The following is a 72,089-nucleotide window of genomic DNA, read 5'->3' as shown; positions in this document are numbered from 1 at the left end:
CTTGACCCACCACTAATCATTCTTTTGCCTTGGACCTTTCCATCTCCCTAACAATCAATATAGTTGATCAATTCATCTGATAGTAAACTACGGAAATGATTACTAGAGGACCAACACGGATGTACACAAAATCCAAACTTCGGCCAGGAGAGAGAGACTTCATCCATTTAGGAAATAAATACAAGTTGTTGGCATTTGGTTTGGAGAGACCCCATACAACACCATACAAATTCTAGAAAGAGAGTTGGAGAGATGTAATTGTCTTGTGGGGATATTTATTAGTGATGTACATAGCATATCTATAATGTTTTTCTTTCTATTATTCCAAGAACTTGTCTGCCTCTTCCAAATGGCCAAAATATTATTCTCTACAAAATGTGAGAAATAAATCATAATCAATATTGTCTTTTGTTGTTTGGCCAAACTTGAGTTTGTTCATTCTATGTCACACTGAAAAATTGAAGTTTTAACAACATTGTGGTAGCCACAATTTAATCTTGGGAAATCTTACCCTGTGGGGAAGTTGCTACTCGAGAGCTCTTTTTGGGTGTAGGAGAGGGCTTTGGCTTAGGCTTTCTCTTCTGAGTTAGATCATGAGTTGGATCAGGGGATCATGAACCTGATCCAGGCTTAGGAATAACAACTAGAATAAGAAGCCATTAGAACACCACCCCTACCTTGCATTCTATGTCACACACAACAAAATTACAGTTTTAATAGCATTGTTGGACTATTTTTATGATTTTTGTTTTCTATTTCAGTTAACTCCTAATGATAAACCCTACTTATCAGTTTTGAAAAGTAAACCATTTATGGAAAAATGTATTGTCCATGGATTACATTATTCATACAGTAATTACACAAAATACAAATTCATGCTGAAGACAACTATCAATCAAATGAGGTGAAAACAATGAAGCCATATGGCTACATGTTTTTTGGCTAGTTAATCTCAAGAGATCCAATCATTCCAGAGAGAATACACAGTAGAAATTGTTTGATCACGCAGTTTAATCAAAACTAATCATGTTACAACACTAGTAAGAAAAATTTCACTTGGAGTGGCCATATGAAAATATCTATAATATGGTTTCAAAAGTTGAAATTGACTAGCCAAATGGACATCTCTAGAAAAATTTGAATATTTAAAAAAACTCTAAAAATGGGCTTCAAATATGAAGGTTATGTCATTAAAAAAAAGGAAATAATGATAACAAATAACCAAATGGTAAGTAGAAGTTCACGTGTATGGTTGTAGATGATGTGAAAATTTAATAATAAAAAAACCCTCAAAAAATTGAATATTTAAAAAAGCTCTAAAAATGGGCTTCAAATATGAAGGTTATGTCATTAAAAAGAAAGGCAATAATGATAAAAAATAACCAAATGGTAAGTAGAAGTTCACGTGTATGGTTGTAGATGATGTGAAAATTTAATAATAAAAAAACCCTCACTAACTTTACCTATAAGCTCACTTATACAAAAAAATTACTTTATGAAGTCACCTAGTTTTATAAAACAAGTGATAAACACTTTTATAATGAAGTTACTTTATAAACTAGAGTTGCATGTAACTTAAAAAGAGATTTGAACTCAAGACTTCTTACTATATAAAGTAATTTTCAACCAAGTGAGATAGTGCAAACCACATACTAATGGTAGTGGAGGATAGGATTGTTGGTGTTGGTGTTCTTGGATCTTTGCCTCAGAGTGCATGCTTACAAAAAAAAATACTTATCCAAAATCAAACAATTTTTTGTTAAAAACAAATAAAAAAATCTAATTCTCAACAACAATGGGGTTAAATATCAATTAACTTGCCTAAAAAATACAAGTTTTCCCTTTTTTATTTTTATTTTTTGAGATCACATAGAGCACTACAAAGAGAATATGTAGTTAAGAAAAATATTTTCAACACTGCTTCTAATTTGCCAAGATTTTATAGAGTGGGGGGAAACGGGAAAATGTAAATTATAAAGAGTATCAAACTAAAAATATGTAAATTATAAAGAGTATCAAACTAAGAATATAAACAGAAAAATGGAAAACGAACTCTATAATTATTATTTTAAAGTGTAATTAAATTGTATATCTCATGACATAATGAAAAAAATTGTATCTTGGGAAACTAGACACCTTTCTTTATGAAAGGAAAGGTGTTATTAAATAAAACCAATTCTCTAGACATAATGGAATAAATTGTTTAGGAAAAGAAATGTATGGAAATAATTAATATTGGAAATGGCAACAGAAGCTCAAGATATCGATCAACAAAAAGAGTAGCTATTTGAACATGCTATGATACATGTTCAGGATGATAATTCGTTCCATATAAGACAAACACCTTCAATAACTACTCACACAACTAGATCAAATATCATAGCTCTTGTATTTTTATGTGGTTGAAACCCTCAAAGAGGGAAATACTCCACATCCCCAGTCAATGTGGCCACTAGAGGAAATTTAAGTGATGATAAAGGAAAGAACTTTACATAAGATATTTCTCATGAAATCATTATTAACAGTGACCCCCCATGCTCTTTAAATCGACATTATGGACCGATTGGGTGTTAAGTCATGGATCAATAGTCATTAATATCGAGGAGAATGTAAACCATTAGATTACTTTATGTCTAGAATACATCATGACCATCAAATTATGATGCAATTAATTCATACTAAAGAAACATGATTCTACCTAATAGACACATTAGACCAAGTTGAGCACAAATAACTCCTAAGTGTCTAAATATCCTAACATAAATTTCTAATTAGAACCTTTAACTTAATAACAAGGTGAACTTGTGAAGTTCACCTGAAACATTTTCATGTTCCAATAAGTGTCAAAATCCTATAAAAGTAGTGTGTTATGTATTTTGGTTACACGTTGTCGATTTGGTTACTATGATATTGCAGATAATTTAGGCCCGAAATGCCCCTCTATTATCTGACTTGCTAATTCACATTCATGATACCATTTAGAGGAAATTTATGGTATGATCAATAGGAAGAAATCAATAAATATTGGATATTTGACTAAAATTTACCACTAAATAACAACTTCCAAATAGATTTAAATAGCTATGAACCTTATTTAAGGCATCCTAAGTAACGATGGACCCATATTAAGGGTTTGTGCCCTCAAATGGTTTAGTGAACTTAGGAAATGCACCAAAAAAATGACCGAATGGAAAAAAATGAGGCAAACTAGCAACCAAGGGTATGATACCAATGGGGTAACAAGGAATCAAAGAACTCACCATAATGTTAAACATCCCAATGGTGTCCCATGTCTATACTAGGGCGAAAATAGCTCTTGGAAGGTGATGTATAATCTGTGAGCTACCATATAATCATAAGGTGGGTCAAGCATGGGTGAACAGTTCCAGGAACCTTCAAGGGTATAATCATATGTGAGTACCAAAGTTCAAATTCCATACTATACACGATTATTTTTGGTGAGTGAATTTAATGGAAGTCACTAAACACCCAAGTTATTTTTCTTCCCTTTGATTGAGAATAAATGATGTACAGATGATATTACATGAAGCATCTCTTTCTTAACCTAAGAAATGGAGAACAAAAACTTGGACTATGGGTATTTGTTATACCAACATTATTTTAGGTTTACCCAATCTCATATCATATCTTACTGCTTTCTTTAGTTTAAATTATATGCTAGGTGGGTATTATTAGGCCCACTTTGTTTTCCATTGGCACTCAAACATATCTCATTTTAATATACAATATCAATTTTTGTTTCTATGTTTCATTAAAATAAAGCATATCATAAGAAACACATCATAAAAATGAGCTAACTAAATTTAGTAATGAATAACACAGAAATACAATATTAATTAGATTTTTGCATTAATATAGTACAACAACTAAACTATTTGCGAGCTTGGATATGTAAGAAACACAAATAAATGGGTAAAACATGTTTATATCCAATTGTGATTGAAACTGATAAAAATAATATTGAATTATACAATTTAATATATTATAAATACATAGTTTTAAATATGAATATGCAATCTTGGGGTTAATTAGTCACCCACAAAGGGTCCAAAGGGAATCTATCCCAAGTGCATGTTATGGATCAACACTATCTATTTTGAATCTTTGATGATGAAGGCATAATGAATTGAATGGAATTGTTTAGCTCTAATATTGTATGCCGAGTTGAATTAAAATTGAATTAAAGAAGTTGGCATGAGAAGATAGAAGCTATAAATTAACTAAAGTCTACGAGATGAAACTATTTATATAGAAACATTGGCACACATAATTGAAATTAATAGCATACTCATGATACAAAAACTAATTTGAAAAGAATAAATGCATGTGTAATTTCCCTCAAAATGTTTTTCTATAAAGATATATTTGCTACACAAAAACTCCAGTTGAATCTAAAATGAATTAATTGGCATGGCAAAGCCAGAAAGAGTCTTCTACATTCAACAGGACTTATAAAAATGACCATCATGAGGTTTTTTATATTCATATTCTAAACTTATTTCTAAGTACATATAATGGATTTTGATGTCTTAAGGGATGATACTCTACTTTGAATAAATGCAAGTGGAATTTGTGATCTAAGATGGTGGTACAACTACATGGACTCAATAGGAGTTTCTAATTCTTCCTTCTAAATTTCTACCTCTAAAACATTTTGTTTTTATAGATAAAGTTTAGATGTAAAGGTTGTGTGAAGTAATAAATTCGATATAGCATTTGTTCTTTGTTGGGAATGATTGAGTGTAGTTTCCTATGATTCATAGAAGAGATCAAAATTTGTTCCCACAGATCAATTATATTTACTAGAATTGAAAACAACTAATGTTCATGTCCAAGCCCCAAGAGTTAGCTCAAATATTTGAGTCCCTGTTTTTAAGTACCTCCCCGATCGAGAGGTCACATGAGCAATTCTCCTCGACACCCTTGGGGTTAGACCCTGCTAGTCTCGTCGATGGGCTTTAAAAGATTCCCTTCGGGGTTGATCTGCCCAAATTTTTCTGAGGGAAAAAACTAATGTTCATGTCCAAGGCATTGATAATATGGCTATTCATTCCATCACAACCATGATAATATATTACTATTATTCAAAAACACAATTAGTAAAGGGTTATGCACTCCATATTTTTCCAAGGGAAAAAAACTAATGTTCATGTCCAAGGCATTGATAATATGGCTATTCATTCCATCACAACCATGATAATATATTATTATTATTCAAAAACACTATTAGTAAAGGATTATGCACTCCATATTTCATTTTCCCAGCAAGAGTAAACATGTGCACTTTAAACGTGGTATAGGAGAGATGTATAATGTATTGTAATCCTTATAAATTCAATTGAAAAATAAAGTTCATAAAATTTGATTTTTTCATCATCCATAATAGTCATAAGGAAATAAACTCACATAAATCCATCTAAATCTCAATCTTTTAATCACAAATAAATTGGTGTCGCAATTGACCTTTATTCCACTTAGTGATTAATAGATGTAACATAGATCTACATTAGTATTAATAACATACAATCATACACAATCACTTAATTTGTTTGAATATTTCTATAATATTTGTATTTTTTGTTATATATATATCTCTTAAAAATTCTACTCTCTATAAAAAGTAGCTTGAATAACATGCAATAACTTTGAAATGTATACGCAAATTCATCTTAGCTTTATTCAATGTCTTTGAAATGTATATGTGAATTCATCTTAACTTTAGATTTATAGTTGATTATTTTATGATAACATCATCTTAAACAATATCCTTATGGTTCAAATTAGCATGTTAATTGTTAGAAAAAAAATTCCCCCAACAACAAGCTACAATCATTTAATGGCAAGTCCCCATTGGACTTGCTCTCATTTGGTATAGTTTCCACCTAAAATGTAATAAATTTAATATCTATGTCAAAACTAACATGTCAATGTATAAAATCATACCAATCTTAGTATGCTTAAAAATTAAATCAATCATACCTATGGGAACATGTCATATGACATGGCATCATAAAACAAAAAAAATTAAGATTCATTTCATTGTCCACCATGTTATTTCAAATCTATGAAATATTAGGTGAAAGAAAGATTTGGATTTGGATATCTAGTATCAAGGATTTGGAAATTTCAAATAATGATATATTAAGTTTGATCCAAATCCTAATATATATGATCTAAGTTATGAAAGTTTTTTTTTAAGACATAATTTATCTTATCCAGATCCAAATACAATATAATATATCAACAATTCCTCTATATCTAGATTTAAGGAATTGAGAGCTCATAAAATTATATTAGCAATGTGTATACATGATCCAGATTCAAATTTCTTGCATCTGAATTTAATCAAAATCTTTAAAAACACCCATATGATCAACGCTTTGAACTCTTTGATTTGGATCTCGTTACCAAGAAATTTTCAATAATTTTTTTGGCACTTTTATGAAATAATAGGAAACAAATTAGATCAAATGATATGAAAAATAAATAAATTTCGAATGGAAAAAAATGTCATCAAATTAATTGGAAACTATGCATATACAATCAAATAAAACAAAATAAAAGATAAAAACATTTACAAACTATATCAAATAAATAATAAACTATATTGTAGAGAAAACAAAGGGAAATCTATAGGAGGGTGTGGCCATATAGAGGAGTTGTCTCGTTTAGTTCTATCGTCTCTATTAGGAAGTTCGTTAACACTAGGAGCGAGACATGTGTTGGTTGGAAACACTTGAATGGACCATAGTGGTTGTATAATACAGGAAGTGCAAGAAGTTGAATGAACCATGCACATGAAGGGACATCGTAATGAACCAAAGTACAATGGTTGGGTACCCATGAAATCTAGTGGATGGTTGTTTCTCTATCTAGATGTCATTTTAGCAATGTCTACATGATGGAGTTACAAAGTAAAAGCGTTGGTTTTGAATTGTGTGTAAGTAATTAGTATATGCTCCCCCATCTTAAGAATGTCTATTTATTTATCACATACATATAATTTTATACACAGTGGTGATATCAATATACATTCTTTAAAAAACATAATCTAAACACAAACCAAAGTCTATATTTCATAATGCTGATATAGTCTAATGTTTGTTATATGATATCTATGAATTCCCAACTAAATCTCTATTTTCCCATCTTAACAAAGAATATTTCTTTATCACAATATCTATTTCTTTGGCACAATACATATACTTTTATACAACATTTATATCACTTGCATATTTTGTAAACTAAACACAAATCAAAATCTATATTCCGTAATGCTCATATACTCCAATATTTGTTGTAGGATATCTATAAATTTCCAACCTATATTCAAATTATCCATCCTCCCTACTTGTATTTTAAAGTTAAACACCATTAAAAAAAATTATAATATATTCATATTATTTAAAACAAATATACATTATAACCAAGTGCAAATTTCCGGCTCGTGCAAGTCAAGAGCAATCTATACATTAATAAACAAATAAATCCTATGATTACACATTCCTAAATGCTCATATATAACATCATGGAACAAAAATCCTATGATCACACATTCCCTGTATGCTCACATATATAACACGATGGCACAGGATCTTCCGAGACTCTCATACACCATGTTCTTCTATGCCAATATCACTGCTATTTAAAAATAGAAGAATTTTCAATCTGCATATGGGATCTAAGATGTAAAAACAAGTCTTCAATCTGATTATAGGATTCAACAGGATGAAATGAAACAAAACAATTCTGGAGCCCAGAAGTACCAAAATTCATATATATTTCCATCGACTCAGATTTGCATATAGAATACAGACTTAGTAAAAGATATTACTAGCATAACTTTTTGAACTTAAGTCCGTGATTCCATGCTGATGCTGTGGATCTTAGCCAGGACTCCCACAAGAGGATCATTGATATAAGTTGTGGGCTCAAGCTTGCACGAATCGGCCCTGTTATGTCGATTATTCCATGATGTTGTTGTGGAGCTTAGCCAGGACTCCCACGAGAGGAGCATTGATATACGTCGTGGGCTCAAGCTTGGTGGAATCAGCCCTGCTATCCTCAAACCCGTCATAGCGATCAGGCCCTCCCACAACTGCACCTGTTAATTCATTTGGGTTTGGTGCTTCTCTGTTGAACCACAAAGTGAAACCTTCGGTACATGATATCTTTCTGGAATCCTCGTATATCGAAACTATGGAGGACCCTCTGTGGTGAGCTTGCTGTGGATATTTGTCACCAAAACCCACCATGAAAGACATACCAGCAGGATTCTTTCCCAAAATGTAATCCACCTGCAATTTACATATACAAAGTGGATTTGTTAGCTACTACTTTGCTTGCTTTTTCAAATTATGATATGAAAAAACAAAAAATCAAATTTATTTAACTCTGAATCTCTTATACTCTGAGAAAGCTGGAATGGATATACAAGTGTGCTCAATTCTTCTCCTCATTAATTAAATATTTTGCAACACTTAAAAAATTATAATATGTATGTGTACTTGTTGTTTGGCAAATGCAATAAGAATGCTTGGTTCATATGTTTGATCGCCACATTGCAGGTATTGCTTATATCGTGACAGTAAGTCACTGTAAACTGATGCAAGGAATGATGTGCCAGTAGCATATTGTGTATTTGCACCATCTCTGACAAACAACAAACCTCCTGTACAAGTGAAACAGATACAAACACTGTTAATGAGCTTAATTTTGAAACTCAACAGATACAAACACTGTTGATGAGCTTAATTTTGAAACTCGGAGCATGACAGGGAGAAACTTCCATTTACCTGGTGTGATGGAATTTTTGAATTGAGGACTTTGTGGAAGAACTGAGCAGAGGAACACTTCTGCTTGGCCTCTGAAAACTTCCAGGTTGGTTTCTCCGGAGAGATATAGCTGCCAGGTTTATTAATTTTTATGAAGATGTGGTCAGTTGAGGGTCAAGTGGTCAGTCTTAAACTTTTTCTAAATTGAACATTTGGTGATTCATATGTTTATGTGAATATGGACTTACACTAGACAGGTGGATTTGAACTCCTGCACATTTGAGATCCCAATTGAACTCATACTCATTGGAAGTACAAAAATTTTGGTGGAGTATGTATTTGGTATAATATGGCAATCCAGTTGCTCTATATAGCCACACCGCTGCCCATGCAAGCTCGTCCTGTAAGTTAGTTAGTAGAGGAATAATAAGAAGACTTCAAGAAGTTACTCACTCTGTAGTTTAAATAAATAATAGTGTGAAGTAAAAAAGGAAGTAAAATTAATAATGTTAAGGAAAGATACATCATAGCCCGAGACAGAGCAATAGAAAGGGCATTCTCCATGATATGTTCCCCGGTACTGGTCAGCGAAACGAAAGAGCTGTACTAAATGACATATTCAATTACATGAGTATCATAAAAAGTTGGAGAATAAAATTCATTAAATTAATTCTCAATTTTGAATCTAACACATGAACGAAAGAGCTGCACTAAATTAATATTCAATTATATGAGTATTTTAAAATGTTGGAGAAGACAATTCATTAAATTAATTTTCAATTTTGAATCTAAGACATGAATTTCATAGACATGTTAAAAATGGGCATTTTTGAAAGATTTTTGGAATATTTTGGAATCATAAAAAACGTAGGCAACCTCAAATAAGTAATCTCACCGGTATTTGCCTCATCCCAAAATATTCCAAAAATGGAGACATTAAATTAAATTTAAAATAAAAGTTATAAAAAAACGTTCATCCACAAACAAATATGACCTATCATAAGTTGCTAAAGTTATCTAAATTGTAAATTCTAAGAATAGAATAGAATAAAACAAAAAAAGAAATTGTTTCAATTGTAAATTCTAAGAATAGAATAGAATAAAACAGTGAAAAGAAATTGTTTCCTATCATATGTTTGTTTTAATTACTAAAGTTATCTGGACTGTAAATTCTAAAAATAGTATATAATAGTGAAAAGAAATTAAACCATTGACCTTTTTCCTAACAGTACAGTAGGATTCTAAAATATCTCAATATCTCTCAAATCTGCAATCGCTGTTCTAAACCAATAATACAGTATAAGTGATTTTAGAATACGCATAATCTTATACCAAAGTAGCTCTTTGGAGTAGGAGAATGGAATAAGGTTTGTCAATGGCTGCAAAGACGACGGAGGAAGCGGCCAATGCTGCAGCAGTCTCTGCTGCAATTTCTGTCCCGTGAGTGGATGTATCTATTCTGTACAAAGTCCTTGGAGTGTCCATCCTCTCTGGGTTCTCCCAACAGTTATGGTCTGCAGTTGGATCTCCCACCTAAAAACAAAACCATAACTAAATTCATAATTGCCATTTGTTGTGATCCTTAGTAAATTTTGTTGTGATCCATGAGTAAATTTAGTTGGGATGGCAATTAATTCACCTGAACCCACAGCTGGTTTTCGGTGGCGCTTGCTTTGATGAAATAATCAGTTCCCCACTTAATGGCATCCCTAACGTTCTCCAACTCTCCCGCTGCTGCAAGTTCATCTCTGTACTGAAGGGCTCCCCATGCCAGCATGGTAACGGTGAAAGCCATCGGAAACCCATACTTCACATTATCCCCAGCGTCGTAGTAACCGCCCACCAAATCCACCTACATAAATACACAGTAAAAGCCATGTTGAACATCATTGCATCTTTCCAGACTTCTTGAAGATCTGGACCAAATAATCAATTCCTAATTTATATGGACAGAGAATGTTGATAGAAATCAAGCTGTTGCAAACTCATAACTCATAATACTGGAGTAAGAATTCACATTGTAGGTGGGTTGCGGGGGATCTTTATGTTAATAACTTAATTGTATATTCTCATAATATCCTGAAATCTGATAGTGCTGAGAAATCAATTCCGAGAGATCAATTGTTTGATCTAAATAAGTTGTGGGTGGAGTATCAATCGTTTTCGCCAAAATAGATACCCTCGTTATTTTCGCATTGATAAGATCAACGTCGTTATTTTGCCGTTTTGGGTATGATTAACAACACTTCTAAAACATTCAGGAAACAACGTTTCTAAAACAATCCGGAACAGATGGCAATACCAAAATGAGAAAATATTGTTATTACATTTTGGATTTGTCCGTCTGTTAGACCAGAATCTCCTCTCCAGCTTATCCTGTTGCTACTGCTGGACAGTTTTCCTGAACGTTGAGCCTCCAGAAACAGAATAGATTTATGCAGAGCATCTTTGTAGTCAAACTCACCCAACACAAACTGATGATGAGCAGACAGCACAGTAGCAAGAATTATACACACAAACCTTTCCACGGTAACCCTGTAACCCATTTCTGCTGCAATTGATCAGTAAATGGGTACAAAAATAAATATCTGCAAAAGTTGATGCGTATATATATTTGTAGTCTCACGCAACCAACGTGTAATGAAGAATAGAAACATAAAGGGGATTCGGTCTCTTTGTTTGCATGCATGTTTGATGTGGGTATTGTAGAGGTTTTGCAGGACAAAGAAGTCTTGCATGCAGGTTTGATGCGGTGCTTATTTTGAAGGGTAGAGAAGTCTTGTGGGTGTCAGTTGGACATGAAACGACGGAAATTCCAGGAAAATATTAACTGAATGGTAAGTCAGTGTATAAGGTTGCCTCATCACCATTTCCTCACAGTACTATTAACGAGTAAATGTTAAAGTTTCAAGAAACACAAGGAAGATAACCAAGTTAGTTTGACTAGAATATTTATTGAATATTTAATTTTTCCACACAAACGGAATATAAACTAACTACCGTTGCCTATTAGATCGGCACTGTGAGCGTTTCTATTAATATACGAAATATTAACTATTTCAAAACCCGTAAAATTAAAGAAGTTATAATTTCGTAAATTAAAAAGATAACAAATTTAATTTTAAAATTTTAATGGATTTATTTTTAAAATTTAGAGTTCTAATATACATTCTATCAGTCTTATACAGAGAAGAGGTCTAAAGTTTAATTTCAAAACCGGAAGCTTTTATTTACATTCTACTAGTTTTTGCAAATGTGACAGAAAATGCAGATACCATGTAATATCTCATTCCATATTTTGTATAATGTTTTTTTTACAAATTTTTATTTAGTAAATTTTATAATTAAATCATTTTTAGGTTTGTATTTTAAGTAAAGTAATAAGTTGGAAGATATTTAACAAACACGGGTGGGACTGTTGCAAATGGATTCCAAACACCAAAACTCTTAAAACTCTTGGCATATTCATATAATTGTAAAAACAAGATGAATAACATAAAGTTTAACAACATATTATAGAAATAATTTCACTCAAAAAGAAGTTAGTAAAGCTTAACATTTGAATTTGAGTTGTAATTGTTTAATAATTAAAAGAAGAGAATATAACAAGTTATTATAGGTTTACAGAGATGTATTTTTTTAGACATGCCATAATCTGATATGATACAAGGATTATAAACGAGTAATTGCACCACATGTTGCAAACGAAACTCAGTAAAGGAAAGAGTAGTAGAGAAAAAATAAGTAAAATTTTTATGATTGCCATTTACCATGAACAAAATTAAGAACATGCCAATGGGTCAATTGTGAATGCATAAATCCATTCTTCCACGGTACCAGTTTTCTCACCACATACAATTCTTTATTAAAGAATGGTGTCGAGAGCTCAATTTCTCCATGAGTTTATGAGGCATATACCAAAACAAACTATATTGTGTTAGGGTTCAAGAGAAATAAATATAACAATTAAGAAATACACATTCAAACCATGTACACCATGATTATGTGGAAAACCCCAATTGGGGAAAAACCAACCAACAATAGATCTATTATTGTCCTTAGCTAAAACACAGCCAAGCCGGCCAACAACCTGAGCTTTCATCGCTCAACCATGGCTGCCTACAATGGAGAATACACAAGTCTTTTAAGGGCTTGAACTACATGTAATACCATGAGCTCAATACCATGAGTCACCAATACTAGGTGCCCAAAACCAATACTGTTAACCCTAACGGTTGACATAACCTCAACTCCACCATAGGGTCAAGTTTATCTAACAATCCCCCTTTAAACTTGACTTTGGGTTTTCCTTGGCCAAATCTAGCCAAATCTGCCAAGTGAGCCAGCCACCACTCACCTCCAGGCCCTACCCAGTCAATGTTAGGGTATTTGATAATCTCACAAGCTTTCCTAGTTCAACATGCTTCATCATACCACCACATGCATCTCCATATCACCCAAGTGGACATTCAGACATTACCAGTGATTTACTCGGTTATGCATTCCTTACCAGGTCTTACAGTCATATACCCATTTACATGAAAATTTCCATTTTATTTTTATTTTTTTGCTATCTTGACCCACACACAACTTGAATTGCTGCAAGTTTAACCATGCATTTCACCCTGCAAGACTCCTATCCCACTATTTAACCCTTCTCTTGTAACTGAATTTTTATTTAAAATTTCTGTTACTATTTTAGAATAGAATTTTTTCTTTAACCATAAAAGCCTTTCAACAAATTTCTCTGGAAAAAAAAAGAATTACCTGAAATTCTTGATTTTATGAAAACAATGCTCTGTTCTTTTGTTTTGATCTCTCGGCTTCAGTAGATCAGGCAGGTTTTCGACTCAGACAGGCTTTCTGGTAATCCTCTACGTCCTACTTTCTCTTCGATAGTAGCATCGTGGTCAACGATGGAGGGGTTTCACCCTCAGGGGCAACACTTCACACGCAGGGCAGCATTCTCCAATGCGCCTTTGGTGGGTACGCAGTAGTGGTGCCCTCCTTGACGTAAATGTCAAGGCTCCTCGATGCATGCAAAGATTCCTCTCTCCACGCCGGTGCCTCCTCGCTCCACTCCAATTCTGGATGCAGAGTATGTAGGTTCCTGCGTCCTCCTTTCTCTTTACATAGGCCGGTGCCTCCTCTTCACGCCGTGCAGAAGGTTTTTCTCCAGCCTCCACTCTTCACGATTTACAAACCAAACCGGACCTCAGAGTATACACGCAGGTGGCACGCGGCTCTGGTCTTCACGGGACTGCAGAGAATACACGCAGCAGATAGCACGCGGCTTTGGTCTTCATGCACTCAGACTAACTCAACTTAATCTAATTTACAATTTCAAAATTTAATTTAAATTTCCAAAAAATATTCCCAGGGCTTGGCAAAGGCTCGAGACTTCATTTTCTTCACGCTCCTCATCAAACCATCACTCAACGGACATTGTTGTTTTGTGAAATGAGCTATTGCTTCAACCAGCACCACCACTTTGTCGATGTGAACATTTCGAACAGCTATCCAAGGCCCTTGCCAACATACCATTTGTTAGGGTTCAAGAGAAATAAATACAACAATCAAGAAATACACATTCAAACCATGTACACCATGATTATCTGGAAAACCCCAATTGGGGGAAAAACCAACCAACAATAGATCTATTATTGTCCTTTCTAAAACATAGCCAAGTCGGCCAACAACCTGAGGTTTCACCACTCAACCATGGCTAGCTACAATGGAGAATACACAAGCCTTTTAAGGGATTCAACTACATGTAATACCATGAGTCACCAATACTAGGTTCCCAAAACCACAACTGTTAACCATAAATGTTGACATAACCTCAACTCCACCATAGGGTCAAGTTTATCTAATATATTGAAATATTGAAATGTGAGACAGCTCAGAGATCCAAGCTTTACCCAACCATAAACTCATCTTCCATCAACATGTGCATTAGGAATTGGTGCCACTTATTCATATAGATGAGCCGCAATTGACCCATCACTTGACCCACCACTGATCATTCTTTTGCCTTGGACCTTTCCATCTCCCTAACAATCAATATAGTTGATCAATTCATCTGATAGTAAACTACGGAAATGATTACTAGAGGACCAACACGGATGTACACAAAATCCAAACTTCGGCCAGGAGAGAGAGACTTCATCCATTTAGGAAATAAATACAAGTTGTTGGCATTTGGTTTGGAGAGACCCCATACAAGACCATACAAATTCTAGAAAGAGAGTTGGAGAGATGTAATTGTCTTGTGGGGATATTTATTATTGATGTACATAGCATATCTATAATGTTTTTATTTCTATTATTCCAAGAACTTGTCTGCCTCTTCCAAATGGTCAAAATATTATTCTCTACAAAATGTGAGAAATAAATCATAATCAATATTGTCTTTTGTTGTTTGGCCAAACTTGAGTTTGTTCATTCTATGTCACACTGAAAAATTGAAGTTTTAACAACATTGTGGTAGCCAAAATTTAATCTTGGGAAATCTTACCCTGTGGGGAAGTTGCTACTCGAGAGCTCTTTTTGGGTGTAGGAGAGGGCTTTGGCTTAGGCTTTCTCTTCTGAGTTAGATCATGAGTTGGATCAGGGGATCATGAACCTGATCCAGGCTTAGGAATAACAACTAGAATAAGAAGCCATTAGAACACCACCCCTACCTTGCATTCTATGTCACACACAACAAAATTACAGTTTTAATAGCATTGTTGGACTATTTTTATGATTTTTGTTTTCTATTTCAGTTAACTCCTAATGATAAACCCTACTTATCAGTTTTGAAAAGTAAACCATTTATGGAAAAATGTATTGTCCATGGATTACATTATTCATACAGTAATTACACAAAATACAAATTCATGCTGAAGACAACTATCAATCAAATGAGGTGAAAACAATGAAGACATATGGCTACATGTTTTTTGGCTAGTTAATCTCAAGAGATCCAATCATTCCAGAGAGAATACACAGTAGAAATTGTTTGATCACGCAGTTTAATCAAAACTAATCATGTTACAACACTAGTAAGAAAAATTTCACTTGGAGTGGCCATATGAAAATATCTATAATATGGTTTCAAAAGTTGAAATTGACTAGCCAAATGGACATCTCTAGAAAAAATTGAATATTTAAAAAAACTCTAAAAATGGGCTTCAAATATGAAGGTTATGTCATTAAAAAAAAGGAAATAATGATAACAAATAACCAAATGGTAAGTAGAAGTTCACGTGTATGGTTGTAGATGATGTGAAAATTTAATAATAAAAAAACCCTCAAAAAATTGAATATTTAAAAAAGCTCTAAAAATGGGCTTCAAATATGAAGGTTATGTCATTAAAAAGAAAGGCAATAATGATAACAAATAACCAAACGGTAAGTAGAAGTTCACGTGTATGGTTGTAGATGATGTGAAAATTTAATAATAAAAAAACCCTCACTAACTTTACCTATAAGCTCACTTATACAAAAAAATTACTTTATGAAGTCACCTAGTTTTATAAAACAAGTGATAAACACTTTTATAATGAAGTTACTTTATAAACTAGAGTTGCATGTAACTTAAAAAGAGATTTGAACTCAAGACTTCTTACTATATAAAGTAATTTTCAACCAAGTGAGATAGTGCAAACCACATACTAATGGTAGTGGAGGATAGGATTGTTGGTGTTGGTGTTCTTGGATCTTTGCCTCAGAGTGCATGCTTACAAAAAAAAATACTTATCCAAAATCAAACAATTTTTTGTTAAAAACAAATAAAAAAATCTAATTCTCAACAACAATGGGGTTAAATATCAATTAACTTGCCTAAAAAATACAAGTTTTCCCTTTTTTATTTTTATTTTTTGAGATCACATAGAGCACTACAAAGAGAATATGTAGTTAAGAAAAATATTTTCAACACTGCTTCTAATTTGCCAAGATTTTATAGAGTGGGGGGAAACGGGAAAATGTAAATTATAAAGAGTATCAAACTAAAAATATGTAAATTATAAAGAGTATCAAACTAAGAATATAAACAGAAAAATGGAAAACAAACTCTATAATTATTATTTTAAAGTGTAATTAAATTGTATATCTCATGACATAATGAAAAAAATTGTATCGTGGGAAACTAGACACCTTTCTTTATGAAAGGAAAGGTGTTATTAAATAAAACCAATTCTCTAGACATAATGGAATAAATTGTTTAGGAAAAGAAATGTATGGAAATAATTAATATTAGAAATGGCAACAGAAGCTCAAGATATCGATCAACAAAAAGAGTAGCTATTTGAACATGCTATGATACATGTTCAGGATGATAATTCGTTCCATATAAGACAAACACCTTCAATAACTACTCACACAACTAGATCAAATATCATAGCTCTTGTATTTTTATGTGGTTGAAACCCTCAAAGAGGGAAATACTCCACATCCCCAGTCAATGTGGCCACTAGAGGAAATTTAAGTGATGATAAAGGAAAGAACTTTACATAAGATATTTCTCATGAAATCATTATTAACAGTGACCCCCCATGCTCTTTAAATCGACATTATGGACCGATTGGGTGTTAAGTCATGGATCAATAGTCATTAATATCGAGGAGAATGTAAACCATTAGATTACTTTATGTCTAGAATACATCATGACCATCAAATTATGATGCAATTAATTCATACTAAAGAAACATGATTCTACCTAATAGACACATTAGACCAAGTTGAGCACAAATAACTCCTAAGTGTCTAAATATCCTAACATAAATTTCTAATTAGAACCTTTAACTTAATAACAAGGTGAACTTGTGAAGTTCACCTGAAACATTTTCATGTTCCAATAAGTGTCAAAATCCTATAAAAGTAGTGTGTTATGTATTTTGGTTACACGTTGTCGATTTGGTTACTATGATATTGCAGATAATTTAGGCCCGAAATGCCCCTCTATTATCTGACTTGCTAATTCACATTCATGATACCATTTAGAGGAAATTTATGGTATGATCAATAGGAAGAAATCAATAAATATTGGATATTTGACTAAAATTTACCACTAAATAACAACTTCCAAATAGATTTAAATAGCTATGAACCTTATTTAAGGCATCCTAAGTAACGATGGACCCATATTAAGGGTTTGTGCCCTCAAATGGTTTAGTGAACTTAGGAAATGCACCAAAAAAATGACCGAATGGAAAAAAATGAGGCAAACTAGCAACCAAGGGTATGATACCAATGGGGTAACAAGGAATCAAAGAACTCACCATAATGTTAAACATCCCAATGGTGTCCCATGTCTATACTAGGGCGAAAATAGCTCTTGGAAGGTGATGTATAATATGTGAGCTACCATATAATCATAAGGTGGGTCAAGCATGGGTGAACAGTTCCAGGAACCTTCAAGGGTATAATCATATGTGAGTACCAAAGTTCAAATTCCATACTATACACGATTATTTTTGGTGAGTGAATTTAATGGAAGTCACTAAACACCCAAGTTAATTTTGTTCCCTTTGATAGAGTATAAATGATGTACAGATGATATTACATGAAGCATCTCTTTCTTAACCTAAGAAATGGAGAACAAAAACTTGGACTATGGGTATTTGTTATACCAACATTATTTTAGGTTTACCCAATCTCATATCATATCTTACTGCTTTCTTTAGTTTAAATTATATGCTAGGTGGGTATTATTAGGCCCACTTTGTTTTCCATTGGCACTCAAACATATCTCATTTTAATATACAATATCAACTTTTGTTTCTATGTTTCATTAAAATAAAGCATATCATAAGAAACACATCATAAAAATGAGCTAACTAAATTTAGTAATGAATAACACAGAAATACAATATTAATTAGATTTTTGCATTAATATAGTACAACAACTAAACTATTTGCGAGCTTGGATATGTAAGAAACACAAATAAATGGGTAAAACATGTTTATATCCAATTGTGATTGAAACTGATAAAAATAATATTGAATTATACAATTTAATATATTATAAATACATATTTTTAAATATGAATATGCAATCTTGGGGTTAATTAGTCACCCACAAAGGGTCCAAAGGGAATCTATCCCAAGTGCATGTTATGGATCAACACTATCTATTTTGAATCTTTGATGATGAAGGCAAATTGAATGGAATTGTTTAGCTCTAATATTGTATGCCGAGTTGAATTAAAATTGAATTAAAGAAGTTGGCATGAGAAGATAGAAGCTATAAATTAACTAAAGTCTACGAGATGAAACTATTTATATAGAAACATTGGCACACATAATTGAAATTAATAGCATACTCATGATACAAAAACTAATTTGAAAAGAATAAATGCATGTGTAATTTCCCTCAAAATGTTTTTCTATAAAGATATATTTGCTACACAAAAACTCCAGTTGAATCTAAAATGAATTAATTGGCATGGCAAAGCCAGAAAGAGTCTTCTACATTCAACAGGACTTATAAAAATGACCATCATGAGGTTTTTTATATTCATATTCTAAACTTATTTCTAAGTACATATAATGGATTTTGATGTCTTAAGGGATGATACTCTACTTTGAATAAATGCAAGTGGAATTTGTGATCTAAGATGGTGGTACAACTACATGGACTCAATAGGAGTTTCTAATTCTTCCTTCTAAATTTCTACCTCTAAAACATTTTGTTTTTATAGATAAAGTTTAGATGTAAAGGTTGTGTGAAGTAATAAATTCGATATAGCATTTGTTCTTTGTTGGGAATGATTGAGTGTAGTTTCCTATGATTCATAGAAGAGATCAAAATTTGTTCCCACAGATCAATTATATTTACTAGAATTGAAAACAACTAATGTTCATGTCCAAGCCCCAAGAGTTAGCTCAAATATTTGAGTCCTTGTTTTTAAGTACCTCCCCGATCGGGAGGTCACATGAGCAATTCTCCTCGACACCCTTGGGGTTAGACCCTGCTAGTCTCGTCGATGGGCTTTAAAAGATTCCCTTCGGGGTTGATCTGCCCAAATTTTTCTGAGGGGAAAAACTAATGTTCATGTCCAAGGCATTGATAATATGGCTATTCATTCCATCACAACCATGATAATATATTACTATTATTCAAAAACACAATTAGTAAAGGGTTATGCACTCCATATTTTTCCAAGGGAAAAAAACTAATGTTCATGTCCAAGGCATTGATAATATGGCTATTCATTCCATCACAACCATGATAATATATTATTATTATTCAAAAACACTATTAGTAAAGGATTATGCACTCCATATTTCATTTTCCCAGCAAGAGTAAACAGGTGCACTTTAAACGTGGTATAGGAGAGATGTATAATGTATTGTAATCCTTATAAATTCAATTGAAAAATAAAGTTCATAAAATTTGATTTTTTCATCATCCATAATAGTCATAAGGAAATAAACTCACATAAATCCATCTAAATCTCAATCTTTTAATCACAAATAAATTGGTGTCGCAATTGACCTTTATTCCACTTAGTGATTAATAGATGTAACATAGATCTACATTAGTATTAATAACATACAATCATACACAATCACTTAATTTGTTTGAATATTTCTATAATATTTGTATTTTTTGTTATATATATATATATATATATATATATATATATATATATTAAAAATTCTACTCTCTATAAAAAGTAGCTTGAATAACATGCAATAACTTTGAAATGTATACGCAAATTCATCTTAGCTTTATTCAATGTCTTTGAAATGTATATGTGAATTCATCTTAACTTTAGATTTATAGTTGATTATTTTATGATAACGTCATCTTAAAGAATATCCTTATGGTTCAAATTAGCATGTTAATTGTTAGAAAAAAAATTGCCCCAAGAACAAGCTAGAATCATTTAATGGCAAGTCCCCATTGGACTTGCCCTCATTTGGTATAGTTTCCACCTAAAATGTTGGAATAAATTTAATATCAATTAAATTAGAAAAATAACATTATAATTTATAAAATTTAACTATCTGTATATGTTAGAAATATTATGTCTAATTACCTATCCTAACTGGAAACATGTGCATTGAGATAAAACACAAGAAAAAAAATTAATCACAAAATTAAATTAAATAATTAATAAAATCAATAAAATATTGAGCACAAAAAATATATTAATATTTAAAAAACATATTTTTATTTAAAAATCACATACATATTCTTGTATCCAATATGAAATATTAATTGAAAAATAAATTTATTGTGAAATATAAGAATATGGAAATCTTAAACCTTGATAGAAATACAAAATATATAACAACACATTGCCATAGAAGTCTTCTCCAAAGATATATGACGTTTCAATTTATCATTAAGAAATTTATCAGTAAGAGTTGATAAAATTATACAAGCCTCTCGAATCTAAATTTTCGATCTCCTTGTTTCTCAAAAGAACATCCTCTTAAATGGGATACTTAATAAAGTACATTTATTAAGAATTGATAAAATTATACAAACTTTGGAATCTAAATTTTCGTTCTCTTTGTTTCTGAAAATAACTCCCTCTTAAATGACATAATTAATAAAGTACATTCAATTTTATCTTCTTTTTGTTACAACAAATTCCACTTTCGAAGTCTAATTTTAATATTTCTTATGAAAAATGTTTGATAAAAGCATACGATTGTTCCTTTCAAACAATGATGTCGATATAATTTTCCATTTTAAAAATCCTTATGGTTAGTAACACATTGTAATTTGTTATAAGGATATTTGTATTTGATTCAAGATTTTGAATATGTCATAGTGTTTATTTGTATGCAAGTAGGTTTTTTTCTCCTTATTTTTCTATTATTTATTTTATTCTCTTATTCTTCCTATTTTCTTTATCATTCAGATTATTTCGGTCTTGAAAAGATTTTCCAAATGTACAAAAGTAATAGCTAGTATGTTAATAGTTAAATAATTATATATTTACGCAAGTAATCATAAACAAATAATAGATTCCAATATTAATCCCATATTCATTGAGTGAAATGGTTACAAAGAGTTTATAAGTTATCCTTCACCTAACATAATTCATTTGCACAATATTATGCAATATGGGCTACAGTGTATTCTTTTAATCTCAATCATATACTAGACTAGTATACAAAAATTTGGGATCTGAAAATATGTAATGGATAGCAATACTATGGTAGATGACACGTCAGCAAAAGCATGCCAGTGTCTAGTAGATTCCATACATGATTATCTCTAATAATCCATTGGTTAGCCCACGAATAGCTGAGTAGTTTAATCTAACATGGAGAAGAACTTCACAAGTAACATGGACTAAACAAAACAATCTGAATGTGAGAAACAAAGTGGATACCTCGGTATCCATAAGACTTTTATAAGGCCTATAAAATTTAATCCATATATGTATTGTCAATATCCAAATACTTATATAAAATTCTTGATCCAGGTACTCGAAGTGGAAATGAATATTATGGAATTAGGAAGAATGAAGTGAGAAAATAAATGATCGGGATCCTTATACAAATAATACATATGAAAAAATTCAAAAAAATTCATAGTTCCATATAGTTAGATAGAAAATAAAATTTAGAATGCATAACACCACAATAAATTCCATTAAATCATTACTTATCCAGATACAATGAATTCATGAAATGTGAATACTTTTAACACCTATGTCAAAACTACCATGTCAATGTATATGTCATCATACCAAGTCATTAGTATGCTTAATAAATTAAATCAGTCATTGGCCATATGGGATGACATGTAATATGACATGTCATATTACATGGCATCATAAATGCACTAAAAATTTGGTAAGATTCATTTCATTGTCCACCATGTTATTTCAAATCTATGAAATATTAGGTGAAAGAAAGATTTGGATTTGGATATCTAGTATCAAGGATTTGGAAATTTCAAATAATGATATATTAAGTTTGATCCAAATCCTAATATATATGATCTAAGTTATGAAAGTTTTTTTTTAAGACATAATTTATCTTATCCAGATCCAAATACAATATAATATATCAACAATTCCTCTATATCTAGATTTAAGGAATTGAGAGCTCATAAAATTATATTAGCAATGTGTATACATGATCCAGATTCAAATTTCTTGCATCCGAATTTAATCAAAATCTTTAAAAACACCCATATGATCAACGCTTTGAACTCTTTGATTTGGATCTCGTTACCAAGAATTTTTCAATAATTTTTTTGGCACTTTTATGAAATAATAGGAAACAAATTAGATCAAATGATATGAAAAATAAATAAATTTCGAATGGAAAAAATTGTCATCAAATTAATTGGAAACTATGCATATACAATCAAATAAAACAAAATAAAAGATAAAAACATTTACAAACTATATCAAATCAATAATAAACTATATTGTAGAGAAAACAACGGGAAATCTATAGGAGGGTGTGGCCATATAGAGGAGTTGTCTCGTTTAGTTCTATCGTCTCTATTAGGAAGTTCGTTAACACTAGGAGCGAGACATGTGTTGGTTGGAAACACTTGAATGGACCATAGTGGTTGTATAATACAGGAAGTGCAAGAAGTTGAATGAACCATGCACATGAAGGGACATCGTAATGAACCAAATTACAATGGTTGGGTACCCATGAAATCTAGTGGATGGTTGTTTCTCTATCTAGATGTCATTTTAGCAATGTCTACATGATGGAGTTACAAAGTAAAAGCGTTGGTTTTGAATTGTGTGTAAGTAATTAGTATATGCTCCCCCATCTTAAGAATGTCTATTTATTTATCACATACATATAATTTTATACACAGTGGTGATATCAATATACATTCTTTAAAAAACATAATCTAAACACAAACCAAAGTCTATATTTCATAATGCTGATATAGTCTAATGTTTGTTATATGATATCTATGAATTCCCAACTAAATCTCTATTTTCCCATCTTAACAAAGAATATTTCTTTATCACAATATCTATTTCTTTGGCACAATACATATACTTTTATACAACATTTATATCACTTGCATATTTTGTAAACTAAACACAAATCAAAATCTATATTCCGTAATGCTCATATACTCCAATATTTGTTGTAGGATATCTATAAATTTCCAACCTATATTCAAATTATCCATCCTCCCTACTTGTATTTTAAAGTTAAACACCATTAAAAAAAATTATAATATATTCATATTATTTAAAACAAATATACATTATAACCAAGTGCAAATTTCCGGCTCGTGCAAGTCAAGAGCAATCTATACATTAATAAACAAATAAATCCTATGATTACACATTCCTAAATGCTCATATATAACATCATGGAACAAAAATCCTATGATCACACATTCCCTGTATGCTCACATATATAACACGATGGCACAGGATCTTCCGAGACTCTCATACACCATGTTCTTCTATGCCAATATCACTGCTATTTAAAAATAGAAGAATTTTCAATCTGCATATGGGATCTAAGATGTAAAAACAAGTCTTCAATCTGATTATAGGATTCAACAGGATGAAATGAAACAAAACAATTCTGGAGCCCAGAAGTACCAAAATTCATATATATTTCCATCGACTCAGATTTGCATATAGAATACAGACTTAGTAAAAGATATTACTAGCATAACTTTTTGAACTTAAGTCCGTGATTCCATGCTGATGCTGTGGATCTTAGCCAGGACTCCCACAAGAGGATCATTGATATAAGTTGTGGGCTCAAGCTTGCACGAATCGGCCCTGTTATGTCGATTATTCCATGATGTTGTTGTGGAGCTTAGCCAGGACTCCCACGAGAGGAGCATTGATATACGTCGTGGGCTCAAGCTTGGTGGAATCAGCCCTGCTATCCTCAAACCCGTCATAGCGATCAGGCCCTCCCACAACTGCACCTGTTAATTCATTTGGGTTTGGTGCTTCTCTGTTGAACCACAAAGTGAAACCTTCGGTACATGATATCTTTCTGGAATCCTCGTATATCGAAACTATGGAGGACCCTCTGTGGTGAGCTTGCTGTGGATATTTGTCACCAAAACCCACCATGAAAGACATACCAGCAGGATTCTTTCCCAAAATGTAATCCACCTGCAATTTACATATACAAAGTGGATTTGTTAGCTACTACTTTGCTTGCTTTTTCAAATTATGATATGAAAAAACAAAAAATCAAATTTATTTAACTCTGAATCTCTTATACTCTGAGAAAGCTGGAATGGATATACAAGTGTGCTCAATTCTTCTCCTCATTAATTAAATATTTTGCAACACTTAAAAAATTATAATATGTATGTGTACTTGTTGTTTGGCAAATGCAATAAGAATGCTTGGTTCATATGTTTGATCGCCACATTGCAGGTATTGCTTATATCGTGACAGTAAGTCACTGTAAACTGATGCAAGGAATGATGTGCCAGTAGCATATTGTGTATTTGCACCATCTCTGACAAACAACAAACCTCCTGTACAAGTGAAACAGATACAAACACTGTTAATGAGCTTAATTTTGAAACTCAACAGATACAAACACTGTTGATGAGCTTAATTTTGAAACTCGGAGCATGACAGGGAGAAACTTCCATTTACCTGGTGTGATGGAATTTTTGAATTGAGGACTTTGTGGAAGAACTGAGCAGAGGAACACTTCTGCTTGGCCTCTGAAAACTTCCAGGTTGGTTTCTCCGGAGAGATATAGCTGCCAGGTTTATTAATTTTTATGAAGATGTGGTCAGTTGAGGGTCAAGTGGTCAGTCTTAAACTTTTTCTAAATTGAACATTTGGTGATTCATATGTTTATGTGAATATGGACTTACACTAGACAGGTGGATTTGAACTCCTGCACATTTGAGATCCCAATTGAACTCATACTCATTGGAAGTACAAAAATTTTGGTGGAGTATGTATTTGGTATAATATGGCAATCCAGTTGCTCTATATAGCCACACCGCTGCCCATGCAAGCTCGTCCTGTAAGTTAGTTAGTAGAGGAATAATAAGAAGACTTCAAGAAGTTACTCACTCTGTAGTTTAAATAAATAATAGTGTGAAGTAAAAAGGAAGTAAAATTAATAATGTTAAGGAAAGATACATCATAGCCCGAGACAGAGCAATAGAAAGGGCATTCTCCATGATATGTTCCCCGGTACTGGTCAGCGAAACGAAAGAGCTGTACTAAATGACATATTCAATTACATGAGTATCATAAAAAGTTGGAGAATAAAATTCATTAAATTAATTCTCAATTTTGAATCTAACACATGAATGAAAGAGCTGCACTAAATTAATATTCAATTATATGAGTATTTTAAAATGTTGGAGAAGACAATTCATTAAATTAATTTTCAATTTTGAATCTAAGACATGAATTTCATAGACATGTTAAAAATGGGCATTTTTGAAAGATTTTTGGAATATTTTGGAATCATAAAAAACGTAGGCAACCTCAAATAAGTAATTTCACCGCTATATGCCTGATCGCAAAATATTCCAATGGAGACATTAAATTAAATTTAAAATAAAAGTTATAAAAAAACATTCATCCACAAACAAATATGACCTATCATAAGTTGCTAAAGTTATCTAAATTGTAAATTCTAAGAATAGAATAAAACAGTGAAAAGAAATTGTTTCCTATCATATGTTTGTTTTAATTACTAAAGTTATCTGGACTGTAAATTCTAAATATAGTATATAGTAGTGAAAAGAAATTAAACCATTGACCTTTTTCCTAACAGTACAGTAGGATTCTAAAATATCTCAATATCTCTCAAATCTGCAATCGCTGTTCTAAACCAATAATACAGTATAAGTGATTTTAGAATACGTATAATCTTATACCAAAGTAGCTCTTTGGAGTAGGAGAATGGAATAAGGTTTGTCAATGGCTGCAAAGACGACGGAGGAAGCGGCCAATGCTGCAGCAGTCTCTGCTGCAATTTCTGTCCCGTGAGTGGATGTATCTATTCTGTACAAAGTCCTTGGAGTGTCCATCCTCTCTGGGTTCTCCCAACAGTTATGGTCTGCAGTTGGATCTCCCTGTTGGGTATTTTTGGATGGGGAGAAAATACCAAAAACCAAATGTTCAAACTAAACACAGAGGCAATGCTCTGTTTTACCTCCACAGGATTTTTGTGCACAGACAGCTTAAAATTTTTTTTTTATGAAGAAACAGAGTATTTCACCACCATTAAAAACATTCTATTCATTAAAACCTGATGCAAAGATTTACCACTGTAAAATCCCTTTTATATTCACTGCTGTGAAAAACAACAACGTACTGCTGTAATAAAAGTTTACATAAGTTTACTGCTGTAAATAAAAATCGCTCCACCATTTCCTTTATGCACTGCTGTGCAAAACCACACATGGTTTTTCCCTACACCAAAAATTACATCATCTGGTTCTGTCTTTTTACACACTGCTGTGTGTTTTTCTTTTTACTGCACCATCAATCTTTTTTTTTACGTTGCTGTGAACTCCCTCTGTCTCCTCCCATGTGCGATACATTATAAAAAAAAACCAACACTAAAAACATATTACATACGATTTTGTATTTTTTTAATACATGCCGTAAAAGACATAGACTTGTATTAAAACGTGCCCATACATTTTCATAAAAAAAAAACTTACGAGCTCTATATAAAAACTTTAATATTCTACCTACCACTATGACATTTCATTAAGATGTATGGTCAACCAAAAACTTAGATTTACTCCACGCAACACATTGAATTGATGTGGGTCCGTATGCAGCTCCAGGTGATCAACGGCGGAGGAGAGTGGAGCAGATCCGACGGTGGATAATGATATCGGAAGGCCTCACATGAGTGAACGATATCTCCCGATGGGTCAAAGTTGCCTACGTCAGGCGAGAGCCACGTGCCAGCACCAAAACGCATCGGAGCAAAACATACGGAAACAGCTTTTCGTGGGAAGGCGGTGCGATGAGCTCTGGCCGGTTTTGTGGTTTTCATGCTGGTGGTTTTGGGCTGCGTACGTAGCGCGTTGAAATTACATTTTCAACACTCCCCTTTAATTTCAACTGCTGGGCATTCGGTAATACCCAAACACTTCCTCAAAAATTCAAAGCTTTTCTGATCCAGCGGCTTTGTCAAGATGTCCGCAACCTGTTCTTGAGTCCTGCAGTGTTCTAGGACAATTTCTCCATTGTTCACCAATTCTCTGATGTAGTGAAACCTTGTATCAATGTGCTTCGTTCTCTTGTGAAACACTGAATTCTTTGACAATGCAATAGCTGAGCTATTGTCACAAAATATCACTGTCGCTTTTGCCTGCTCTTGGCCTAAGCTTCTCAACATTCTTCTCATCCACACTTTCTGACATGCTGCTGCTGTAGCTGCCACATATTCAGCCTCTGCTGTAGACAATGCTACAATGGACTGCTTCTTAGAAGCCCATGAAATGGCTCCTGAACCCATATTAAAAACATAACCGGAAGTGCTCTTCCGATCATCTACACTTCCAGCCCAATCGCTATCAGTGTAACCAATTAAATCTGAACTTTTTGAGACACTATATAATATGCCAAACATTTTGGTACCTTTGACATACCTCAAAATTCTCTTTGCTGCCTGCCAATGTGCCTCCTTTGGTCTCTCCATGAACCTGGAAATTAAACTAACAGCATACATTAAATCAGGCCTAGTTGCTGTTAAATACATAAGGCTGCCAACAATACTTTTATACAAGCTAGGATCAAAATCCTTGCTGTTGTCCTCTCTGCTGAGCTTTAATCCCATTACTGTGGGAGTGATGGCTGCCTTGCATTCTTCCATGTTAAATCTGCCCAGAACTTGATTTACATATCTTGCTTGAGATATAAAAATTCCTTTTTCATTTTGATCTACTTCTATGCCTAAGAAGTATCTCAACAAACCCATGTCAGTCATTTCAAATTCATCCTTCATGACTGATTTAAAATTCTCAATAAGATAAATATCATTTCGAGTGAAAATAACATCATCTACATACAAGACAACAATTAAAATTTTACCATCTTTTTCCTTGATGTAGACTGTGGGTTCTCCTTCACATTTGTCAAATTCATTATCTAATAGATATGAATCTATCCTGCTGTACCATGCTCTTGGCGCTTGCTTCAGCCCATAAAGGGCCTTCTTCAATTTGCACACTTTGTGCTCTTCACCTTTCTTCTCATATCCGAGAGGCTGTTCCACATAGACCTCTTCCATTAACACTCCATTTAGGAATGCTGACTTCACGTCCATTTGGTAGACTTTCCATTTGTTTTGTGCTGCTATGGACAGCACTGCTCTCACGGTTTCCATCCTTGCAACCGGTGCAAAAGTCTCCTCATAATCTCTGCCATACTGCTGCTTGTACCCTTTGACAACCAGCCTTGCCTTGTGCCTTTCAATCTTGCCTTCAGCATTGCTCTTGGTCTTGTAGACCCATTTCACACCAATGACTTCTTTGCCTTTTGGTAACTCAACCAAATCCCATGTTTTGTTTCTCTCTATGGCATTCATCTCCTCATCCATAGCTTCTATCCATTTCCTATCTTTAATTGCATCTTCAACATGACAATACAAGGCAAATAAGGAATTCATTCCTTCATTATAAATGTCACTTAGATTTCTAAACTTCTTACCTCGTTCACTTGGTGTGCAAGTGCTTGAAGATGCACTTGAATTTCCTCCTTGTGGTGTGCTTGGAGAAGCACTCTCATTTATCCTCAATGGTGTCCCTTGCTGTCCTTGTGTTGGCGCTGCTGTTTGGGGATGTATTTCAGCCACCTCCTCTTCATCTTCATCATGAGACAAACAGTTTTTAACATTCACTGTTTTCTCTATGCTTCCATCCCAAGCTTCCTCTTCAATGAACTGAACATCTCTGCTGACAAAAAACTTCTTGGTGGATGGGATATACAACCTGTATGCCTTGGATTCCTCACTGTATCCAATGAAAAGACATTTCTCCCCTTTGCTGTCCAACTTCCTCCTTAGCTGATCTGGAATGTGTGCATAGGCCACACATCCAAAAACTCTCATGTGGGTGACTCCTTGCTTTCTCCCACTCCATGCCTCTTCTGGCACTTTGTTCATGACTGCTTTTGTAGGACACCTGTTCAGTATATAAACTGCACAATGTACAGCTTCAGCCCAATACTCATTTGGCAAATGCTTTGCCTTCAGCATGCTCCTCGCCATATCCATGATGGTCTTGTTCTTCCTCTCAGCAACTCCATTTTGCTGTGGGGTGTACCGAGTTGTAAACTGTTTATGAATTCCATTTTATCTACAAAACTTTAGGAATTCCTTGGAGATATACTCACCTCCTCTATCAGTTCTCAATACTTTTATGTGCATCCCGCTTTGGTTCTCCACAAGTGCTTTGAAGTTTTGGAATTTCTCAAAGACTTCACTTTTGTTCTTGAGGAAATATATCCAAGTCTTTCTTGTACAGTCATCAATGAATGTTAAAAAGTATAGGCTGCCAGCTAATGATGGAGCTTGCATTGGTCCACACAAATCTGAATGGATAATCTCTAAGGGTGCCTTTGCCCTTATGCTCTTCCCTGATGGAAAACTTTCTCTATGTTGTTTTCCCAAAATGCAGCCTTCACATAGGCTGTCCGGTTTCTCTATCAATGGTAATCCCTTTACCATTCCTTTTCTGCTCAATAAATTTAGACCTCCAAAATTTAGATGCCCAAATCTCAAGTGCCATAACCAGTTCTCATCCTTTGGCACGCTTTGGAAGGCCTCTTGGGTAACTGCTGCAATTTCTCCTTTGTTTTTCAAATCTGCCCGGATCCTGAGAAGCAACATCCTGTTCCTTGTCATCTTCACTTCAGCAATGCATCTTTTGCTGGGTGGTATGTCCATGATGGTGCACACATCATTTACAAAATAAACATTGTAACCCTTTTGGATAAGCTGTCCAACACTCAATAGGTTACATCTCATTCCGGGGACATAGTAGACATCTGCTATGGTTTTCCTTTCTCCTTGCTTTGTAAATATTTTTACCTCCCCTTTTCCCATAACAGACACTTTACTATCAGTTCCTAGTGTGACCTCTGATTTCATATTCTGATCTAAAGCAGAAAAGAAGGCTATGTTTCCTGTCATATGGTTGCTGCAACCTGAGTCTAAAAACCAAATTTCCTCACTGTTTGTTTCAGCCATGTTACAGGCTAACAACACATTACTTTGACTGCTGTTTTCTCTAGTAACATTTGCATTTTGTCTAGTGTTCATATCATGCTGTTTCTTTCTACAATCACTTGCATAATGTCCATACTTTTTGCAATAATAGCATTGAACATTAGATTTATCATACCTTTGTCCTTAAGCATGATATTGTCCTCCTTGTTGGCTGCTGCCTTGGCCTTGGTTCTGATTTGGATTGCTGCCTCTTCCTTGTGCATTTGATGAGCTGTTCCTTCCTCCTCTGTTCTGGCTTCTGCCTCTTCCTCTCTTGTTTCCTCTACCTTGACCTCTTCCTCTTCCAAAGGACATCTGGGTCTTGAAGGCTTGCTCTAGAGATGAGTTTTCATTCCTACTCAACCTCTGCTCATGTGTTATCAATGATGCGTGTAGCTCATCAACTGAAAATCTTGAGAGATCCTTTGTCTCTTCAATGGTGGTGACAATGGCATCAAACTTTGAGGGTAAGACCCTCAATATTTTCTCCACAATCCTTCTGTCTTCAATGGTTTCTCCATGAGTTCTCATTTGTGTGATTACACCAATCACATGAGTGAAGAATGAGTCAATGTTATCTGACTCTTTCATGTTCAGATTCTCAAAATCCTTCCTCAGCAATTGAAGTTTTGCTGTCTTCACTCTCTCCATGCCTTGATAGGCTGTCTTGAGGGTTTGCCATGCTTCATTGGCTGTCTTAGCTGCTGCTAACCTTGGAAACATACTCTGGTCTACTGCTAGATACAACAACACTCGGGCTTTTGAATCCTTCTTCCTATTGTTCTTAAGCAGATCCTTCTCTCCCTGAGTTAATGCATTGAACTCAGTTTCATCTGCTGGTTCTTCAAAACCATCTTCAACTATTTCCCATAAGTCTTGGGAGGCAAGCAGGGCTGTCATAGTTATTGACCAATAATCATAGTTCTTCCCATTAAACTGTGGGAGCTGGGTGTTAAACAAACCCATACCAGTGCTTGTGCTGGCCATTCCTTGTATTCTGATCTATGCCACTAAATCCTTGACTGTGTGTTTAAACAGCTGACTGTTTCTTCAGCAACACAAAAAAAACTTTGTGAAATACCTGAGTATTCTCTTGACTGAGCCTTCACTTTGCTTGAGAAGTTTTACTGCTGCAACAGGTCCTTCTTTCAGCTTCTTTGTCACCTTCAAAGAGCCTAAGCCTGCTCTGATACCACTGTTGGGTATTTTTGGATGGGGAGAAAATACCAAAAACCAAATGTTCAAACTAAACACAGAGGCAATGCTCTGTTTTACCTCCATAGGATTTTTGTGCACAGACAGCTTAATTTTTTTTTTTTATGAAGAAATAGAGTATTTCACCACCATTAAAAACATTCTATTCATTAAAACCTGATGCAAAGATTTACCACTGTAAAATCCCTTTTATATTCACTGCTGTGAAAAACAACAACTTACTGCTGTAATAAAAGTTTACATAAGTTTACTGCTGTAAATAAAAATAACACAGGTTTACAAAAATCGCTCCACCATTTCCTTTATGCACTGCTGTGCAAAACCACACATGGTTTTTCCCTACACCAAAAATTACATCATCTGGTTCTGTCTTTTTACACATTTCTGTGTGTTTTTCTTTTTACTGCACCATCAATCTTTTTTTTTACGTCGCTGTGAACTCCCTCTGTCTCCTCCCATGTGCGATACATTATAAAAAAAAATCAACACTAAAAACATATTACATACGATTTTGTATTTTTTTAATACATGCCGTAAAAGACATAGACTTGTATTAAAACGTGCCCATACCTTTTCATAAAAAAAAAACTTACGAGCTCTATATAAAAACTTTAATATTCTACCTACCACTATGACATTTCATTAAGACATATGGTCAACCAAAAACTTAGATTTAATCCACGCAACACATTGAATTGATGTGGGTCCGTATGCAGCTCCAGGTGATCAACGGCGGAGGAGAGTGGAGCAGATCCGACGGTGGATAACGATATCGAAAGGCCTCACATGAGTGAACGATATCTCCCGATGGGTCAAAGTTGCCTACGTCAGGCGAGAGCCACATGCCAGCACCAAAACGCATCGGAGCAAAACATACGGAAACAGCTTTTCGTGGGAAGGCGGTGCGATGAGCTCTGGCCGGTTTTGTGGTTTTCATGCTGGTGGTTTTGGGCTGCGTACGTAGCGCGTTGAAATTACATTTTCAACACTCCCACATAAAAACAAAACCATAACTAAATTCATAATTGCCATTTGTTGTGATCCATAGTAAATTTTGTTGTGATCCATGAGTAAATTTAGTTGGGATGGCAATTAATTCACCTGAACCCACAGCTGGTTTTCGGTGGCGCTTGATTTGATGAAATAATCAGTTCCCCACTTAATGGCATCCCTAACGTTCTCCAACTCTCCCGCTGCTGCAAGTCCATCTCTGTACTGAAGGGCTCCCCATGCCAGCATGGTAACGGTGAAAGCCATCGGAAACCCATACTTCACATTATCCCGAGCGTCGTAGTAACCGCCCACCAAATCCACCTACATAAATACACAGTAAAAGCCATGTTGAACATCATTGTATCTTTCCAGACTTCTTGAAGATCTGGACCAAATAATCAATTCCTAATTTATATGGACAGAGAATGTTGATAGAAATCAAGCTGTTGCAAACTCATAACTCATAATACTGGAGTAAGACTTCACATTGTAGGTGGGTTGCGGGGGATCTTTATGTTGATAACTTAATTGTATATTCTCATAATATCCAGAAATCTGATAGTGCTGAGAAATCAATTCCGAGAGATCAATTGTTTGATCTAAATAAGTTGTGGGTGGAGTATCAATCGTTTTCGCCAAATTAGATAGCCTCGTTATTTTCGCATTGATAAGATAAGCGTCGTTATTTTGCCGTTTTGGGTGATTAACAACACTTCTAAACCATTCAGGAGACAACGTTTCTAAAACAATCCGGAACAGATGGCAATACCAAAATGAGAAAATATTGTTATTACATTTTGGATTTGTCCGTCTGTTAGACCAGAATCTCCTCTCCAGCTTATCCTGTTGCTACTGCTGGACAGTTTTCCTGAACGTTGAGCCTCCAGAAACAGAATAGATTTATGAAGAGCATCTTTGTAGTCAAACTCACCCAACACAAACTGATGCCTGTAACCCATTTCTGCTGCAATTGATCAGTAAATGGGTACAAAAATAAATATCTGCAAAAGTTGATGCGTATATATATTTGTAGTCTCACGCAACCAACGTGTAATGAAGAATAGAAACATAAAGGGGATTCGGTCTCTTTGTTTGCATGCATGTTTGATGTGGGTATTGTAGAGGTTTTGCAGGACAAAGAAGTCTTGCATGCAGGTTTGATGCGGTGCTTATTTTGAAGGGTAGAGAAGTCTTGTGGGTGTCAGTTGGACATGAAACGACGGAAATTCCAGGAAAATATTAACTGAATGGTAAGTCAGTGTATAAGGTTGCCTCATCACCATTTCCTCACAGTACTATTAACGAGTAAATGTTAAAGTTTCAAGAAACACAAGGAAGATAACCAAGTTAGTTTGACTAGAATATTTATTGAATATTTAATTTTTCCACACAAACGGAATATAAACTAACTACCGTTGCCTATTAGATCGGCACTGTGAGCGTTTCTATTAATATACGAAATATTAACTATTTCAAAACCCGTAAAATTAAAGAAGTTATAATTTCGTAAATTAAAAAGATAACAAATTTAATTTTAAAATTTTAATGGATTTATTTTTAAAATTTAGAGTTCTAATATACATTCTATCAGTCTTATACAGAGAAGAGGTCTAAAGTTTAATTTCAAAACCGGAAGCTTTTATTTACATTCTACTAGTTTTTGCAAATGTGACAGAAAATGCAGATACCATGTAATATCTCATTCCATATTTTGTATAATGTTTTTTTTACAAATTTTTATTTAGTAAATTTTATAATTAAATCATTTTTAGGTTTGTATTTTAAGTAAAGTAATAAGTTGGAAGATATTTAACAAACACGGGTGGGACTGTTGCAAATGGATTCCAAACACCAAAACTCTTAAAACTCTTGGCATATTCATATAATTGTAAAAACAAGATGAATAACATAAAGTTTAACAACATATTATAGAAATAATTTCACTCAAAAAGAAGTTAGTAAAGCTTAACATTTGAATTTGAGTTGTAATTGTTTAATAATTAAAAGAAGAGAATATAACAAGTTATTATAGGTTTACAGAGATGTATTTTTTTAGACATGCCATAATCTGATATGATACAAGGATTATAAACGAGTAATTGCACCACATGTTGCAAACGAAACTCAGTAAAGGAAAGAGTAGTAGAGAAAAAATAAGTAAAATTTTTATGATTGCCATTTACCATGAACAAAATTAAGAACATGCCAATGGGTCAATTGTGAATGCATAAATCCATTCTTCCACGGTACCAGTTTTCTCACCACATACAATTCTTTATTAAAGAATGGTGTCGAGAGCTCAATTTCTCCATGAGTTTATGAGGCATATACCAAAACAAACTATATTGTGTTAGGGTTCAAGAGAAATAAATATAACAATTAAGAAATACACATTCAAACCATGTACACCATGATTATGTGGAAAACCCCAATTGGGGGAAAAACCAACCAACAATAGATCTATTATTGTCCTTAGCTAAAACACAGCCAAGCCGGCCAACAACCTGAGCTTTCATCGCTCAACCATGGCTGCCTACAATGGAGAATACACAAGTCTTTTAAGGGCTTGAACTACATGTAATACCATGAGCTCAATACCATGAGTCACCAATACTAGGTGCCCAAAACCAATACTGTTAACCCTAACGGTTGACATAACCTCAACTCCACCATAGGGTCAAGTTTATCTAACAATCCCCCTTTAAACTTGACTTTGGGTTTTCCTTGGCCAAATCTAGCCAAATCTGCCAAGTGAGCCAGCCACCACTCACCTCCAGGCCCTACCCAGTCAATGTTAGGGTATTTGATAATCTCACAAGCTTTCCTAGTTCAACATGCTTCATCATACCACCACATGCATCTCCATATTACCCAAGTGGACATTCAGACATTACCAGTGATTTACTCGGTTATGCATTCCTTACCAGGTCTTACAGTCATATACCCATTTACATGAAAATTTCCATTTTATTTTTATTTTTTTGCTATCTTGACCCACACACAACTTGAATTGCTGCAAGTTTAACCATGCATTTCACCCTGCAAGACTCTTATCCCACTATTTAACCCTTCTCTTGTAACTGAATTTTTATTTAAAATTTCTGTTACTATTTTAGAATAGAATTTTTTCTTTAACCATAAAAGCCTTTCAACAAATTTCTCTGGAAAAAAAAAGAATTACCTGAAATTCTTGATTTTATGAAAACAATGCTCTGTTCTTTTGTTTTGATCTCTCGGCTTCAGTAGATCAGGCAGGTTTTCGACTCAGACAGGCTTTCTGGTAATCCTCTACGTCCTACTTTCTCTTCGATAGTAGCATCGTGGTCAACGATGGAGGGGTTTCACCCTCAGGGGCAACACTTCACACGCAGGGCAGCATTCTCCAATGCGCCTTTGGTGGGTACGCAGTAGTGGTGCCCTCCTTGACGTAAATGTCAAGGCTCCTCGATGCATGCAAAGATTCCTCTCTCCACGCCGGTGCCTCCTCGCTCCACTCCAATTCTGGATGCAGAGTATGTAGGTTCCTGCGTCCTCCTTTCTCTTTACATAGGCCGGTGCCTCCTCTTCACGCCGTGAAGAAGGTTTTTCTCCAGCCTCCACTCTTCACGATTTACAAACCAAACCGGACCTCAGAGTATACACGCAGGTGGCACGCGGCTCTGGTCTTCACGGGACTGCAGAGAATACACGCAGTAGATAGCACGCGGCTTTGGTCTTCATGCACTCAGACTAACTCAACTTAATCTAATTTACAATTTCAAAATTTAATTTAAATTTCCAAAAAATATTCCCAGGGCTTGGCAAAGGCTCGAGACTTCATTTTCTTCACGCTCCTCATCAAACCATCACTCAACGAACATTGTTGTTTTGTGAAATGAGCTATTGCTTCAACCAGCACCACCACTTTGTCGATGTGAACATTTCGAACAGCTATCCAAGGCCCTTGCCAACATACCATTTGTTAGGGTTCAAGAGAAATAAATACAACAATCAAGAAATACACATTCAAACCATGTACACCATGATTATCTGGAAAACCCCAATTGGGGGAAAAACCAACCAACAATAGATCTATTATTGTCCTTTCTAAAACATAGCCAAGTCGGCCAACAACCTGAGGTTTCACCACTCAACCATGGCTAGCTACAATGGAGAATACACAAGCCTTTTAAGGGATTCAACTACATGTAATACCATGAGTCACCAATACTAGCTTCCCAAAACCACAACTGTTAACCATAAATGTTGACATAACCTCAACTCCACCATAGGGTCAAGTTTATCTAATATATTGAAATATTGAAATGTGAGACAGCTCAGAGATCCAAGCTTTACCCAACCATAAACTCATCTTCCATCAACATGTGCATTAGGAATTGGTGCCACTTATTCATATAGATGAGCCGCAATTGACCCATCACTTGACCCACCACTGATCATTCTTTTGCCTTGGACCTTTCCATCTCCCTAACAATCAATATAGTTGATCAATTCATCTGATAGTAAACTACGGAAATGATTACTAGAGGACCAACACGGATGTACACAAAATCCAAACTTCGGCCAGGAGAGAGAGACTTCATCCATTTAGGAAATAAATACAAGTTGTTGGCATTTGGTTTGGAGAGACCCCATACAAGACCATACAAATTCTAGAAAGAGAGTTGGAGAGATGTAATTGTCTTGTGGGGATATTTATTATTGATGTACATAGCATATCTATAATGTTTTTATTTCTATTATTCCAAGAACTTGTCTGCCTCTTCCAAATGGTCAAAATATTATTCTCTACAAAATGTGAGAAATAAATCATAATCAATATTGTCTTTTGTTGTTTGACCAAACTTGAGTTTGTTCATTCTATGTCACACTGAAAAATTGAAGTTTTAACAACATTGTGGTAGCCAAAATTTAATCTTGGGAAATCTTACCCTGTGGGGAAGTTGCTACTCGAGAGCTCTTTTTGGGTGTAGGAGAGGGCTTTGGCTTAGGCTTTCTCTTCTGAGTTAGATCATGAGTTGGATCAGGGGATCATGAACCTGATCCAGGCTTAGGAATAACAACTAGAATAAGAAGCCATTAGAACACCACCCCTACCTTGCATTCTATGTCACACACAACAAAATTACAGTTTTAATAGCATTGTTGGACTATTTTTATGATTTTTGTTTTCTATTTCAGTTAACTCCTAATGATAAACCCTTCTTATCAGTTTTGAAAAGTAAACCATTTATGGAAAAATGTATTGTCCATGGATTACATTATTCATACAGTAATTACACAAAATACAAATTCATGCTGAAGACAACTATCAATCAAATGAGGTGAAAACAATGAAGACATATGGCTACATGTTTTTTGGCTAGTTAATCTCAAGAGATCCAATCATTCCAGAGAGAATACACAGTAGAAATTGTTTGATCACGCAGTTTAATCAAAACTAATCATGTTACAACACTAGTAAGAAAAATTTCACTTGGAGTGGCCATATGAAAATATCTATAATATGGTTTCAAAAGTTGAAATTGACTAGCCAAATGGACATCTCTAGAAAAAATTGAATATTTAAAAAAACTCTAAAAATGGGCTTCAAATATGAAGGTTATGTCATTAAAAAAAAGGAAATAATGATAACAAATAACCAAATGGTAAGTAGAAGTTCACGTGTATGGTTGTAGATGATGTGAAAATTTAATAATAAAAAAACCCTCAAAAAATTGAATATTTAAAAAAGCTCTAAAAATGGGCTTCAAATATGAAGGTTATGTCATTAAAAAGAAAGACAATAATGATAACAAATAACCAAACGGTAAGTAGAAGTTCACGTGTATGGTTGTAGATGATGTGAAAATTTAATAATAAAAAAACCCTCACTAACTTTACCTATAAGCTCACTTATACAAAAAAATTACTTTATGAAGTCACCTAGTTTTATAAAACAAGTGATAAACACTTTTATAATGAAGTTACTTTATAAACTAGAGTTGCATGTAACTTAAAAAGAGATTTGAACTCAAGACTTCTTACTATATAAAGTAATTTTCAACCAAGTGAGATAGTGCAAACCACATACTAATGGTAGTGGAGGATAGGATTGTTGGTGTTGGTGTTCTTGGATCTTTGCCTCAGAGTGCATGCTTACAAAAAAAAATACTTATCCAAAATCAAACAATTTTTTGTTAAAAACAAATAAAAAAATCTAATTCTCAACAACAATGGGGTTAAATATCAATTAACTTGCCTAAAAAATACAAGTTTTCCCTTTTTTATTTTTATTTTTTGAGATCACATAGAGCACTACAAAGAGAATATGTAGTTAAGAAAAATATTTTCAACACTGCTTCTAATTTGCCAAGATTTTATAGAGTGGGGGGAAACGGGAAAATGTAAATTATAAAGAGTATCAAACTAAAAATATGTAAATTATAAAGAGTATCAAACTAAGAATATAAACAGAAAAATGGAAAACAAACTCTATAATTATTATTTTAAAGTGTAATAAATTGTATATCTCATGACATAATGAAAAAAATTGTATCGTGGGAAACTAGACACCTTTCTTTATGAAAGGAAAGGTGTTATTAAATAAAACCAATTCTCTAGACATAATGGAATAAATTGTTTAGGAAAAGAAATGTATGGAAATAATTAATATTAGAAATGGCAACAGAAGCTCAAGATATCGATCAACAAAAAGAGTAGCTATTTGAACATGCTATGATACATGTTCAGGATGATAATTCGTTCCATATAAGACAAACACCTTCAATAACTACTCACACAACTAGATCAAATATCATAGCTCTTGTATTTTTATGTGGTTGAAACCCTCAAAGAGGGAAATACTCCACATCCCCAGTCAATGTGGCCACTAGAGGAAATTTAAGAGATGATAAAGGAAAGAACTTTACATAAGATATTTCTCATGAAATCATTATTAACAGTGACCCCCCATGCTCTTTAAATCAACATTATGGACCGATTGGGTGTTAAGTCATGGATCAATAGTCATTAATATCGAGGAGAATGTAAACCATTAGATTACTTTATGTCTAGAATACATCATGACCATCAAATTATGATGCAATTAATTCATACTAAAGAAACATGATTCTACCTAATAGACACATTAGACCAAGTTGAGCACAAATAACTCCTAAGTGTCTAAATATCCTAACATAAATTTCTAATTAGAACCTTTAACTTAATAACAAGGTGAACTTGTGAAGTTCACCTGAAACATTTTCATGTTCCAATAAGTGTCAAAATCCTATAAAAGTAGTGTGTTATGTATTTTGGTTACACGTTGTCGATTTGGTTACTATGATATTGCAGATAATTTAGGCCCGAAATGCCCCTCTATTATCTGACTTGCTAATTCACATTCATGATACCATTTAGAGGAAATTTATGGTATGATCAATAGGAAGAAATCAATAAATATTGGATATTTGACTAAAATTTACCACTAAATAACAACTTCCAAATAGATTTAAATAGCTATGAACCTTATTTAAGGCATCCTAAGTAACGATGGACCCATATTAAGGGTTTGTGCCCTCAAATGGTTTAGTGAACTTAGGAAATGCACCAAAAAAATGACCGAATGGAAAAAAATGAGGCAAACTAGCAACCAAGGGTATGATACCAATGGGGTAACAAGGAATCAAAGAACTCACCATAATGTTAAACATCCCAATGGTGTCCCATGTCTATACTAGGGCGAAAATAGCTCTTGGAAGGTGATGTATAATATGTGAGCTACCATATAATCATAAGGTGGGTCAAGCATGGGTGAACAGTTCCAGGAACCTTCAAGGGTATAATCATATGTGAGTACCAAAGTTCAAATTCCATACTATACACGATTATTTTTGGTGAGTGAATTTAATGGAAGTCACTAAACACCCAAGTTAATTTTGTTCCCTTTGATAGAGTATAAATGATGTACAGATGATATTACATGAAGCATCTCTTTCTTAACCTAAGAAATGGAGAACAAAAACTTGGACTATGGGTATTTGTTATACCAACATTATTTTAGGTTTACCCAATCTCATATCATATCTTACTGCTTTCTTTAGTTTAAATTATATGCTAGGTGGGTATTATTAGGCCCACTTTGTTTTCCATTGGCACTCAAACATATCTCATTTTAATATACAATATCAATTTTTGTTTCTATGTTTCATTAAAATAAAGCATATCATAAGAAACACATCATAAAAATGAGCTAACTAAATTTAGTAATGAATAACACAGAAATACAATATTAATTAGATTTTTGCATTAATATAGTACAACAACTAAACTATTTGCGAGCTTGGATATGTAAGAAACACAAATAAATGGGTAAAACATGTTTATATCCAATTGTGATTGAAACTGATAAAAATAATATTGAATTATACAATTTAATATATTATAAATACATATTTTTAAATATGAATATGCAATCTTGGGGTTAATTAGTCACCCACAAAGGGTCCAAAAGGAATCTATCCCAAGTGCATGTTATGGATCAACACTATCTATTTTGAATCTTTGATGATGAAGGCAAATTGAATGGAATTGTTTAGCTCTAATATTGTATGCCGAGTTGAATTAAAATTGAATTAAAGAAGTTGGCATGAGAAGATAGAAGCTATAAATTAACTAAAGTCTACGAGATGAAACTATTTATATAGAAACATTGGCACACATAATTGAAATTAATAGCGTACTCATGATACAAAAACTAATTTGAAAAGAATAAATGCATGTGTAATTTCCCTCAAAATGTTTTTCTATAAAGATATATTTGCTACACAAAAACTCCAGTTGAATCTAAAATGAATTAATTGGCATGGCAAAGCCAGAAAGAGTCTTCTACATTCAACAGGACTTATAAAAATGACCATCATGAGGTTTTTTATATTCATATTCTAAACTTATTTCTAAGTACATATAATGGATTTTGATGTCTTAAGGGATGATACTCTACTTTGAATAAATGCAAGTGGAATTTGTGATCTAAGATGGTGGTACAACTACATGGACTCAATAGGAGTTTCTAATTCTTCCTTCTAAATTTCTACCTCTAAAACATTTTGTTTTTATAGATAAAGTTTAGATGTAAAGGTTGTGTGAAGTAATAAATTCGATATAGCATTTGTTCTTTGTTGGGAATGATTGAGTGTAGTTTCCTATGATTCATAGAAGAGATCAAAATTTGTTCCCACAGATCAATTATATTTACTAGAATTGAAAACAACTAATGTTCATGTCCAAGCCCCAAGAGTTAGCTCAAATATTTGAGTCCTTGTTTTTAAGTACCTCCCCGATCGGGAGGTCACATGAGCAATTCTCCTCGACACCCTTGGGGTTAGACCCTGCTAGTCTCGTCGATGGGCTTTAAAAGATTCCCTTCGGGGTTGATCTGCCCAAATTTTTCTGAGGGAAAAAACTAATGTTCATGTCCAAGGCATTGATAATATGGCTATTCATTCCATCACAACCATGATAATATATTACTATTATTCAAAAACACAATTAGTAAAGGGTTATGCACTCCATATTTTTCCAAGGGAAAAAAACTAATGTTCATGTCCAAGGCATTGATAATATGGCTATTCATTCCATCACAACCATGATAATATATTATTATTATTCAAAAACACTATTAGTAAAGGATTATGCACTCCATATTTCATTTTCCCAGCAAGAGTAAACAGGTGCACTTTAAACGTGGTATAGGAGAGATGTATAATGTATTGTAATCCTTATAAATTCAATTGAAAAATAAAGTTCATAAAATTTGATTTTTTCATCATCCATAATAGTCATAAGGAAATAAACTCACATAAATCCATCTAAATCTCAATCTTTTAATCACAAATAAATTGGTGTCGCAATTGACCTTTATTCCACTTAGTGATTAATAGATGTAACATAGATCTACATTAGTATTAATAACATACAATCATACACAATCACTTAATTTGTTTGAATATTTCTATAATATTTGTATTTTTTATATATATATATATATATCTTAAAAATTCTACTCTCTATAAAAAGTAGCTTGAATAACATGCAATAACTTTGAAATGTATACGCAAATTCATCTTAGCTTTATTCAATGTCTTTGAAATGTATATGTGAATTCATCTTAACTTTAGATTTATAGTTGATTATTTTATGATAACGTCATCTTAAAGAATATCCTTATGGTTCAAATTAGCATGTTAATTGTTAGAAAAAAAATTGCCCCAAGAACAAGCTAGAATCATTTAATGGCAAGTCCCCATTGGACTTGCCCTCATTTGGTATAGTTTCCACCTAAAATGTTGGAATAAATTTAATATCAATTAAATTAGAAAAATAACATTATAATTTATAAAATTTAACTATCTGTATATGTTAGAAATATTATGTCTAATTACCTATCCTAACTGGAAACATGTGCATTGAGATAAAACACAAGAAAAAAAATTAATCACAAAATTAAATTAAATAATTAATAAAATCAATAAAATATTGAGCACAAAAAATATATTAATATTTAAAAAACATATTTTTATTTAAAAATCACATACATATTCTTGTATCCAATATGAAATATTAATTGAAAAATAAATTTATTGTGAAATATAAGAATATGGAAATCTTAAACCTTGATAGAAATACAAAATATATAACAACACATTGCCATAGAAGTCTTCTCCAAAGATATATGACGTTTCAATTTATCATTAAGAAATTTATCAGTAAGAGTTGATAAAATTATACAAGCCTCTCGAATCTAAATTTTCGATCTCCTTGTTTCTCAAAAGAACATCCTCTTAAATGGGATACTTAATAAAGTACATTTATTAAGAATTGATAAAATTATACAAACTTTGGAATCTAAATTTTCGTTCTCTTTGTTTCTGAAAATAACTCCCTCTTAAATGACATAATTAATAAAGTACATTCAATTTTATCTTCTTTTTGTTACAACAAATTCCACTTTCGAAGTCTAATTTTAATATTTCTTATGAAAAATGTTTGATAAAAGCATACGATTGTTCCTTTCAAACAATGATGTCGATATAATTTTCCATTTTAAAAATCCTTATGGTTAGTAACACATTGTAATTTGTTATAAGGATATTTGTATTTGATTCAAGATTTTGAATATGTCATAGTGTTTATTTGTATGCAAGTAGGTTTTTTTCTCCTTATTTTTCTATTATTTATTTTATTCTCTTATTCTTCCTATTTTCTTTATCATTCAGATTATTTCGGTCTTGAAAAGATTTTCCAAATGTACAAAAGTAATAGCTAGTATGTTAATAGTTAAATAATTATATATTTACGCAAGTAATCATAAACAAATAATAGATTCCAATATTAATCCCATATTCATTGAGTGAAATGGTTACAAAGAGTTTATAAGTTATCCTTCACCTAACATAATTCATTTGCACAATATTATGCAATATGGGCTACAGTGTATTCTTTTAATCTCAATCATATACTAGACTAGTATACAAAAATTTGGGATCTGAAAATATGTAATGGATAGCAATACTATGGTAGATGACACGTCAGCAAAAGCATGCCAGTGTCTAGTAGATTCCATACATGATTATCTCTAATAATCCATTGGTTAGCCCACGAATAGCTGAGTAGTTTAATCTAACATGGAGAAGAACTTCACAAGTAACATGGACTAAACAAAACAATCTGAATGTGAGAAACAAAGTGGATACCTCGGTATCCATAAGACTTTTATAAGGCCTATAAAATTTAATCCATATATGTATTGTCAATATCCAAATACTTATATAAAATTCTTGATCCAGGTACTCGAAGTGGAAATGAATATTATGGAATTAGGAAGAATGAAGTGAGAAAATAAATGATCGGGATCCTTATACAAATAATACATATGAAAAAATTCAAAACAAATTCATAGTTCCATATAGTTAGATAGAAAATAAAATTTAGAATGCATAACACCACAATAAATTCCATTAAATCATTACTTATCCAGATACAATGAATTCATGAAATGTGAATACTTTTAACACCTATGTCAAAACTACCATGTCAATGTATATGTCATCATACCAAGTCATTAGTATGCTTAATAAATTAAATCAGTCATTGGCCATATGGGATGACATGTAATATGACATGTCATATTACATGGCATCATAAATGCACTAAAAATTTGGTAAGATTCATTTCATTGTCCACCATGTTATTTCAAATCTATGAAATATTAGGTGAAAGAAAGATTTGGATTTGGATATCTAGTATCAAGGATTTGGAAATTTCAAATAATGATATATTAAGTTTGATCCAAATCCTAATATATATGATCTAAGTTATGAAAGTTTTTTTTTAAGACATAATTTATCTTATCCAGATCCAAATACAATATAATATATCAACAATTCCTCTATATCTAGATTTAAGGAATTGAGAGCTCATAAAATTATATTAGCAATGTGTATACATGATCCAGATTCAAATTTCTTGCATCCGAATTTAATCAAAATCTTTAAAAACACCCATATGATCAACGCTTTGAACTCTTTGATTTGGATCTCATTACCAAGATTTGGATCTTTAAAAATAAATAAATTTCGAATGGAAAAAATTGTCATCAAATTAATTGGAAACTATGCATATACAATCAAATAAAACAAAATAAAAGATAAAAACATTTACAAACTATATCAAATCAATAATAAACTATATTGTAGAGAAAACAACGGGAAATCTATAGGAGGGTGTGGCCATATAGAGGAGTTGTCTCGTTTAGTTCTATCGTCTCTATTAGGAAGTTCGTTAACACTAGGAGCGAGACATGTGTTGGTTGGAAACACTTGAATGGACCATAGTGGTTGTATAATACAGGAAGTGCAAGAAGTTGAATGAACCATGCACATGAAGGGACATCGTAATGAACCAAAGTACAATGGTTGGGTACCCATGAAATCTAGTGGATGGTTGTTTCTCTATCTAGATGTCATTTTAGCAATGTCTACATGATGGAGTTACAAAGTAAAAGCGTTGGTTTTGAATTGTGTGTAAGTAATTAGTATATGCTCCCCCATCTTAAGAATGTCTATTTATTTATCACATACATATAATTTTATACACAGTGGTGATATCAATATACATTCTTTAAAAAACATAATCTAAACACAAACCAAAGTCTATATTTCATAATGCTGATATAGTCTAATGTTTGTTATATGATATCTATGAATTCCCAACTAAATCTCTATTTTCCCATCTTAAAAAGAATATTTCTTTATCACAATATCTATTTCTTTGGCACAATACATATACTTTTATACAACATTTATATCACTTGCATATTTTGTAAACTAAACACAAATCAAAATCTATATTCCGTAATGCTCATATACTCCAATATTTGTTGTAGGATATCTATAAATTTCCAACCTATATTCAAATTATCCATCCTCCCTACTTGTATTTTAAAGTTAAACACCATTAAAAAAAATTATAATATATTCATATTATTTAAAACAAATATACATTATAACCAAGTGCAAATTTCCGGCTCGTGCAAGTCAAGAGCAATCTATACATTAATAAACAAATAAATCCTATGATTACACATTCCTAAATGCTCATATATAACATCATGGAACAAAAATCCTATGATCACACATTCCCTGTATGCTCACATATATAACACGATGGCAAAGGATCTTCCGAGACTCTCATACACCATGTTCTTCTATGCCAATATCACTGCTATTTAAAAATAGAAGAATTTTCAATCTGCATATGGGATCTAAGATGTAAAAACAAGTCTTCAATCTAATTATAGGATTCAACAGGATGAAATGAAACAAAACAATTCTGGAGCCCAGAAGTACCAAAATTCATATATATTTCCATCGACTCAGATTTGCATATAGAATACAGACTTAGTAAAAGATATTACTAGCATAACTTTTTGAACTTAAGTCCGTGATTCCATGCTGATGCTGTGGATCTTAGCCAGGACTCCCACAAGAGGATCATTGATATAAGTTGTGGGCTCAAGCTTGCACGAATCGGCCCTGTTATGTCGATTATTCCATGATGTTGTTGTGGAGCTTAGCCAGGACTCCCACGAGAGGAGCATTGATATACGTCGTGGGCTCAAGCTTGGTGGAATCAGCCCTGCTATCCTCAAACCCGTCATAGCGATCAGGCCCTCCCACAACTGCACCTGTTAATTCATTTGGGTTTGGTGCTTCTCTGTTGAACCACAAAGTGAAACCTTCGGTACATGATATCTTTCTGGAATCCTCGTATATCGAAACTATGGAGGACCCTCTGTGGTGAGCTTGCTGTGGATATTTGTCACCAAAACCCACCATGAAAGACATACCAGAAGGATTCTTTCCCAAAATGTAATCCACCTGCAATTTACATATACAAAGTGGATTTGTTAGCTACTACTTTGCTTGCTTTTTCAAATTATGATATGGAAAAACAAAAAATAAAATTTATTTAACTCTGAATCTCTTATACTCTGAGAAAGCTGGAATGGATATACAAGTGTGCTCAATTCTTCTCCTCATTAATTAAATATTTTGCAACACTTAAAAAATTATAATATGTATGTGTACTTGTTGTTTGGCAAATGCAATAAGAATGCTTGGTTCATATGTTTGATCGCCACATTGCAGGTATTGCTTATATCGTGACAGTAAGTCACTGTAAACTGATGCAAGGAATGATGTGCCAGTAGCATATTGTGTATTTGCACCATCTCTGACAAACAACAAACCTCCTGTACAAGTGAAACAGATACAAACACTGTTAATGAGCTTAATTTTGAAACTCAACAGATACAAACACTGTTGATGAGCTTAATTTTGAAACTCGGAGCATGACAGGGAGAAACTTCCATTTACCTGGTGTGATGGAATTTTTGAATTGAGGACTTTGTGGAAGAACTGAGCAGAGGAACACTTCTGCTTGGCCTCTGAAAACTTCCAGGTTGGTTTCTCCGGAGAGATATAGCTGCCAGGTTTATTAATTTTTATGAAGATGTGGTCAGTTGAGGGTCAAGTGGTCAGTCTTAAACTTTTTCTAAATTGAACATTTGGTGATTCATATGTTTATGTGAATATGGACTTACACTAGACAGGTGGATTTGAACTCCTGCACATTTGAGATCCCAATTGAACTCATACTCATTGGAAGTACAAAAATTTTGGTGGAGTATGTATTTGGTATAATATGGCAATCCAGTTGCTCTATATAGCCACACCGCTGCCCATGCAAGCTCGTCCTGTAAGTTAGTTAGTAGAGGAATAATAAGAAGACTTCAAGAAGTTACTCACTCTGTAGTTTAAATAAATAATAGTGTGAAGTAAAAAAGGAAGTAAAATTAATAATGTTAAGGAAAGATACATCATAGCCCGAGACAGAGCAATAGAAAGGGCATTCTCCATGATATGTTCCCCAGTACTGGTCAGCGAAACGAAAGAGCTGTACTAAATGACATATTCAATTACATGAGTATCATAAAAAGTTGGAGAATAAAATTCATTAAATTAATTCTCAATTTTGAATCTAACACATGAACGAAAGAGCTGCACTAAATTAATATTCAATTATATGAGTATTTTAAAATGTTGGAGAAGACAATTCATTAAATTAATTTTCAATTTTGAATCTAAGACATGAATTTCATAGACATGTTAAAAATGGGCATTTTTGAAAGATTTTTGGAATATTTTGGAATCATAAAAAACGTAGGCAACCTCACATAAGTAATCTCACCGGTATTTGCCTCATCCCAAAATATTCCAAAAATGGAGACATTAAATTAAATTTAAAATAAAAGTTATAAAAAAACGTTCATCCACAAACAAATATGACCTATCATAAGTTGCTAAAGTTATCTAAATTGTAAATTCTAAGAATAGAATAGAATAAAACAAAAAAAGAAATTGTTTCAATTGTAAATTCTAAGAATAGAATAGAATAAAACAGTGAAAAGAAATTGTTTCCTATCATATGTTTGTTTTAATTACTAAAGTTATCTGGACTGTAAATTCTAAAAATAGTATATAATAGTGAAAAGAAATTAAACCATTGACCTTTTTCCTAACAGTACAGTAGGATTCTAAAATATCTCAATATCTCTCAAATCTGCAATCGCTGTTCTAAACCAATAATACAGTATAAGTGATTTTAGAATACGCATAATCTTATACCAAAGTAGCTCTTTGGAGTAGGAGAATGGAATAAGGTTTGTCAATGGCTGCAAAGACGACGGAGGAAGCGGCCAATGCTGCAGCAGTCTCTGCTGCAATTTCTGTCCCGTGAGTGGATGTATCTATTCTGTACAAAGTCCTTGGAGTGTCCATCCTCTCTGGGTTCTCCCAACAGTTATGGTCTGCAGTTGGATCTCCCACCTAAAAACAAAACCATAACTAAATTCATAATTGCCATTTGTTGTGATCCTTAGTAAATTTTGTTGTGATCCATGAGTAAATTTAGTTGGGATGGCAATTAATTCACCTGAACCCACAGCTGGTTTTCGGTGGCGCTTGCTTTGATGAAATAATCAGTTCCCCACTTAATGGCATCCCTAACGTTCTCCAACTCTCCCGCTGCTGCAAGTTCATCTCTGTACTGAAGGGCTCCCCATGCCAGCATGGTAACGGTGAAAGCCATCGGAAACCCATACTTCACATTATCCCCAGCGTCGTAGTAACCGCCCACCAAATCCACCTACATAAATACACAGTAAAAGCCATGTTGAACATCATTGCATCTTTCCAGACTTCTTGAAGATCTGGACCAAATAATCAATTCCTAATTTATATGGACAGAGAATGTTGATAGAAATCAAGCTGTTGCAAACTCATAACTCATAATACTGGAGTAAGAATTCACATTGTAGGTGGGTTGCGGGGGATCTTTATGTTAATAACTTAATTGTATATTCTCATAATATCCTGAAATCTGATAGTGCTGAGAAATCAATTCCGAGAGATCAATTGTTTGATCTAAATAAGTTGTGGGTGGAGTATCAATCGTTTTCGCCAAAATAGATACCCTCGTTATTTTCGCATTGATAAGATCAACGTCGTTATTTTGCCGTTTTGGGTATGATTAACAACACTTCTAAAACATTCAGGAAACAACGTTTCTAAAACAATCCGGAACAGATGGCAATACCAAAATGAGAAAATATTGTTATTACATTTTGGATTTGTCCGTCTGTTAGACCAGAATCTCCTCTCCAGCTTATCCTGTTGCTACTGCTGGACAGTTTTCCTGAACGTTGAGCCTCCAGAAAAAGAATAGATTTATGAAGAGCATCTTTGTAGTCAAACTCACCCAACACAAACTGATGATGAGCAGACAGCACAGTAGCAAGAATTATACACACAAACCTTTCCACGGTAACCCTGTAACCCATTTCTGCTGCAATTGATCAGTAAATGGGTACAAAAATAAATATCTGCAAAAGTTGATGCGTATATATATTTGTAGTCTCACGCAACCAACGTGTAATGAAGAATAGAAACATAAAGGGGATTCGGTATCTTTGTTTGCATGCATGTTTGATGTGGGTATTGTAGAGGTTTTGCAGGACAAAGAAGTCTTGCATGCAGGTTTGATGCGGTGCTTATTTTGAAGGGTAGAGAAGTCTTGTGGGTCCAAAAGGAATCTATCCCAAGTGCATGTTATGGATCAACACTATCTATTTTGAATCTTTGATGATGAAGGCAAATTGAATGGAATTGTTTAGCTCTAATATTGTATGACGAGTTGAATTAAAATTGAATTAAAGAAGTTGGCATGAGAAGATAGAAGCTATAAATTAACTAAAGTCTACGAGATGAAACTATTTATATAGAAACATTGGCACACATAATTGAAATTAATAGCATACTCATGATACAAAAACTAATTTGAAAAGAATAAATGCATGTGTAATTTCCCTCAAAATGTTTTTCTATAAAGATATATTTGCTACACAAAAACTCCAGTTGAATCTAAAATGAATTAATTGGCATGGCAAAGCCAGAAAGAGTCTTCTACATTCAACAGGACTTATAAAAATGACCATCATGAGGTTTTTTATATTCATATTCTAAACTTATTTCTAGGTACATATAATGGATTTTGATGTCTTAAGGGATGATACTCTACTTTGAATAAATGCAAGTGGAATTTGTGATCTAAGATGGTGGTACAACTACATGGACTCAATAGGAGTTTCTAATGCTTCCTTCTAAATTTATACCTCTAAAACATTTTGTTTTTATAGATAAAGTTTAGATGTAAAGGTTGTGTGAAGTAATAAATTCGATATAGCATTTGTTATTTGTTGGGAATGATTGAGTGTAGTTTCCTATGATTCATAGAAGAGATCAAAATTTGTTCCCACAGATCAATTGTATTTACTAGAATTGAAAACAACTAATGCTCATGTCCAAGCCCCAAGTGTTAGCTCAAATATTTGAGTCCTTGCTTTTAAGTACCTCCCCGATCGGGAGGTCACATGAGCAATTCTCCTCGACAACCTTGGGGTTATACCCTGCTAGTCTCGTCGACGGGCTTTAAAAGACTCCCTTCGGGGTTGATCTGCCCAAATTTTTCCGAGGGAAAAAAACTAATGTTCATGTCCAAGGCATTGATAATATGGCTATTCATTCCATCACAACCATGATAATATATTACTATTATTCAAAAACACAATTAGTAAAGGGTTATGCACTCCATATTTTTCCAAGGGAAAAAAACTAATGTTCATGTCCAAGGCATTGATAATATGGCTATTCATTCCATCACAACCATGATAATATATTATTATTATTTAAAAACACTATTAGTAAAGAATTATGCACTCCATATTTCATTTTCCCAGCAAGAGTAAACAGGTGCACTTTAAACGTGGTATAGGAGAGATGTATAATGTATTGTAATCCTTATAAATTCAATTGAAAAAAAAAAGTTCATAAAATTTGATTTTTTCATCATCCATAATAGCCATAAGGAAATAAACTCACATAAATCCATCTAAATCTCAATCTTTTAATCACAAATAAATTGGTGTCGCAATTGACCTTTATTCCACTTAGTGATTAATAGATGCAACATATATCTACATTAGTATTAATAATATACAATCATACACAATCACTTAATTTGTTTGAATATTTCTATAACATTTGTATTTTTTGTTATATATATATATATATATCTTAAAAATTCTACTCTCTATAAAAAGGAGCTTGAATAACATGCAATAACTTTGAAATGTATACGCAAATTCATCTTAACTTTATTCAATAACTTTGAAATGTATATGTGAATTCATCTTAGCTTTAGATTTATAGTTGATTATTTTATGATAACATCATCTTAAACAATATACTTATGGTTCAAATTAGCATGTTAATTGTTAGAAAAAAAATTCCCCCAACAACAAGCTAGAATCATTTAATGGCAAGTCCCCATTGGACTTGCTCTCATTTGGTATAGTTTCCACCTAAAATGTTGGAATAAATTTAATATCAATTAAATTAGAAAAATAACATTATAATTTATAAAATTTAACTATTTGTATATGTTAGAAATATTATGTCTAATTACCTATCCTAACTGGAAACATGTGCATTGAGATAAAGCACAAGAAAAAAAATTAATTACAAAATTAAATTAAATAATTAATAAAATCAATAAAATATTGAGCACAAAAAATATATTAATATTTAAAAAACATATTTTTATTTAAAAAATCACATACATATTCTTGTATCCAATATGAAATATTAATTGAAAAATAAATTTGTTGTGAAATATAAGAATATGGAAGTCTTAAACCTTGATAGAAATACAAAATATATAACAACACATTGCCATAGAAGTCTTCTCCAAAGATATATGACGTTTCAATTTATCATTAAGAAATTTATCAGTAAGAGTTGATAAAATTATACAAGCCTCTCGAATCTAAATTTTCGATCTCCTTGTTTCTCAAAAGAACATCCTCTTAAATGGGATACTTAATAAAGTACATTTATTAAGAATTGATAACATTATACAAACTTTGGAATCTAAATTTTCGTTCTCTTTGTTTCTGAAAAGAACTTCCTCTTAAATGACATAATTAATAAAGTACATTCAATTTTATCTTCTTTTTGTTACAACAAATTCCACTTTCGAAGTCTAATTTTAATATTTCTTATGAAAAATGTTTGATAAAAGCATACGATTGTTCCTTTCAAACGATGATGTCGATATAATTTTCCATTTTAAAAATTCTTATGGTTAGTAACACATTGTAATTTGTTATAAGGATATTTGTATTTGATTCAAGATTTTGAATATGTCATAGTGTTTATTTGTATGCAAGTAGGTTTTTTTCTCCTTATTTTTCTATTATTTATTTTATTCTCTTATTCTTTCTATTTTCTTTATCATTCAGATTATTTCGGTCTTGAAAAGATTTGCCAAATGTACAAAAGTAATAGCTAGTATGTTAATAGTTAAATAATTATATATTTACGCAAGTAATCATAAACAAATAATAGATTCCAATATTAATCCCATATTCATTGGGTGAAATGGTTACAAAGAGTTTATAAGTTATCCTTCACCTAACATAATTCATTTGCACAATATTATGCAATATGGGCTACAGTGTATTCTTTTAATCTCAATCATATTCTAGACTAGTATACAAAAATTTCGGATCTGAAAATATGTAATGGATAGCAATACTATGGTAGATGACACGTCAGCAAAAGCATGCCAGTGTCTAGTATATTCCATACATGATTATCTCTAATAATCCATTGGTTAGCCCACGAATAGCTGAGTAGTTTAATCTAACATGGAGAAGAACTTCACAAGTAACATGGACTAAACGAAACAATCTGAATGTGAGAAACAAAGTGGATACCTCAGTATGCATAAGACTTTTATAAGGCCTATAAAATTTAATCCATGTATGTATTGTCAATATCCAAATACTTATATAAAATTCTTGATGCAGGTACTTGAAGTGGAAGTGAATATTATGGAATTCGGAAGAATGAAGTGAGAAAATAAATGATCGGGATCCTTATACAAATAATACATATGAAAAAATTCAAAAAAAATTCATAGTTCCATATAGTTAGAGAGAAAATAAAATTTAGAATGCATAACACCACAATAAATTCCATTAAATCATTACTTATCCAGATACAATGAATTCATGAAATGTGAATACTTTTAACACCTATGTCAAAACTACCATGTCAATGTATATGTCATCATACCAAGTCATTAGTATGCATAATAAATTAAATCAGTCATTGGCCATATGGGATGACATGTAATATGACATGTCAACATGGCATGTCATATTACATGTCATCATAAATGCACTAAAAATTTGGTAAGATTCATTTCATTGTCCACCATGTTATTTCAAATCTATGGAATATTAGGTGAAAGAAAGATTTGGATTTGGATATCTAGTATCAAGGATTTGGAAATTTCAAATAATGATATATTAAGTTTGATCCAAATCCTAATATATATGATCTAAGTTATGAAAGTTTTTTTTAAGACATACTTTATCTTATCCAGATCCAAATACAAATAATATATCAACAATTCCTCTATATCTAGATTTAAGGAATTGAGAGCTCATAAAATTATATTAGCAATGTGTATACATGATCCAGATTCAAATTTCTTGCATCTGAATTTAATCAAAATCTTTAAAAACACCCATATGATCAACGCTTTGAACTCTTTGATTTGGATCTCGTTACCAAGAATTTTTCAATAATTTTTTTGGCACTTTTATTAAATAATAGGAAACAAATTAGATCAAATGATATGAAAAATAAATAAATTTCGAATGGAAATAATTGTCATCAAATTAATTGGAAACTATGCATAAACAATCAAATAAAACAAAATAAAAGATAAAAACATTTACAAACTATATCGAATCAATAATAAATTATATTGTAGAGAAAACAAAGGGAAATCTATAGGAGGGTGTGGCCATATAGAGGAGTTGTCTCGTTTAGTTCTATCGTCTCTATTAGGAAGTTCGTTACCACTAGGAGCGAGACATGTGTTGGTTGGAAACACTTGAATGGACCATAGTGGTTGTATAATACAGGAAGTGCAAGAAGTTGAATGAACCATGTACATGAAGGGACATCGTAATGAACCAAAGTACAATGGTTGGGTACCCATGAAATCTAGTGGATGGTTGTTTCTCTATCTAGATGTCATTTTAGCAATGTCTACATGATGGAGTTACAAAGTAAAAGCGTTGGTTTTGAATTGTGTGTAAGTAATTAGTATATGCTCCCCCATCTTAAGAATGTCTATTTATTTATCACATAGATATAATTTTATACACAGTGGTGATATCAATATACATTCTTTAAAAAACATAATCTAAACACAAACCAAAATCTATATTTCATAATGCTGATATAGTCTAATGTTTGTTATATGATATCTATGAATTCCCAACTAAATCTCTATTTTCCCATCTTAACAAAGAATATTTCTTTAACACAATATCTATTTCTTTGGCACAATACATATACTTTTATACAACATTTATATCACTTGCATATTTTGTAAACTAAACACAAATCAAAATCTATATTCCGTAATGCTCATATACTCCAATATTTGTTGTAGGATATCTATAAATTTCCAACCTATATTCAAATTATCCATCCTCCCTACTTGTATTTTAAAGTTAAACACCATTAATTTTTTTTTATAATATATTCATATTATTTAAAAAAAATATACATTATAACCAAGTGCAAATTTCCGGCTCGTGCAAGTCAAGAGCAATCTATACATTAATAAACAAATAAATCCTATGATTACACATTCCTAAATGCTCATATATAACATCATGGAACAAAAATCCTATGATCACACATTCCTTGTATGCTCACATATATAACACGATGGCACAGGATCTTCGGAGACTCTCATACACCATGTTCTTCTATGCCAATATCACTGCTATTTAAAAATAGAAGAATTTTCAATCTGAATATGGGATCTAAGATGTAAGAACAAGTCTTCAATATGATTATAGGATTCAACAGGATGAAATGAAACAAAACAATTCTGGAGCCCAGAAGTACCAAAATTCATATATATTTGCATCGACTCAGATTTGCATATAAAATACAGACTTAGTAAAAGATATTACTAGCATAACTTTTTGAACTTAAGTCCGTGATTCCATGCTGATGCTGTGGATCTTAGCTAGGACTCCCACAAGAGGATCATTGATATAAGTTGTGGGCTCAAGCTTGCACGAATCGGCATTGTTATGTCGATTATTCCATGATGTTGTTGTGGAGCTTAGCCAGGACTCCCACGAGAGGAGCATTGATATACGTCGTGGGCTCAAGCTTGGTGGAATCAGCCCTGCTATCCTCAAACCCGTCATAGTGATCAGGCCCTCCCACAACTGCACCTGTTAATTCATTTGGGTTTGGTGCTTCTCTGTTGAACCACAAAGTGAAACCTTTGGTACATGATATCTTTCTGGAATCCTCGTATATCGAAACTATGGAGGACCCTCTGTGGTGAGCTTGCTGTAGATATTTGTCACCAAAACCCACCATGAAAGACATACCAGCAAGATTCTTTCCCAAAATGTAATCCACCTGCAATTTACATATACAAAGTGGATTTGTTAGCTACTACTTTGCTTGCTTTTTCAAATTATGATATGAAAAAACAAAAAATCAAATTTATTTAACTCTGAATCTCTTATACTCTGAGAAAGATGGAATGGATATACAAGTGTGCTCAATTCTTCTCCTCATTAATTAAATATTTTGCAACACTTAAAAAATTATAATATGTATGTGTACTTGTTGTTTGGCAAATGCAATAAGAATGCTTGGTTCATATGTTTGATCGCCACATTACAGGTATTGCTTATATCGCGACAGTAAGTCACTGTAAACTGATGCAAGGAATGGTGTGCCAGTAGCATATTGTGTATTTGCACCATCTCTGACAAACAACAAACCTCCTGTACAAGTGAAACAGATACAAACACTGTTAATGAGCTTAATTTTGAAACTCAACAGATACAAACACTGTTGATGAGCTTAATTTTGAAACTCGGAGCATGACAGGGAGAAACTTCCATTTACCTGGTGTGATGGAATTTTTGAATTGAGGACTTTGTGGAAGAACTGAGCAGAGGAACACTTCTGCTTGGCCTCTGAAAACTTCCAGGTTGGTTTCTCCGGAGAGATATAGCTGCCAGGTTTATTAATTTTTATGAAGATGTGGTCAGTTGAGGGTCAAGTGGTCAGTCTTAAACTTTTTCTAAATTGAACATTTGGTGATTCATATGTTTATGTGAATATGGACTTACACTAGACAGGTGGATTTGAACTCCTGCACATTTGAGATCCCAATTGAACTCATACTCATTGGAAGTACAAAAATTTTGGTGGAGTATGTATTTGGTATAATATGGCAATCCAGTTGCTCTATATAGCCACACCGCTGCCCATGCAAGCTCGTCTTGTAAGTTAGTTAGTAGAGGAATAATAAGAAGACTTCAAGAAGTTACTCACTCTGTAGTTTAAATAAATAATAGTGTGAAGTAAAAAAGGAAGTAAAATTAATAATGTTAAGGAAAGATACATCATAGCCCGAGACAGAGAAATAGAAAGGGCATTCTCCATGATATGTTCCCCGGTACTGGTCAGCGAAACGAAAGAGCTGCACTAAATGACATATTCAATTACATGAGTATCATAAAACGTTGGAGAATAAAATTCATTAAATTAATTCTCAATTTTGAATCTAACACATGAACGAAAGAGCTGCACTAAATTAATATTCAATTATATGAGTATTTTAAAATGTTGGAGAAGACAATTCATTAAATTAATTTTCAATTTTGAATCTAAGACATGAATTTCATAGACATGTTAAAAATGGGCATTTTTGAAAGATTTTTGGAATATTTTGGAATCATAAAAAACATAGGCAACCTCAAATAAGTAATCTCACCGCTATTTCCCTGATCCCAAAATATTCCAAAAATGGAGACATTAAATTAAATTTAAAATAAAAGTTATAAAAAAACATTCATCCACAAACAAATATGACCTATCATAAGTTGCTAAAGTTATCTAAATTGTAAATTCTAAGAATAGAATAAAACACTGAAAAGAAATTGTTTCCTATCATATGTTTGTTTTAATTACTAAAGTTATCTGGACTGTAAATTCTAAAAATAGTATATAATAGTGAAAATAAATTAAACCATTGACCTTTTTCCTAACAGTATAGTAGGATTCTAAAATATCTCAATATCTCTCAAATCTACAATCGCTGTTCTAAACCAATAATACAGTATAAGTGATTTTAGAATACGTATAATCTTATACCAAAGTAGCTCTTTGGAGTAGGAGAATGGAATAAGGTTTGTCAATGGCTGCAAAGACGACGGAGGAAGCGGCCAATGCTGCAGCAGTCTCTGCTGCAATTTCTATCCCGTGAGTGGATGTATCTATTCTGTACAAAGTCCTTGGAGTGTCCATCCTCTCTGGGTTCTCCCAACAGTTATGGTCTGCAGTTGGATCTCCCACCTAAAAACAAAACCATAACTAAATTCATAATTGCCATTTGTTGTGATCCACAGTAAATTTTGTTGTGATCCATGAGTAAATTTAGTTGGGATGGCAATTAATTCACCTGAACCCACAGCTGGTTTTCGGTGGCGCTTGCTTTGATGAAATAATCAGTTCCCCATTTAATGGCATCCCTAACGTTCTCCAACTCTCCCGCTGCTGCAAGTTCATCTCTGTACTGAAGGGCTCCCCATGCCAGCATGGTAATGGTGAAAGCCATCGGAAACCCATACTTCACATTATCCTCAGCGTCGTAGTAACCGTCCACCAAATCCACCTACATAAATACACAGTAAAAGCCATGTTGAACATCATTGTATCTTTCCAGACTTCTTGAAGATCTGGACCAAATAATCAATTCCTAATTTATATGGACAGAGAATGTTGATAGAAATCAAGCTGTTGCAAACTCATAACTCATAATACTGGAGTAAGAATTCACATTGTAGGTGGGTTGCGGGGGATCTTTATGTTAATAATTTAATTGTATATTCTCATAATATCCAGAAATCTGATAGTGCTGAGAAATCAATTCCTGTTGGGTATTTTTACATGGAGAAAATACCAAAAACCAAGATACAGATGCAATGCTCTGTTTTACCTCCATAGGATCCTCTTGTGCACAGAGAAGCTTAAAAAAAAATTTCACTGAGGAACAGAGTATTTCACCACCATAAAAGATTTCTATTCTTTAAAAACAAAAAAACATTCACTCTGTCTCCATATGAGAATTTACACTGCTAAAAAAAATTCCCATTAACATTTACTGTTGTAAAACCTCCGTTCACATTTACTGGTGTAAAACAATTTTACATACTGCTGTAAAAACAAAACTTACACAGACTTACAAAAACTCGCTCCACCATTTTCTTTATGCACTACTGTGCAAAACCACACATGGTTTTCTCTTACACCTCTGTTTTACAAAATGCCACCCAAAAACATTACAACCTATTCATTGTAATTTCTTCGCACTGCTGTGCATACATCTCTCTCATTCTTTTTCGCTGCTGCGAACACACACCTTTTTCATTGCCTCCCATGTGCCATACATACATTCATTAAAAAAAGTCAACACACTCAAAAAACAAATATACGACCTCCCTCTTTTAAATATTACTTTACATAAAAACGACCATACTTATCTTTAAATGTGCCATTCCTTTTACATACAAAACTTACGTGCTCTATAAAAAATATTGAAACGTGCCCATAACATTATTAAAAGCATCTACCTAAAAACTACGAACAACACATAAATTCATTAAATTCTTTCATTCGGTGGTCAAACCATAAGTCTTTTACTCCACGCAATGCATTGATTTGACGTTTGTTGGTATGCAGCTTCAATCGATCAACGACGGAGAACACGGGAGTAGATCCGACGGTGGAGAAAGATATCGGAAGGCCTCATGCTACATAACTTTATCTTCTGATAAATTACGTTGGCTGATGTCAGGTGAATGACACGCGTCTGCACCAAATCGCATCGGAGCCAAGAATATGGAAACAACTTTTCCGGAAAAGCGGTGCGATATGCTTCTGGACGGTTTTGTGGTTTCGTTCGGTGGTTTTTGGGCTGCGTTGAAATTATAACTTCAACACTCCCCTTTAATTTCAACTACTGGCCATTCGGTCATACCGAGACACTTTCTTAAAAATTCAAAGCTTCTCTGATCCAGCGGCTTTGTCAAGATGTCCGCAACCTGTTCTTGAGTCCTGCAATGTTCCAAGACAATTTCTCCATTGTTCACCAATTCTCTGATGTAGTGAAACCTTGTATCAATGTGTTTCGTTCTCTTATGAAACACTGAATTCTTTGACAATGCAATAGCTGAGCTATTGTCACAAAAGGTCACTGTCGCTTTTGCCTGCTCTTGGCCTAAGCTTCTCAACATTCTTCTCATCCACACTGCTTGACATGCTGCTGCAGTAGCTGCCACATATTCATCCTCTGCTGTAGACAATTCTACAATGGACTGCTTCTTAGAAGCCCATGAAATGGCTCTTGAACCCATATGAAATACATAACCAGAAGTGCTCTTCCGATCATCTACACTTCCAGCCCAATCGCTATAAGTGTATCCAACCAAATCTGAATGTTCTGAGGCATGATATAGAATTCCAAACCTTTTGGTACCTTTGACATACCTTAAAATTCTTTTTGCTGCCTGCCAATGTGCCTCCTTTGGCCTCTCCATAAATCTGGAAATCAAACTAACAACATACATTAAATCAGGCCTAGTTGCTGTTAAATACATAAGGCTGCCTACAATGCTTTTATACAAGCTAGGATCAAAATCCTTGCTGCTGTCCTCTCTGCTGAGCTTTAATCCCATTACTGTGGGAGTGATCGCTCCCTTGCATTCTTCCATCTTAAATCTGCCCAAAACTTGATTTACATATCTTGCTTGAGATATAAAAATTCCTTTTTCATTTTGATCTACTTCTATGCCTAAGAAGTATCTCAACAAACCCATGTCAGTCATTTCAAATTCATCCTTCATGACCGATTTAAAATTCTCAATAAGATAAATATCATTTCCAGTGAAAATAACATCATCTACATACAAGACAACAATTAAAATTTTACCATCCTTTTCCTTGATGTAGACTGTGGGTTCTCCTTCACATTTGTCAAATTCATTATCCAATAGATATGAATCTATCCGGCTGTACCATGCTCTTGGCGCTTGCTTCAACCCATAAAGAGCTTTCTTCAATTTGCACACTTTGTGCTCTTCACCTTTATTCTCATATCCGAGAGGCTGTTCCACATAAACCTCTTCCATTAACACTCCATTTAGGAATGCTGATTTCACATCCATTTGGTAGACTTTCCATTTGTTTTGTGCTGCTATGGACAACACTGATCTCACGGTTTCCATTCTTGCAACCAGTGCGAAAGTCTCCTCATAATCTCTTCCATACTGCTGCTTGTACCGCTTGACAACCAGCCTTGCCTTGTGCCTTTCTATCTTGCCTTCAGAATTGCTCTTGGTCTTGTAGACCCATTTCACACCAATGACTTCTTTTCCTTTTGGTAACTCGACCAAATCCCATGTTTTGTTTCTCTCTATGGCATTCATCTCCTCATCCATAGCTTCTATCCATTTCCTATCTTTAATTGCTTCCTCGAAATGAATAGGATCATCAACATGACAATACAAGGCAAATAAGGAATTCATTCCTTCATCATAAATATCACTTAGATTTCTAAACTTCTTAACTCTTTCACTTGGTGTGCAAGTGCTTGAAGATGCACTTGAATTTCCTCCTTGTGGTGTGCTTGGAGAAGCACTCTCATTGATCCTCAATGGTGTCCCTTGCTGTCCTTGTGTTGGCGCTGCTGTTTGGGGATGCATTTCAGCCACCTCCTCTTCATCCTCATCATGAGACAAACAGTTCTTGACATTCACTGTTTTCTCTATGCTTCCATCCCAAGCTTCCTCTTCAATAAATTGAACATCTCTGCTGACAAAGAACTTCTTGGTAGATGGGATGTACAGCCTGTAGGCTTTGGATTCATCACTGTATCCAATGAAGATGCATTTCTCCCCTTTGCTGTCCAACTTCCTCCTTAGCTGATCTGGTATGTGTGCATAGGCCACACACCCAAAAACTCTCATGTGGGTGACTCCTTGCTTTCTCCCACTCCATGCTTCTTCTGGCACTTTGTTCATGACTGCTTTTGTAGGACACCTGTTCAGAATATACACTGCACAATGTACAGCTTCAGCCCAATACTCATTTGGAAAATTCTTTGCCTTCAGCATGCTCCTCGCCATATCCATGATGGTCCTATTCTTCCTTTCAGCAACTCCATTTTGATGCGGAGTGTACCTTGCTGTAAATTGCTTATCAATTCCATTTTCTCTACAAAACTTTAGGAATTCATTTGAGATATACTCACCTCCTCTATCAGTTCTCAATACTTTTATGTGCAGCCCGCTTTCGTTCTCCACAAGTGCTTTGAAATTTTGGAATTTCTCAAAGACTTCACTTTTGTTCTTGAGAAAATATATCCAAGTCTTTCTTGTAAAATCATCAATGAATGTCAAGAAATATAGGCTGCCAGCTAATGATGGAGCTTGCATTGGTCCACACAAATCTGAGTGGATAATCTCTAAGGGTGACTTTGCCCTTATGCTCTTCCCTGATGGAAAACTTTCTCTATGTTGTTTTCCCAAAATGCAGCCTTCACATAGGCTGTCCGGTTTCTCTATCAATGATAATCCCTTTACCATTCCTTTTCTACTCAATAAGTTTAGACCTCCAAAATTTAGATGCCCGAATCTCAAGTGCCATAACCAGTTCTCATCCTTTGGCACGCTTTGGAAGGCCTCTTGGGTGACTGCTGCCATTTCCCTTTTGTTCTTCAAGTCTGCCCTGATCCGGAGAGGGAACATCCTGTTCCTTGTCATCTTCACTTCAGCAATGCATCTTTTGCTGGGTGGTATGTCCTTGATGGTGCACACATCATTTTCAAAGTAAACATTGTAACCCTTTTGGATAAGCTGTCCAACACTCAATAGGTTACATCTCATTCCGGGGACATAGTAGACATCTGCTATGGTTTTCCTTTCTCCTTGTTTTGTAAATATTTTTACCTCCCCTTTTCCCATAACAGACACTTTACAATCAGTTCCTAGTGTGACCTCTGATTTCAAATTCTCGTTTAAGGCTGAAAAGAGGGCTATATTCCCTGTCATATGGTTGCTGCAACCTGAGTCTAAAACCCATATGTCCTCACTATGTGTTTCAGCCATGTTACAAGCTAATAGGACATTGTCTTGACTGCTGTTTTCTCTTGTAACATTTGCATTTTGTCTGCTGTTCTTATCATGTTGTTTCTTTCTACAATCACTAGCATAATGTCCATACTTTTTGCAATAATAGCATTGAACATTAGATTTATCATACCTTTGTCCTTGAGCCTGATACTGATCTCTTTGTTGGCTGCTGCCTTGACCTTGGTTCTGATTTGGATTGCTGCCTCTTCCTTGTGCATTTGATGGGCTGTTCCTTCCACCTCTGTTCTGGCTTCTGCCTCTTCCTCTTCGGTTTCCTCTGCCTTGACCTCTTCCTCTTCCAAAGGAAATCTGGGTCTTGAAGGCTTGCTCAAGAGATGAGTTTTCATTCCTACTTAACCTCTGCTCATGTGTTATCAGTGATGCATGTAGCTCATCAACTGAATAGTTTGAGAGATCCTTTGTCTCTTCAATGGTGGTGACTATGGCATCAAACCTTGAGGGTAAGACCCTCAATGTTTTCTCCACTATTCTTCTATCTTCAATGGTTTCTCCATGAGTTCTCATTTGTGTGATTACACCAATCACATGAGTGAAGAATGAGTCAATGTTATCTGACTCCTTCATGTTCAAGTTCTCAAAATCCTTTCTCAGCAATTGTAGTTTTGCTGTCTTCACTCTCTTCATGCCTTGATAGGCTGTCTTGAGGGTTTGCCATGCTTCATTTGATGTTTTAGCTGCTGCTATCCTTGGAAATATACTCTGGTCTACTGCTAGATGTAGCAATAAAATGGCCTTTGCATCCTTCTTCCTATTGCTCTTCAGGAGATCTCTCTCTCCCTGAGTTAATGCATTGAACTCAGTTTCATCTGCTGGTTCTTCAAAACCATCTTCAACTATTTCCCATAAATCTTGAGAGGCAAACAGGGCTCTCATAGTTATTGACCAGTAGTCATAGTTATTCCCATTAAACTGTGGGAGCTGGGTGTTAAACATAATCATGCCAGTGCTTGTGGTTGCCATTCCTTGACTGTGTATTTAAAACAAATCACTGCTTCTTCAGCAACACAAAAAAAACTTTTGAAATACCTGAATCCTTTGATGTCTGAGTCTTTTGTCTGCCTGAGAAGTTTTGCTGCAGCAACAACCTTCTCCCTTCAGCTTCTTTAACTTCTTTAAAGAGCCTGGTCCTGCTCTGATACCACTGTTGGGTATTTTTACATGGAGAAAATACCAAAAACCAAGATTCAAACACACAGATGCAATGCTCTGTTTTACCTCCACAGGATCCTCTTGTGCATAGAGAAGCTTAAAAAAAAATTTCACTGAGGAACAAAGTGTTTCACCACCATAAAAGATTTCTATTCATTAAAACAAAAAAAACATTCACTCTGTCTCCATATGAGAATTTACACTGCTAAAAAAAATTCCCATTAATATTTACTGCTGTAAAACCTCCGTTCACATTTACTGGTGTAAAACAATTTTACATACTGCTGTAAAAACAAAACTTACACAGACTTACAAAAACTCGCTCCACCATTTTCTTTATGCACTGCTGTGCAAAACCACACATGGTTTTCTCTTACACCTCTGTTTTACAAAATGCCACCCAAAAACATTGCAACCTGTTCATTGTAATTTCTTCGCACTGCTGCGCATACATCTCTCTCATTCTTTTTCGCTGCTGCGAACACACACCTTTTTCATTGCCTCCCGTGTGCCATACATACATTCATTAAAAAAAGTCAACACACTCAAAAAACAAATATACGAACTCCCTCTTTTAAATATTACTTTACATAAAAACGACCATACCTATCTTTAAATGTGCCATTCCTTTTACATACAAAGCTTACGTGCTCTATAAAAAATATTGAAACGTGCCCATAACATTATTAAAAGCATCTAATTAAAAACTACGAACAGCACATAAATTCATTAAATTCTTTCATTCGGCGGTCAAACCATAAGTCTTTTACTCCACGCAATGCATTGATTTGACGTTTGTTGGTATGCAGCTTCAATCGATCAACGACGGAGAACACGGGAGTAGATCCGACGGTGGAGAAAGATATCGGAAGGCCTCATGCTACAGAACTTTATCTTCCGATAAATTACGTTGGCTGATGTCAGGTGAATGACATGCGTCTGCACCAAATCGCATTGGAGCCAAGAATACGGAAACAACTTTTCCGGAAAAGCGGTGCGATATGCTTCTGGGCGGTTTTGTGGTTTCGTTCGGTGGTTTTTGGGCTGCGTTGAAATTATAACTTCAACACTCCCCTTTAATTTCAACTGCTGGCCATTCGGTCATACCGAGACACTTTCTTAAAAATTCAAAGCTTCTCTGATCCAGCGGCTTTGTCAAGATGTCCGCAACCTGTTCTTGAGTCCTGCAATGTTCCAAGACAATTTCTCCATTGTTCACCAATTCTCTGATGTAGTGAAACCTTGTATCAATGTGTTTCGTTCTCTTATGAAACACTGAATTCTTTGACAATGCAATAGCTGAGCTATTGTCACAAAAGATCACTGTCGCTTTTGCCTGCTCTTGGCCTAAGCTTCTCAACATTCTTCTCATCCACACTGCTTGACATGCTGCTGCTGTAGCTGCCACATATTCAGCCTCTGCTGTAGACAATGCTACAATGGACTGCTTCTTAGAAGCCCATGAAATGGCTCCTGAACCCATATGAAATACATAACCGGAAGTGCTCTTCCGATCATCTACACTTCCAGCCCAATCGCTATCAGTGTATCCAACCAAATCTGAATGTTCTGAGGCATGATATAGAATTCCAAACCTTTTGGTACCTTTGACATACCTTAAAATTCTTTTTGCTGCCTGCCAATGTGCCTCCTTTGGCCTCTCCATAAATCTGGAAATCAAACTAACAGCATACATTAAATCAGGCCTAGTTGCTGTTAAATACATAAGGCTGCCTACAATGCTTTTATACAAGCTAGGATCAAAATCCTTGCTGCTGTCCTCTCTGCTGAGCTTTAATCCCATTACTGTGGGAGTGATCGCTCCCTTGCATTCTCCCATCTTAAATCTGCCCAAAACTTGATTTACATATCTTGCTTGAGATATAAAAATTACTTTTTCATTTTGATCTACTTCTATGCCTAAGAAGTATCTCAACAAACCCATGTCAGTCATTTCAAATTCATCCTTCATGACTGATTTAAAATTCTCAATAAGATAAATATCATTTCCAGTGAAAATAACATCATCTACATACAAGACAACAATTAAAATTTTACCATCCTTTTCCTTGATGTAGACTGTGGGTTCTCCTTCACATTTGTCAAATTCATTATCCAATAGATATGAATCTATCCGGCTGTACCATGCTCTTGGCGCTTGCTTCAGCCCATAAAGAGCTTTCTTCAATTTGCACACTTTGTGCTCTTCACCTTTCTTCTCATATCCGAGAGGCTGTTCCACATAAACCTCTTCCATTAACACTCCATTTAGGAATGCTGATTTCACATCCATTTGGTAGACTTTCCATTTGTTTTGTGCTGCTATGGACAACACTGCTCTCACGGTTTCCATTCTTGCAACCGGTGCGAAAGTCTCCTCATAATCTCTTCCATACTGCTGCTTGTACCCTTGACAACCAGCCTTGCCTTGTGCCTTTCTATCTTGCCTTCAGCATTGCTCTTGGTCTTGTAGACCCATTTCACACCAATGACTTCTTTGCCTTTTGGTAACTCGACCAAATCCCATGTTTTGTTTCTCTCTATGGCATTCATCTCCTCATCCATAGCTTCTATCCATTTCCTATCTTTAATTGCTTCCTCGAAATGAATAGGATCATCAACATGACAATACAAGGCAAATAAGGAATTCATTCCTTCATTATAAATATCACTTAGATTTCTAAACTTCTTACCTCTTTCACTTGGTGTGCAAGTGCTTGAAGATGCACTTGAATTTCCTCCTTGTGGTGTGCTTGGAGAAGCACTCTCATTGATCCTCAATGGTGTCCCTTGCTGTCCTTGTGTTGGCGCTGCTGTTTGGGGATGCATTTCAGCCACCTCTTCTTCATCCTCATCATGAGACAAACAGTTCTTGACATTCACTGTTTTCTCTATGCTTCCATCCCAAGCTTCCTCTTCAATAAATTGAACATCTCTGCTGACAAAGAACTTCTTGGTAGATGGGATGTACAGCCTGTAGGCTTTGGATTCATCACTGTATCCAATGAAGATGCATTTCTCCCCTTTGCTGTCCAACTTCCTCCTTAGCTGATCTGGTATGTGTGCATAGGCCACACACCCAAAAACTCTCATGTGGGTGACTCCTTGCTTTCTCCCACTCCATGCTTCTTCTGGAACTTTGTTCATGACTGCTTTTGTAGGACACCTGTTGAGAATATACACTGCAAAATGTACAGCTTCAGCCCAATACTCATTTGGCAAATTCTTTGCCTTCAGCATGCTCCTCGCCATATCCATGATGGTCCTATTCTTCCTTTCAGCAACTCCATTTTGCTGCGGAGTCTACCTTGCTGTAAATTGCTTATGAATTCCATTTTCTCTACAAAACTTTAGGAATTCATTTGAGATATACTCACCTCCTCTATCAGTTCTCAATACTTTTATGTGCAGCCCGCTTTGGTTCTCCACAAGTGCTTTGAAATTTTGGAATTTCTCAAAGACTTCACTTTTGTTCTTGAGAAAATATATCCAAGTCTTTCTTGTAAAATCATCAATGAATGTCAAGAAATATAGGCTGCCAGCTAATGATGGAGCTTGCATTGGTCCACACAAATCTGAGTGGATAATCTCTAAGGGTGACTTTGCCCTTATGCTCTTCCCTGATGGAAAACTTTCTCTATGTTGTTTTCCCAAAATGCAACCTTCACATAGGCTGTCTAGTTTCTCTATCAATGGTAATCCCTTTACCATTCCTTTTCTGCTCAATAAGTTTAGACCTCCAAAATTTAGATGCCCGAATCTCAAGTGCCATAACCAGTTCTCATCCTTTGGCACGCTTTGGAAGGCCTCTTGGGTGACTGCTGCCATTTCCCTTTTGTTCTTCAAGTCTGCCCTGATCCGGAGAGGGAACATCCTGTTCCTTGTCATCTTCACTTTAGCAATGCATCTTTTGCTGGGTGGTATGTCCTTGATGGTGCACACATCATTTCCAAAGTAAACATTGTAACCCTTTTGGATAAGCTGTCCAACACTCAATAGGTTACATCTCATTCCGGGGACATAGTAGACATCTGCTATGGTTTTCCTTTCTCCTTGTTTTGTAAATATTTTTACCTCCCCTTTTCCCATAACAGACACTTTACAATCAGTTCCTAGTGTGACCTCTGATTTCAAATTCTTATTTAAGGCTGAAAAGAGGGCTATATTCCCTGTCATATGGTTGCTGCAACCTGAGTCTAAAAACCATATGTCCTCACTATGTGTTTCAGCCATGTTACAAGCTAACAGGACATTGTCTTGACTGCTGTTTTCTCTTGTAACATTTGCATTTTGTCTGATGTTCTTATCATGTTGTTTCTTTCTACAATCACTAGCATAATGTCCATACTTTTTGCAATAATAGCATTGAACATTAGATTTATCATACCTTTGTCCTTGAGCCTGATACTGATCTCTTTGTTGGCTGCTGCCTTGACCTTGGTTCTGATTTGGATTGCTGCCTCTTCCTTGTGCATTTGATGGGCTGTTCCTTCCACCTCTGTTCTGGCTTCTGCCTCTTCCTCTTCGGTTTCCTCTGCCTTGACCTCTTCCTCTTCCAAAGGACATCTGGGTCTTGAAGGCTTGCTCAAGAGATGAGTTTTCATTCCTACTCAACCTCTGCTCATGTGTTATCAGTGATGCATGTAGCTCATCAACTGAATAGTTTGAGAGATCCTTTGTCTCTTCAATGGTGGTGACTATGGCATCAAACCTTGAGGGTAAGACCCTCAATATTTTCTCCACTATTCTTCTATCTTCAATGGTTTCTCCATGAGTTCTCATTTGTGTGATTACACCAATCACATGAGTGAAGAATGAGTCAATGTTATCTGACTCCTTCATGTTCAAGTTCTCAAAATCCTTTCTCAGCAATTGTAGTTTTGCTGTCTTCACTCTCTCCATGCCTTGATAGGCTGTCTTGAGGGTTTGCCATGCTTCATTTGATGTTTTAGCTGCTGCTATCCTTGGAAATATACTCTGGTCTACTGCTAGATGCAACAATAAAATGGCCTTTGCATCCTTCTTCCTATTTCTCTTTAGGAGATCTCTCTCTCCCTGAGTTAATTTATTGAACTCAGTTTCATCTGCTGGTTCTTCAAAACCATCTTCAACTATTTCCCATAAATCTTGAGAGGCAAACAGGGCTCTCATAGTTATTGACCAGTAGTCATAGTTCTTCCCATTAAACTGTGGGAGCTGGGTGTTAAACATACTCATGCCAGTACTTGTGCTGGCCATTCCTTGACTGTGTATTTAAAACAAATCACTGCTTCTTCAGCAACACAAAAAAAACTTTTGAAATACCTGAATCCTTTGATGTCTGAGTCTTCTGTCTGCCTGAGAAGTTTTGCTGCAGCAACAACCTTCTCCCTTCAGCTTCTTTAACATCTTTAAAGAGCCTGGTCCTGCTCTGATACCACTCTTGGGTATTTTTACATGGAGAAAATACCAAAAACCAAGATTCAAACACACAGATGCAATGCTCTGTTTTACCTCCACAGGATCCTCTTGTGCACAAAGAAGCTTAAAAAAAAATTTCACTGAGGAACAGAGTATTTCACCACCATAAAATATTTCTATTCATTAAAACAAAAAAAACATTCACTCTGTCTCCATATGAGAATTTACACTGCTAAAAAAAATTCCCATTAACATTTACTGCTGTAAAACCTCCGTTCACATTTACTGGTGTAAAACAATTTTACATACTGCTGTAAAAACAAAACTTACACAGACTTACAAAAACTCCTCCACCATTTTCTTTATGCAGCAAAACCACACATGGTTTTCTCTTACACCTCTATTTTACAAAATGCCACCCAAAAACATTACAACCTGTTCATTGTAATTTCTTCGCACTGCTGTGCATACATCTCTCTCATTCTTTTTCGCTGCTGCGAATACACACCAGCTTATCCTGTTGCTACTGCTGGACAGTTTTCCTGAACGTTGAGCCTCCAGAAACAGAATAGATTTATGAAGAGCATCTTTGTAGTCAAACTCACCCAACACAAACTGATGATGAGCAGACAGCACAGTAGCAAGAATTATACACACAAACCTTTCCACGGTAACCCTGTAACCCATTTCTGCTGCAATTGATCAGTAAATGGGTACAAAAATAAATATCTGCAAAAGTTGATGCGTATATATATTTGTAGTCTCACGCAACCAACGTGTAATGAAGAATCGAAACATAAAGGGGATTCGGTCTCTTTGTTTGCATGCATGTTTGATGTGGGTATTGTAGAGGTTTTGCAGGACAAAGAAGTCTTGCATGCAGGTTTGATGCGGTGCTTATTTTGAAGGGTAGAGAAGTCTTGTGGGTGTCAGTTGGACATGAAACGACGGAAATTCCAGGAAAATATTAACTGAATGGTAAGTCAGTGTATAAGGTTGCCTCATCACCATTTCCTCACAGTACTATTAACGAGTAAATGTTAAAGTTTCAAGAAACACAAGGAAGATAACCAAGTTAGTTTTTCTACACAGACTAGAATATTTATTGAATATTTAATTTTTCCACACAAACAGAATATAAACTAACTACCGTTGCCTATTAGATCGGCACTGTGAGCGTTTCTATTAATATACGAAATATTAACTATTTCAAAACCCGTAAAATTAATGTTAAAGTTTCAAGAAACACAAGGAAGATAAGCAAGTTAGTTTTTCTACACAGACTAGAATATTTATTGAATATTTAATTTTTCCACACAAACGGAATATAAACTAACTACCATTGCCTATTAGATCGGCACTGTGAGCGTTTCTATTAATATACGAAATATTAACTATTTCAAAACCCGTAAAATTAAAGAACAAATTTAAATGTATGTAATTAAAGTTATAATTTCGTAAATTAAAAAGATAACAAATTTAATTTTAAAATTTTAATGGATTTATTTTTAAAATTTAGAGTTCTAATATACATTCTATCAGTCTTATAAAGTTATAGAGAAGAGGTCTAAAGTTTAATTTCAAAACCGGAAGCTTTTATTTACATTCTACTAGTTTTTGCAAATGTGACAGAAAATGCAGATACCATGTAATATCTCATTCCATATTTTTATAATGTTTTTTTTACAAATTTTTATTTAGTAAATTTTATAATTAAATTATTTTTAGGTTTGTATTTTAAGTAAAGTAATAAGTTGGAAAATATTTAACAAATACGGGTGGGACTGCTGCAAATGGATTCCAAACACCAAAACTCTTAAAACTCTTGGCATATTCATATAATTGTAAAAACAAGA

General features: G+C 34.0%; 4 protein-coding genes across 4 annotated transcripts; all 4 read right to left on the bottom strand.

Moving 5' to 3' along the window:
* Positions 1 to 7,985: 7,985 nt before the first annotated feature.
* LOC149254954 (endoglucanase 8-like) lies at positions 7,986 to 11,341 on the bottom strand. Its single transcript, XM_089454890.1, has 8 exons — positions 11,123 to 11,341; positions 10,435 to 10,647; positions 10,128 to 10,328; positions 9,319 to 9,396; positions 9,044 to 9,196; positions 8,817 to 8,925; positions 8,529 to 8,692; positions 7,986 to 8,318 (listed from the first exon to the last, which is right to left on the bottom strand). The coding sequence occupies exons 1-8, from the start codon at positions 11,339 to 11,341 to the stop codon at positions 7,986 to 7,988; spliced, it is 1,470 nt and encodes a 489-aa protein (XP_089311016.1).
* Positions 11,342 to 24,544: 13,203 nt separating this feature from the next.
* LOC149254953 (endoglucanase 8-like) lies at positions 24,545 to 34,144 on the bottom strand. Its single transcript, XM_089454889.1, has 9 exons — positions 33,980 to 34,144; positions 33,294 to 33,506; positions 29,698 to 29,700; positions 26,626 to 26,823; positions 25,877 to 25,954; positions 25,603 to 25,755; positions 25,376 to 25,484; positions 25,088 to 25,251; positions 24,545 to 24,877 (listed from the first exon to the last, which is right to left on the bottom strand). Exons 1-9 carry the CDS (start codon positions 34,142 to 34,144, stop codon positions 24,545 to 24,547), a joined length of 1,416 nt encoding a protein of 471 aa, XP_089311015.1.
* Positions 34,145 to 47,272: 13,128 nt separating this feature from the next.
* LOC149254952 (endoglucanase 8-like) lies at positions 47,273 to 50,628 on the bottom strand. The gene is made up of 8 exons (XM_089454888.1): positions 50,410 to 50,628; positions 49,722 to 49,934; positions 49,415 to 49,615; positions 48,606 to 48,683; positions 48,331 to 48,483; positions 48,104 to 48,212; positions 47,816 to 47,979; positions 47,273 to 47,605 (listed from the first exon to the last, which is right to left on the bottom strand). The coding sequence occupies exons 1-8, from the start codon at positions 50,626 to 50,628 to the stop codon at positions 47,273 to 47,275; spliced, it is 1,470 nt and encodes a 489-aa protein (XP_089311014.1).
* Positions 50,629 to 56,542: 5,914 nt separating this feature from the next.
* Positions 56,543 to 70,920, bottom strand: LOC149254951 (endoglucanase 16-like). Its single transcript, XM_089454887.1, has 5 exons — positions 70,669 to 70,920; positions 58,935 to 59,147; positions 58,628 to 58,828; positions 57,876 to 57,953; positions 56,543 to 56,875 (listed from the first exon to the last, which is right to left on the bottom strand). Exons 1-5 carry the CDS (start codon positions 70,918 to 70,920, stop codon positions 56,543 to 56,545), a joined length of 1,077 nt encoding a protein of 358 aa, XP_089311013.1.
* Positions 70,921 to 72,089: the final 1,169 nt, after the last annotated feature.

Source organism: Pinus tabuliformis, chromosome 7 (assembly GCF_031772625.1).
Source record: "Pinus tabuliformis cultivar Carrire ecotype Pingquan chromosome 7, CPIR1, whole genome shotgun sequence".
NCBI classification, from domain to species: Eukaryota; Viridiplantae; Streptophyta; class Pinopsida; order Pinales; family Pinaceae; genus Pinus; species Pinus tabuliformis.
Note: the sequence above shows the minus strand (reverse complement) of the source record. Positions and strands in the feature narration are given on the sequence as shown.

What these genes read in the sequence shown, in the direction of transcription:
- LOC149254951 (XM_089454887.1), bottom strand. Translation starts at nt 70,920, where the DNA reads ATGGGTTACAGGGTTACCGTGGAAAGGTTTGTGTGTATAATTCTTGCT. An exon ending in GAAGAAATTACAATGAACAG is followed by an intron (nt 59,148 to 70,668) that starts GTTGTAATGTTT and finishes GTATTTATGTAG; the next exon opens with GTGGATTTGGTGGACGGTTA. An exon ending in AAAACCAGCTGTGGGTTCAG is followed by an intron (nt 58,829 to 58,934) that starts GTGAATTAATTG and finishes TTTTGTTTTTAG; the next exon opens with GTGGGAGATCCAACTGCAGA.
- LOC149254954 (XM_089454890.1), bottom strand. Translation starts at nt 11,341, where the DNA reads ATGGGTTACAGGGTTACCGTGGAAAGGTTTGTGTGTATAATTCTTGCT. An exon ending in GCTCTGTCTCGGGCTATGAT is followed by an intron (nt 9,197 to 9,318) that starts GTATCTTTCCTT and finishes ACTAACTTACAG; the next exon opens with GACGAGCTTGCATGGGCAGC. An exon ending in TTCAAATCCACCTGTCTAGT is followed by an intron (nt 8,926 to 9,043) that starts GTAAGTCCATAT and finishes TAAACCTGGCAG; the next exon opens with CTATATCTCTCCGGAGAAAC.
- LOC149254952 (XM_089454888.1), bottom strand. Translation starts at nt 50,628, where the DNA reads ATGGGTTACAGGGTTACCGTGGAAAGGTTTGTGTGTATAATTCTTGCT. An exon ending in CAGACGGACAAATCCAAAAT is followed by an intron (nt 49,935 to 50,409) that starts GTAATAACAATA and finishes GTATTTATGTAG; the next exon opens with GTGGATTTGGTGGGCGGTTA. An exon ending in TACTCCAAAGAGCTACTTTG is followed by an intron (nt 48,684 to 49,414) that starts GTATAAGATTAT and finishes CATTTAGTACAG; the next exon opens with CTCTTTCGTTTCGCTGACCA.
- LOC149254953 (XM_089454889.1), bottom strand. Translation starts at nt 34,144, where the DNA reads ATGGGTTACAGGCATCAGTTTGTGTTGGGTGAGTTTGACTACAAAGAT. An exon ending in TACTCCAAAGAGCTACTTTG is followed by an intron (nt 25,955 to 26,625) that starts GTATAAGATTAT and finishes CATTTAGTACAG; the next exon opens with CTCTTTCGTTTCGCTGACCA. An exon ending in CAAAAATTCCATCACACCAG is followed by an intron (nt 25,252 to 25,375) that starts GTAAATGGAAGT and finishes TCACTTGTACAG; the next exon opens with GAGGTTTGTTGTTTGTCAGA.